Below are 72,089 nucleotides of genomic sequence, written 5' to 3'. Positions count from 1 at the left end.
AGGGTTCACAGGGGAAGCTGCCAACTTGCATTCAAATCACTTTCTATCAAACTAGAGGTGCGGGCAGACCTAAACATCACGTGACACACAATAATTGGCGGCAGCCAGTCTTTAGAGTTCCCTCGTCTTCATAAAAACAATCAACTTATGAAAAGTTGCCTAGATAGCCTGCTATATCCTGTATTAACCTTCATGGGCGAAGCAAATATATATCAATATCTCATAACTGGCGAACGTTATTGTCACAAGCGACGACGAAAAGAAAACCATTATGAGAGATCTTGCAAGAAATAGATGCATCCAATATGAGACCAATTGAAGCCTAATTCTTCATCGAATTAAGACCACTGTGGCATGAGACGCAGCCTTAATTAAATTGAGGAGATAGATGCATCATTTTGAAGCTTATGACGCGCATTAACTCGCTTTTGAAGTACAAAAAGGATTATGAGGGAAATATTAAGCACCATTTTCCCAGACCTGCTGTCTGACTTAACATTGCCCAAACGACAATAATAGGAAATGGAACCAAATATTTAGTCATATTTTGCTCTGTTGTGATTAAGGGCTCCTCCAATTCATTGAGTTGGTGGACAAGGTACCGCAGAGGGATCCTGATTTACAACAAACTCAAACTCCCTGTGCGTTATATAGACAGATATGCTTTCTATGAGGTTAAAGATATGAATTTGGAGTTTTCCACATTTATAATATTCAGTTTTGGATAAATTGAACAATATTTATACAAAGCTGTTTCTGCAAATTTTGGAATAGCCAGCCTGATTTCTTTCAAGAACTTATTCTTAAATTTAAAAAAAAATAACAACTTGCAGTAAGTCTACTGCTACATTTCGCAAATTTCATCAATGCCATTTACTTTTATTACTATAGCAACGTCATACAATCAGAACGGTAGATAAATTTAAGTCCATTCGAAGCTGAAATTAGGGAGGTACATTGTACTGAGCTTTAAAAAGTCCATCGTTTTCGCGAGACAATGGTACCGATTCAAACTACGTGATTCAGTGAGGTGAAGCAATAATGTGTTTATCCCCACAACTATGCTTGTAATACAAATCTTTTGAATATTATGCTTTTTGTGGGGGTCTTTTTGTCGATATTTCAGCAAATAGGTTATGAATAACATCCCTTCAAGGTAATCGACTCAAGTTTCTCCGTGCAGTATTATATACAACAAATTTAATAGAGAGAAAGCGCAATATCAATGTGGCATCTACTATTGTATGATACTCGTTGGAGATAAATATTCCTTTAACTCGACAGGAGAGAGCAGGCTATTATCTCTCTGAACATTAAGATATTGACGAAAAGCAGAATTCACAAATCTGTCGTTTAGATTTAAGTTTTTTTTTTTGTTAGTATCATAGAAGAGTTCACATTTTTCATAGCGGCTGTCTGTAAAAACTAGATATATCGCTACGGCGACTGATATGCCTCCGCCATAATGCATGGTTCTCCTAATAGGTCTATAGTACAATGTCTTGACGATATGTGATGACAGCTTCACACAATTGCCAAAATATTAAAATGACAGGTTTGACACAAATGTGCTGAATGTTCACTTTCCTAGAACTAGGTTCAATTGGATGAATGATTAAAATGTCAGAGTGCAGGTATTTGGGGAACTGATGATTTTTACTTGACTTTTGACCCTTTTATAAGTTTCTGCATTGAGTAATTTTCAAGGTATTAAGAAAAAGTATAATTTCAGTATCAAATGGAAAAATAGCATTATCTAAACCTGGCCTTTGACCTTTGACCTCACAGTTCCAAAGAGAATCACTGTTAGGTTGAACATGCATAAATATGTAAGTTTCATGATGATACCTTGAGTTACTTTTGAGATATGGAGGAAAAAAAGCAATTCAGCACTTTCATTTGACCTTTGACCTTTTGACCTTTGACCTTTTGGGAAGAAACTTCCCACAGAATATTGGGTAATACATGTATACATAAAAAAAAACATTTTAAAAAAAACCTTCAGCCATTGCATAAATATAAGGAAAGTAGTGATATTTTTGAGGAGTTGACCTTGACCTTTGACCCCCCTGACCTTTGAACCATGACCTCCAACTTCCCTAGATAATCACTGCCCATTGGAACAAGCATATATACTAAGTTCCATGAAGATACCTTGAACCATTTGCGAGATATGGAGAAAAACATGAATTTTCAACCTTTTTTCACAAAATAACCTGTGACCTTTGACCTTTGACCCCGTCACCCTAAAATCCAAACAAAGTATTATCCCCTAGGATATACCCTCATACCAAGTTTGATGTGAAACCACCACACGGTTCTTGAGATATTGACAAAAACAAAACGGGACGGAAGTACGTACGGACGGACAGACGGACGGACGGACGGACGACCCGAAAACATAATGCCTCCGGCCACTTCGTTGGCGGAGGCATAAAAAAAAATAACACATACATGAATAAAATTTGTCGGAATCTCTTTGAGGGATATTGCTTACTTCTGTGTGATATTTTTATGAAACTTTAATTTATTTCAAAATCCTGTAATATCTCTCTTTCTTTTGTTCCTGTTCATCTCCTAGTCATTGTCCTCTTCCTGCGCCATCTCCTTCTGCCCCCCCCCCCTTTTTTTTTCCTACTCCAAAGTGATCCCAAAGAGGTCCGTATGCGCTGTTATCGAAAAGCCAATACTTAAGCTTCGGAAGGTAGTGCATTCGTAATAGCTCTATCATTCATCATAGCTCGCGGTGCAGTAGTGAACCCTGGCGGACGAAAACAGAGCGCGAGTATGTTTCACGGAAATTGAACTTTTGACTTTTCATTTCGAGCACATGTACTCGCCGAGACGTATCGAATGGCAGCCGATTTTCGGGGTCGATTGCATCGTGGAGATGATGCGCGGTATCCATGGCTGTGTTTGCTTGGAACAGATGGTATCGGTTATCTTCTGCCATCAATGTTTACATGACGATTGTTTCCCTATGTTTTCCGAAGACAAGTGAAAAGGGAACTAGGAATGAGGAAGGGCAAAGAAGACGGGTTCGTCTTCATCTTCGTCTTCTTCTGTTTCTTCATTTTCTTTTTCTTCAGCTGCTGCTGCTGCTGCTTTTTTCTTCTCCTTGTTACATGATATCATGAGGATCCACCAAAAGAAATATTTTTGTTTGTAGGCTTTGTTTTCACAGCATTCCTGTCCTGTCCTCATGAAGAAACCACACTGACGTCAACTCGATGGTATACTGTTTATGTAACCCTTAGGTCACACAAGACGGTTGTCCCGGTAGATATGACCTACGCATTCTTGTTAAGGCATGCAGCGATTGCATCAAAGGCATCTAATGAAACTCTACGAATCTCCAACTTGACATCCAATCTGAAAATCTGAAAAGTTGTTTCGTATTACTAGCATTCCTTTCGTCCGATATTCCTCCTATAGTCCCAAGCTTTTCTGTTTTTGTTTTGATTTGTTTTTCCCCTTAAGTAATGGTTTGTATAGTGTTACACCTTAGATAAAGGCACCCTATTGAAATCGATATGTACGGCTGTACTGTCGAGAATAAAATCATGACATTTAGTTATCAGTTATGCTTGCGAATCTTGCTCCACCTCCACCACAAAAAGAGTGGTAGAACAGGAAGATTAACTGAAATTCGTTCATTACACTTCTCAATAATGATAACCTGTATTTCTTATTTGTATTCGGACTATGATGTGACACATCCTTTTTTTTCTACCTTGTCGCTCATTCCAAAGTGCAGTGGTCTTGAAGCGGACTACTCAAACAATATTTCAAATTCTTGTCAGATACGGTCATCCGCTTTGATTGATCCTACGTTGCATGCGTCTCTCTGTACCTAAAAACGTTGCTTTGTGCAGTTTTCTATTGTGCCTTACGATTTACTATTGTGTGTTTTTGTTTGTTTTGCTGATAGCTGTGTATTGTGTGTGCTTTGAGTGTTCTTCTCCACTACAGGAATCGGTTATAGTCCATCACAGATGAATCTAAATCAAATCCAAAATCATCAGGGAAGGGAGCTTTCACTACTGGGAAAGACGTGTGACACATATTTTCTTTATTGAGAATCATTTTAGAGGAGGCCACTGTGTTATGAGCACGCGAACTAAACGAAATTTCTTTGCAGTGTGAAACCGCTCATTATAAGACTTGCTTCTGTTATTTCTGTTCTGTTGTTTTCTACTCTGCTCAAGACAACAGTGCCCGAACACCAATAACCAGTCACCTACTCTTATCTTTCGAGCCAGTCTGTGGCGACCTAGTAATGTTGAAAGGAGCGAAGATATCGAGAATGGAGCTGACGAATGTTAAAGGAGCTAGTTCGTGCAGAGAGCGAAATTGAAAACAATTCATTCCCTATAGGAATCATCTTGGGGGAGGGGGGAGGGACATGCGATATGAATATCGAACATACATTTTATGGTTGTTGATAAACTTTACCCATCAATTCATCCTTGGAGATCAAGGGAAATATTATCATGATCATTTCATTATGATTACCATTGTATAGTAATCGGCATTGTAATCTTTACTAATACGATCGTCATTACAAAATAACATCAATACACAATGTGTCTGAGTGACTGTATAGAACTGCCGATCATTCCCCATACAAACATATTTTGCTGTGTGAGTCAGTCAGTGTGCTACGAATAAATAAAGGGGAAAGAGTTAAGTTTTCCTTCGTAACTTTACTTGCTGCATTAATATATTTTGCTCTTATTGGTCGGGATGTAGCCCTTTTTTTTTTTAGTAAACAAGCAGTTAAACACAGAGCTCTCCTAGGGTGCGCAATTACTGCGTCTTTAAAGTGATAATAACTATATGAGATTCGTTCCATTTCATGGGCACTACAATTCGATTCAGCACTGGTCTCGCCTCCCTCCCTCCTCCCCCCCCCCCCCAAAAAAAAAAGAATACAAGCCCACACACACAAACACACAAACACACACACACACACACACACACACACACACACACACACATACACACACACACACAGCAAAGCAAAACAAAACAAAGCGAAACAAAGCAACCCGTCCATCAATCCTAAAAACCGTTCCCACAGCCCGACAAAGTGACAGCGTAAGTGTAAACAAAACCGCACAGACAATAAACATGCGACTCCTTCTCGTCCTCCTCCCTTCGTAAACTTGTCGGTGATACGTTTTAAAAGTCCCCGGTGGTATAAGAAGAGTATTCATCAGTGTGATACTGTATATACCCTAAATTACAGTAAGATGGACAGTTCCTATAATCTCTCTTACTATAAAGACAAACTTGTGTCTTATGTTGAGAGAAGGAAGACAAAAAAAAAAAAAACCTTTCCCTATTCTCTGTTTGCTTGTATTTGATTTCAGACGCGGTGACAGCCGTAATTCAGTGGCCATCCCGAAATTGGACAGTTTTACAAACAACGTCGACAGACCGAGAAGCAAGAAACACTCATCAAAAGTCTCAGCCTTGTTTGACATTTTCTGACAGCCACGTTATTGTGTCGAGGTTTGGGAATATAGATTGGGAACAAAGAACAATTAACGCTGTCACGACTTTAGTTTTATCCAATACAAATGCAAATGTGTAGATCTGATATATTCGTTCTCTTTATATTGGTATTTGAAAAAAAAAATAGAAACAGAAACAAAACAAAACAAACAAACGAAACCAACACAGCGTCTAAAAGTTTTTCTATACTTTTAGAGACATATTATTTCAATAGTCCTTGCTTTTAACTGTAAGCGATATCATCTCTTTTTCATTTATGTCTAATCAACCTTCAAATCAGTTTTACGGCGCAACATCTTTTCAACTGGCAGCAGCAGAGTTATGGAACAAATTGTCCACGTATCTCAAGCAAACCGACACAGTAGATGATTTTAAGCGTTTGTTGAAAACGCATCTTTTTAACATGTCCGTGGACTAGGCTTAACACTGTACAATGTATGTCGCAGCTCTGTGACTTTTCATCTCGTTTTACCTCCTCTCTCTCTCTCTCTCATGTCTATTTTCCCAATTTCTATTTGTTCCTTTCTTCAATGTGCATAGAGACATTAATCTATTTTTGTGACATGCACTATACAAATACGGTTTATAATTATTATTATTATTATTATTATTATTATTATTATTATTATTATTATTAAATCAATGTAACTTCAACAAAGTCGTAATTGTATTTATTCGTTCTTGCACTTCCGCTTAATCATCTGATGAGAACTCAGTGTGAATGAAAATATACGAATGTTATCAATAAGATACCAGACAATCGACTATCTATCAATCAACATTTTGCAATTAGTCAGGCAATTTAGATAGATTTCCCGTTGGTTCACCTTTATGTTTTCGTCCAAGCTAGTTTAAATATCAAGGGTATCATGTATGTGTTATTCAATGTATAGGCTTATAAGCATAAAGTTAATGATATAATTTCTCTGTACATAATCCTATCTTGTGTAAATCGTTCGTGCACGAATATAACAATCACGTTTGTGATAGAGAAAACTCCCACCTCTCATTGAAAAGATCATTTCATTCTCATCCGTGTGTGTGTGTGTGTGTGTGTGCGTGTGTGACGGCTTGTGTGCGTACGCCTCGTGTTGGATGCATCTCTCTCTCTGTGGGCATGCGCGTGTGTGTTATACGTGTGCATAGTGTAATGGTGTGTGGTTCCTTGTGGTTGTGCATGAAGTAATCTTTAGTAGATGTAGACATGTTCATGCACAGAAAAATACTGAGAAGGTCATATAGTACTTCTGATGACAAATCACACTGTGGATATGACAGATTCTTCATTTGTATTTTGAAAAGGTAGAAAAACGGTAACTGTGTTAACGTGTTAGTGATGTTGTGTGCGAGCATGATTGTGTGTGTGTGTGTTTGCGTGTGTGCGTGTGTGTGCGTCTGCGTGCATTATTATGTATGCCACAGTTCTAAAAGATTTTTTTTCAAGAAATGTTCGTACTGTATGAAACAAAAAGTTGCTTGAGATAAAAGTAATTCTGCTGACCTAAACCTGCTATGCGCACGGTCGTCGAATATATACATGAATGCAATGAGATGCGTTATGAGAGTGTTTTTCTACAATAATTATAATTTGCTTCTCCTGTATGAAAGACGGGAGGTAAAACTGACGGAGGGGGGGGGGGAGGGTCTACACAATTTCGTTCGAGCGATTGTCGACTTTCCTGATCAGTAAAACGCACACCATCTGTCATCCTAATGGCTTTCATGGCAGCATTCGTGGCCAATGGTTTCTCGGATTACCACCACTAAAAGGAGATTTTTTTTTTTCAGGGAAAGATCCTGCCGTTCTTCTCTTAATGTCATCCGAAATCAGACCCTAGCTATGATAGTCAGACACTTGATCTCAAAGTTGCATTCTGATGTCCTAATACTGCCTCGTTTGCTCGAAATAGAAAATAGAATACAATCGGCCATGTGGTGGGCCTTGTTTGTCTTATTGTTGCTTCCTTTTTGTTTGTTGTTCTTATCGCGTAGTGTATAAGGGCATATTGTACATGAATGTCAGTTGATACTCTTTGGCTTTAGGGCAAAGAAGTCCCCTGAGCTTGACATTCGGTACAGTCATATCTAATTTCGTTTGAAGACCTAAGGTTGTAATGAAAACCAGTTCAAGAAAATACTCCAACGACTCTCGAAATGAAAACGATGACTGCTACATTCCTGTTGGTTTTAGATTCACAGCAGCAAAGCAGTAAAGAAAAAAGTCTTTCCTATCAAATGCGATACAGAAGAGATAGCATTGCGTAATTTCAAAAGAAATCCATACCCGTTTCAAATCGCTTTTGTTCTTAAACATCAATATTGCTGGCTTCATTAATTTGTCCTCCGAAGAGACACCATACAATTGTGTTTGAGCTCATACCACTTATGAATCGCGTGGAATTGCTTCACCCAAATTGAAAGGAACGTTACCCTCTTTAAAGGACAAGTCCACCTTCATTTACATAAGGATTGAGAGAATGCAGCAATATAATGTTAGTAGAACACATCAGCGAAAGTTTGAGGAAAATCGGAGAATCTATTTAAAAATTATGAATTTTTTTAAGTATCTGCGCAATCACTGCTGGATGAGAAGACTACTACAGTGTATGATGTCACATGCGTACAACGGTATAAGGAAAATGAAAAGAGAATTTCACAAAACTTTATTTTTTGAATAAAGTGCACATTTCTTCGACTTGTTACGGACGTATAAGTGTAATATTATTCCCCCTGCCTTCTGAAAGAGAGAAGTCGAGTATTCTTTTACTATGCAGGAAAAAAGGAAATTATTATGTTGAATTTCCTTTATTCTTTCTTTATATCGTTGTACTCATGTGACATCACAAGCTATAGTAGTCTTTTCGTCCAGCCATAACTGAGCAGAAACTTCAAAAATTCATAACTTTTGAACGGATTGTCCGATTTTCCTCAAACTCTCACTGATGTGTTTGCTGCACTCAGTCAACCCATGTCTATGAAGGTGAACCTGTCCTTTAAAGCGGGGAGACCGAGGATACATTCGGTCAAATGTTCACGAGGAGCTAAAAATAAGCAACACATCTGAAGAGCATACAATCAGACACTGTGGCAGATCTCGTTGTTGCCGTTGTTGTTTTCACGATGGCCATGGTTACACATTGGCTTGGTGGGGACTTCGCTTGATAGTATACTACGTCGTTCGATTACTGTCATCCGATACCAGATTGGACGATAACATTCAGACATTGAGAAAGCCCCGTAGACAAAATGTCTAGATAGTCTGCCCCAACCACTATGTTTGATATTATTCATGCGCATGAAAGAGAGAAGAGAGAGAAAGAGTGAGAGAGAGAGAGAGAGAGAGAGAGAGAGAGAGAGAGAGAGAGGGAGAGAGAGGGAGAGAGGGAGAGAGATCCAGACACTTCTCTCGTCCCTAGTGGCGCTCTTTGCCCTTCTTTTTATGCTCTATCAGTATAGAGCGATACTCATCTTTGAATACTGTGGAGATGAATATCAAAATATCCTCTCTATTACAATCCTCCCTTTTCTCTAAAACCCTTCACCGCCAGATGGCATTACAGTATGCATTCCAGGCATGACTTCGACCTTTCTTCTTCTTCTTCTTCTTCTTCTTCTTCTTCTTCTTCTTCTTCTTCTTCTTGGACGTATTTTAGCATAACATGCACCCATGCAGTGCATGGTGAAGTTCTTCTTTTGAGCGAACTTTTTCATTTTGTTCGTTTTCCCACGAGCAGAGACTTATTAGCTATTTTGCACTTGTCCTGTTTTGTTACAAGACTTTGACAGCAGAGTTTAATTTCACATATATACTTGAGTAGAGAAGTGAGGGGCTTTCCCTTCAAAGAACTCTTTGAAACGGATCGCCTTTATACCAAGGACCCTCTCCCTAGTGTAATTGCATGAGAAGGGAGCAGAGGATCTTCACGCGCGACAGAGTCAAGCCTCTCGAGGTATTCTGTGACTTGACTCTTAACTGGCTTAGCTTAAAGACATGTCCGAGTCTCTCATCTTGCGCCAGGATATCCTTCCCTAATTCCGTTACCAGCAATGGGTAGCAAAGATAATACATGTAGCGAACTTTAGATCTGCGACGCGAACGCTAAGACGACGCAGCCTCCCCCGGGTTGGACAATAATGGAAACTGTATCGCGCATGTACAGAACACCATTTCTGGCTTATTAGCGTCCTCTTAGCGTTCGCGTCGTAGATCTAAAACTCGCTATTATAGCTAATCAACACTGTGCTGCACGAAGAAGCTCGTGCATATTACAAATTGCACTGACGATTAATCACTGCAGCGAATCTATAGGAATTCCGGTGACGCAACATTTGCTCTCGCGATTAATGCACCGGTCTTATTTTCTCCAAGGACTTAGGGTTAGGGTTAGGGTTGTGTTGGGATTTTAGGTTTAGTTTGACGTAAGGAGTATGGTTATGGTTATGTTGGTGGGCAGAATTTATGTTAGGTTATAAGCGCGCAGATATATCATGGGAGCATGTATTGTCGCAGCTACGAGCAAATGTCATGGAAACTTGAATTCCATCGGTCGTAAATGACTAACTGAATCTTTCAGTGCTGAATTATTCATGCAGGAGGAGTAGCGCGGGGTAAAAACTTCCTCCCGGCGATGAATGATAATCGCAATCTTCGGCCCTCATCGCTTACAGCCGTCAGAGCTATAGCTGCGAGGATCTGTGAAAAAAACACACCAAACAACAGAAAGGCTAGATCGAGACGAACACAAAGCAATGTTTTGCTTGCATGGCTAATCATTCATCCTCTTTCCCGTGATGATGTATTATAAATGAAGGAGAAATATTCATGTACTGGTACTAACTAACCAGACGATAAGTATTGCACGATGAAACTTGACGTTTTGCCGATGGAAAAAAGAACAAGAATTGCAACGGTCGAGACGATAGCCATTGATGTGAGCAACGAATGTGATGGATGTAGCATATTAGCGGACACTGGAAAACTTGTCGGGGGAAAAAGAAAACACTTTGAAAAGCTTTCGCCTATTATAGTCAGCTTGCGCAGATAATCGTGTCGGACAACCGCCCTATTGTCGGGGGGGGGGGGGGGGGTGGGGGACGATAAAAAACACAGAAGACGTGAACTGGTGGGTAAACGTCGCCTGACTTCATTGGAACGCGTTCTGCACGAATTGGCGTTACGGCGTTGATATCGCACTCAATATTTCATTCCCAATTATGTGATTCAAAATAATGGCAGGAAACGCTGCCATAATGCATGTGATACGTGTTGCAACAAGCGATGTCTTGAATCAGGAAAACATGATTATGCTGTTATTGTCGTAGTTTTGCTTCTTTTTCTTTTTTGTTGTTATTGCCCGAATATATTTCTTCTTAGATACATTCCCCTCTGTGTGATAGACTGTGAATCCAGTGCTAATTTTCCCTTCATCCCATTGGTATTACTTGTAAAACTTGCTTGACAAAAATACACAGAAGAAAACAATTACTGACACATCTTCTGATTAACTAAAAAAGAAAACTGCACCCTGACTTCCATCAGACCCCTTTACACATATCTTTTTTTTTAAACCAAGATGGCATTTGTTTTGATGGAGATGGCAGTAATGATTCGATAATGTACATGATAAAGTAATAGAAACTAGTGTTATACTTACGTAATAATTGCAGTTGTTATCAATACGTATTGAGAATACGCACATAATGGGACAATGTAGCACAGAAAGAACAATATCACACAGAAATCTTGATCTTTCTTGAGTTGGGGTATATGATATCCAGATGGTTTCAGAGAAGTTAGAATGTTATAAAGCAGTTTGTACAGTTTTCATTCATATTGTTCCAAGCCAATCCAGAGGCGCGCGAAGCTGCTTTTGCATTACCACTAAAAAGCCCAGCAATCGCTAATCTTCTGCTCATCGCGCATACCGCCCCTTTCCGTCCCTGTTTTTCTTTGCTTATTTCATAGGTTTCTCCGAAGGTTCGTTATTCTAAAGTTTCGTCAATCCAAAAACTGAATACGGTTTGTATAATTCCGAATGTATGCGCACCTCCTGTACATTATCGGATTAACGAACCTTTGGAATATCGAACCTTCGAAATAACGCCACGAAATGTTCGGATTCACGACCGCTCTGTTTCATTTTACGATTAACGAACATGGGAATTTGTGTGTTTCGGAATGACGAACCTTCGGAATAATGAACTTCACTCGATTCTTACCGAGTATACGTCACGACCGCGGCGGATCCAAAGGATGATAGGGAGCTTTCGCTACACGACGGGAAGACCGAGAGTACTCTAAAGCAATCAGCTATGACAGTCCCTACACTCGGACTCCCGTCCCCATATCTAAGCAGTTTCGCTTTCCTGAGTGAACTTGGAAGCGTAGCCACAAGATCGCTGATTGGCTATCTGGCTGGCTGGCTGGCTGGCTCAATCCTGCCCAACATCACAGGACCGGAAGCTACTTTGGCCGAGAACCGTTCTCGTTTTCCCCGGGACGGGAGATTGGATCATGCGCAGAAGCAAAACTACCACGCTCAACTACCGGCCGCGTCGTGCTTGCGAAAGCTCACTAGAGACGGTCGAGACCACACATCATCATTCTCAACCTGAATTTCTTTTTAATGTTGACAGATGCAGCTCACAGGTCATCTTTTGTTTTTCAGGGAGAGGAGGAGGGGAAGAGTGGGGGGGGGGGAGGTTATGGTCGCAGAAGGATGTCATCATCCTTGCATTATAATTGCTGTTGTTTTTTATTCGATAATTGATCAAATTAAATGTTCTCTTTTTTTCCCTCTACCTTCTGTTTCTGTTTTCACCTTATAAACACGGATTTCCTGTTTGTGACCAAAGCACCCCTCGGGGACCGCACTTGGGGTGCGCTTAGTTTGTTTTTTTGGTCAAAGTATATTGATCAGGCTGGCGTCTTGGATTGCCTATTGCGAGCTGCCCGTGTCACCGTCGAGGGATATCAGTTCCGTTCGTGCGCCCTGGGACCGAAGATTACCCTGTTACTGAATACATTTGCCATGATATATACTTTCGTCAAGTGATTCCCAATTGCGGAAACTATTCATTCTCGGAATACTTCTTCAGGCAACAGCACTAGGAGCAAACGAAAATAGAGGACAAATCATGGGCTACGGCCAATGTCATTAACCACGAGCGGTTCCAGGGAGCAAATCAAAACAGCACACAAACAAACAACAAGAAACCTAGATTTCTGCGCTTTTATGTGTGAAGTAATTACATTAAGTATCTTCAGGTGGCCGAGAGAAGTAATTAAGATCCATCTTATTTTTCGATTCAATTCAAACTCTATGTTCTTTTTTCGACAAGAACATTTTTCTTCCTTTGGTAACAGAGAATAAGATTTCACATACAAATTAAAAAAATGAGGTTTCATAAGCAAAACAATTTGAAATTGAAAAGAGTATTCATTAATTGTGAAACCTTATATCAATTATACATTGTAATGAAAACTGAAGTGAAAAGAAAGAAAAATAAATTACGTAAAGTGCGGAAAAAAATATTTCGGGCCACCAAAATTTCTCATTTAAAGATTTCAGTGATGCATGGTCCGAATGGGCCACCTGTGAAAACAAAATTAGTAGTCCATGGGCCAGGCCAGATATTGGTACCATCTGAGGTGGCAAAACCTTTTTGGTGTCATTTTGTTTGTCGGGCATAGATATGCTTATCAAGCTATGATAGCATTTCCAAATGAGTAGCTTAGTCATAGTAAATGAATTTTTAACCAATTTGGTCTCGTTGTTATATCCCTATACTTCTGAATCGAAACTAACCGCTATACAAAGAAGAGCACTGTCTTCTGTATGTTCCATAGAGCTGTAAAATTCAGCTCTGTGGTATGTTCACAGGTGTTCTGTTGTAAACGCGGTGCGCTTAGTCTTTATTCAAGGCAGCGAAGGGAATATCCAAAGATTATGATGTCCACAGCGCTTAGTCTTTATTCTAGACGGCGAAGGGAATATCCAAAGCGTTATGATACAGTGTATATCCTTTTATCTAAAAACAACAACAACAACAAAAGCAATTCCTCGTGAATTTTACCGTATCTTTCAATTATTTATCATTTTCCGGGCGAAAACGCTGCGGTGAAAACGCTGATACCACGCCAATGTCGCTTTATTTCCCTCCAACAATATATTCATTTCCCTCCAACTACGATACATTATAATGAATGATATTGTAAATGAACAGAGTGATTTTTGTTTAAAACTGATGTATTTGTTGATAGGGTAGTATAAAAACAGTATAGATAATCCCTTTTAAGAGGAACTTTAGATATGGTAACGGTACATTGGTCTAGATAAAGACTAAGCGCACCGTGTGACAGCTGTGGACATCATAACCCTTTGGATATTCCCTTCGCTGCCTTGAATAAAGACTAAGCGCACCGCGTTTACAACAGAACACCTGTGGACATACAGAAGGCAGTGCTCTTCTTTGTATAGCGGTTTAGTTTCGATTCAGAAGTATAGGGATATAAAAACGAGACCAAATTGGTTAAAAATTCATTTATTATGACTAAGCTACTCATTTGGAAATGCTATCATAGCTCGATAAGCATATATATGCCCGACAAACAAACTGACACCAAAAAGGTTGTGCCACCTCAGATGGTACCAACAACCCATCTTTCGGGTCTTGGCCCACGGACTATTGAGCCCTGATTATATACACACGCTCTCTCACACACACATACTCACAAGATGCCAGTACATGGCCTTAGGCTATAAAGGATATGCATGGCAGATTGTGTGTGCACCAGTAACAGTGTAAGTATCCATATGGGCCTAAGCGGTACGCCATGAATTCCCACCTTAGGGACACAGCAGCATAGTAACATAAAGAGAGCATAGCAAGCAGCGTGTCGCTTGGAGCAACCTGTTGCTATACAGGGTGTAGTCGGTGTCATTTCCGGTGGGATTCTTTTGTTTTGTTTTTCACTCCACTCGCGTCTTTTAGCTCTCACTGTAGTGGTGGGCCTTACAGACACGTAGTCAAGTTGCATAATCTGATTAATGCAACTGGAGATCTACTTTGAACCAAAACTGTCAACTCATGACCCTCTTGTCACGTATGATGTTCGCGCACCGAGAGAGAATGCTTTGTTGGTGTTTTTGTTTTTGTTTTTCGTTTAACGAACCAAGCGGATTTTATACTCTATCGTTTTCCATCACATTAGAAGACATATAATAACAATAGTTCAATTGACCCACATTTTCTCTTTCGCGTTCTCTATCGCTCTTATACTTGTTTACTATTAGGATTTCTATTTGGATGATGCTGCAGGCCCTATACTGAGGAGTAAAAACAAGTCTGTTGACCAAGATAACACGGTTACCTTTTTTAAATTCAGTTCATACACAATTAAAGTTGCTCAAAAAAGCTATCTCAATAAAACCATGAATTATTGTTACCATTACACATTTTCAAGTTTGGGTAATGATTTAGGTGCGGATATATGGTCTCGTGGTTTTAAAAGGCACCTGAAAATCATGATTTTTGTTTAAACGCCACCATTACAAAATACGGGTTTATCCTTTAGTTCCATGTGAATTTCAAAGCTAGACGTTTGTCGTAACCTACGCTTGATAGATTGTGGTCATTTATTATGTGTTGCTATTGAATATTTTCTACAGATCCAGGCTTACCTATAGCACCACTTGTGTTGATTTTTTATCATAGAGAGTAACGAGTATATTTTATGATGCACAAAGTCTCTCAATAAACGTAGTTTGTAGTTGATTGACTTGAATAGAAGCTATCATACGGTGGCCTTAGTTGTGCTGACGTATTCCCGCATGGTTGCAAAGCGATTGGTCATTCGCGCCTTGACAAGAAAATGGCGCGAATTCAGGGGGAAATAATGGATGCCCCAGCACCATTATTGGTGCCGGACAGTCTATGCTTTCGATTAGATTAGAGACGGGCTGTTTAAATTGTGAAGGAGAGTTGAATTCGATACGAAACCAGAGACCTTGTTTTCCGAAATGTGGAGAATTTGTAAAGGGAATACTGAGGGGAGAAGCAACAATTAATTACTTTTTAGGGTTCGTTGAACCTGTGAATCTATATAACCACGGGGAAAAGGGGTGAACTTTCAAGCAACAACCACCCCCCCCCCTCCCCACCTCTTCATCGCATCGCTACTAATTTGTACTTGCAAAATGACAAAGTTGACTGAGGTCCATAATCGCACAGTCTAGAATAATTATGGTTCAGTGGAAACATTGACACTAAGATTTAATTTCAAAGTTCACATTAAGTTATTGACACATTGCAAATTCTAATACCGTTACTTGCTGGGGGTAAGATTTCTGGGTAATGCCATAGAATAACCAAAACAAGGTACATTTACATTAATATGTCCGTGCGTTCTGCTCTGATAAATACTGTCGACATGCGAAGCGTCTTGAAATGATATCACATCCAAATCGCTTCGGTGTCATAAGATTAGTGCGAAACAGAGCGCATAAATATTCAAAGGATTACGTGCTTGCACAAATGCTACGCAGATGAATCTTCAATGCGTGTGAAGTTTAGATAATACATTAGAGTTAATAGACTACACGTATTGAGTCTACGGCACGTGCTAAGGAAAATTGAAGCATTAACGATGGTATGTGTCGACATCCATTCTCTCTACCTAGACCTCATTCATCTTTGGAAGATGGTGCCAAGTTGTTAAATAAGTTTATTTATAGCGAAGCTGTGAAATGGTGTATGCAGAAAGCTGCAATAGTGGGTTTTTTTTTTCATCTCGGAGAAAATAGTATAATTAGTAACATTGAGTGTCCTATTTACTCTAACATATAAGAGACTTTATAATAATTATGTTGTGTTTGAGTTCATTCTGTCTACTCGTTTGAGAGCGTGGAGTTCTTGACTGTGTTGTTGTTGTTATTTTTTCCCTTGGTATGTAGTTTACTGAGAATCCATGTGTAGGCTGATATTAATAACTAGAGGGAATCAACCGAAGCTTTCAATGAGAAAGTTATGGGATTTGCAACTTCCCATGGCATTGGTTGCGATCAATACGAAATGAATATCCCTGTTTCATGAAAACATATTAAACTTATACATGCCATTATAGCCTTTTCTTGAAATATTACAAAGAAAAAGTCATCGTTGGAACTTTAGCATCCGGTCTCCAGATATGAAGAAGAAGAAGAGAAAAAAAGTGGGTTGACGCAAGCATTTGGGCAAGGACACCAGATTTGATCGATACACATCTAGCATTACGTCGTTGCCTTACCGACAGACGAGACTGATGAAAGAGGAGGAAAAAATAAAACTGCTGCTGGGGTGTTCTATTGGCAGGAACATTAATCAAGTTTGTTCTACGTAGGATAAGAGTAACATTGCGCTTAATGATAACGCGCGACTCCGTAATTTCATGAGCGACTGGGAGAGCTCGCCGATTCGCTCCTTTTTTCTTTTTTCTTTTTTCTTTTTCAGCTCGGTTTCTCGTGGCGCCAGCAGAACGGGTGCGCACAGATAGCTCGTGTATCATGCCGTCCTTTTCCCCTCTCTTCGCTTATATACCATGATAATCCAGAAGCGTTAGATGCATCACAACCCTGTTTTCGTAATCATGCCTTTAATTCAATTCTCGCGATACCAGAGTGGCGAGCGATGTATGCGAGCGACGGGAGTCCATCTTTCTCCTCTCTTCCCCTCCGTCCCCGCGCCCTTGCTGTCACACGGATTTACCACGTTTCGCTGGCAGCCACGCTTCGGAGGAAAATGGATTGACGTGACTTGGAGCTCATGGAGACAGAACTCTTACTCAATCAATTGTAAAGTTTGTTTTATCCACACCCCCCCCCCCCCCCCCCTCTCTCTCTCTCTCTCCATAGAAGGGGAAAAAAAGGCTTCCACAGATAAACTGTAGAAAGAAAAAATAAACAACTTCCTTGAAGTATCTTAGGTAAGATATGGCGAAATTGCTCTCGCTCCGTGATACTTAAAAAGTTTTGTGCACATTAATCAATCATAAATTACCAAATCATTGTTCTTTCACCACTGAAAATGTATGACCTCACAAATACTCACACTAGATGTAACTTGATTGTACTCAACCGTACATTTTGCTTCAGGCTTGGTACATGAGATATATCTACATACATACATAATACATAATTAATGGCATCCCTATCAGTTCCTTACTAGGCAGTTATTTACTAGTTTTTATTTTTTTTAATTCTTTTTTTAATTCTTTAAGATATGATGTGATAGATCAACCCCTTCCGCCGCCATAACAACTCGACGAATTCCGCTCTTTGGGCGTTTTTGTTTGTTTGTTTTTTCTTCAAATCATTTTCGGAAATAAGATTTGATCTGATCTTCCTATATAACGCACTTCAACTTTTTTTTTTTGTTTTGTTATATTTTTTATTAAAGAATCCCATTTAATTTCCGCTACTTCATTTTCGGATTAACAAAACCTATTTCATTTTCGGAATAACGAACCTTATTTCATGTTTGGAATTATCTATTTCATGCTTTGGTAAACAAACTGTCTGAATTACGAATCGCCGAAATGAAGGTACATGATGATATATCGGAATAACAAATCTTGATGAGCGTAATAATGAATGTAACCACGTGATACTGCAGAAGTCATTACAACGCGAGCGAATATCAACTTCCTAAACGTATTTCAAATCGCCTTCTGCGTCATGCGCCGAGACGGACCGCGTATACACTTAGAACGTATAATTTTTATTTCTGCTTCGTCGATCCGTGTGTGACGAGACGAGATCCACGGCTAAACCTAACAGGGCGCCCCCTATCAACGGTGTACACTGTAAGCGAAAGAGAGGTACCGGTGCAGTCCAAGACGCTGTACGTCGCAGATACCTTCTTCCCATCACTTGAATTTTGAAGAGGGTCACTCAACAAACAACATGTGCAATTTCAGCAGCAAAACACTCATGCAAACACATACATGACAACCACACAGGGAACGGCTGCATTCTTATCAGAAGCAAGAAGTTATTGTTTTGAGCAAAACAGGCAAAAACAAAACAGTCTTGAGAACTGAAATCTTCCGTTCATCTATTTTATTCAGTGCCGGCCTCGTCTAGGACGACATCCAAAACTTTCAAGTGTTGGAACAAAAACTGCAACATGGCTGTTGCTGATTTCTCTGCTCCCAATGGTGAGCGGGCTATGTACTTGGACATGGACATGGACATGTACATATGTACTTTAAAAGTGCGTCTCGCCATAAAGTGTCCGACTCTGACATTTGTTATCTATCCAACAAAAAAGTTAATAGGTCCTATCACAGATATCAGTAACACTTGTAAATAACTAGAGTTTGAGTTCTAAACATAGACATCATGGAGGGACATGTGTAGTACATGTTAGTATTCAATATGATAAATATTTGTTTCTCTCTACAAATTTTTGCATTTAAATTCAAATTCATCTCTCTTTACCGCTATCATCAATACACCATATCTCCCTTTGTCTACCATGTACCAGTAATTCCCTCCAAATTATCCTATTTATTGTCCGTTTCTTGGAACTCTCTCTACACTCGTCATTGATAATTGGCACTGAAGACATTTTTCCACACCGTATCCTTCGTACTGTACGGTTATCTCTACATCGTGAAGTTTGCAGTTTACTTCACAAGGAGTAAGCAGCGTGTTCTCTCTACACATTTTTATCTCTCTCTCATAATGGTCCATTTTAACTACTGTACTAGTACACACATCCCTTGATTTGCACGTCGAGATGCACCTGCCCGACGCCGCGCCACGTACAGAACATTAATTTGCTTCAATCGTATAGATTAAGTACAAGCAATTTGTTGATTGTCTTCAAGGATTTCCATGTTATCATAAACAAGGAAAACGAACAAACAAAAGAATGTAGGTCATCATTGGTGTGTAACAAATCAACTCTTATCTGTTCCATCTCGCATGTCTGTAGTAAGTAATGGACGCAAAACAAGGGGCAACAGCTGTGCCTGATAATTGGCCACATCAAAGTGATACTAACTCACACCATGATTAATGCAGGAGCGAATTACCATCTCAGATTGGATTCTGGCGACCCAAAATTTATCACAAAAACGCAGCTGTCACTTCTTTGTCCTGTATTGGCATATTACTTTTCCTCTGGCATCTTTGCTAGTAGAGGTCTCTTCTTTCCCACACATTTTCAACGTTCATCCAGTAAACCAAAGGATGCATATTAACCAGTAGGAAAAAAAGCAAAAACAAAAACACACACCTTGCGCAAAGGCAGTAAGATTCATTGGAGTAGCTCAACGATTGATGGCTAAACTCAAATCTCCCCGTCTTGTTGTTATTAACAATGCCAAAGTGACAATATTAACACTGGATGTTCATTTGACGAATAAAGCTTCAAGCACTTGGATCATGCACAATTAATACATTATTTTAAGAACTGTGCAACCTGAAATGTGTTTGAGTGAGATAGCAAGCAAAGATCTTGTACAAAAAAACAAAAAAACAAAATATATCTTAACTGACTTCTGTAATAAAATCATTAATTGTAGAAAGGGAGGGGAGGGATAAATTCACTTTGGAATAGATAATCTTATAATTCATATTGAGGGGTGTGTCTTTGAAGGAGAATATTGTTAGAGATGTCAAATACAGTACTTATCAGATAAACTACAGGTTGTATTTGTATAATTCTTTAGTACATAAAGGAAAGATAATAACTATTATTTTTCACCACATATACATAGTTCAAATATAACATAAACAACCATATATATTTGCCTTTGTCTATTATGTCATCTGACATAACATACACTATTTATGAAATTCAGGTTGAGAATACCAATTCTCTATCTGAATGTGGCTATACAGTAACAGCGGTGAAAAGGTGACAAAACCGTCTCATTTTCAGAAAAACGCAAATTTATCCCTTTGGAAATTCTTCAATCAAGGAATCCGGTGTCTAGGAGAGACTGTTGCACAACAAAAGTTATAATGAAAGCATGTTAACCCTTTGTGTATTTTGAGTGGTATTTGGCACAGGAAACCCCATAGCATTGTACACACTGTCCAAAGTACCTGGTACAGAAAGAGTTAAAGGGGAAATGTGTATGGACTTTACTGATTATTAACAGTATGGATACTTCATATCTCAATGAAATGCCTGTCAACTTGTCACTATTTCATCCTAGCCTGATGCATTTTGGTTGGTTTGTGTTTTTAAATCATATTGACTAAAACCTGCTTGCTTTGGTTACTGAAGGTATTTTACAGTAGCGACAGCCATTCATATAACAGGGCACATCCATCTTTCTGATAACCGTCTTCCGATTAACAAAACAAATCAAAACATTGCTATAACTTTGATGATTTGGCACAGGTGCGTTCTTTTCTCTCAGATAAACACACTCAAAGAAACAAACACATAAAAACATATAATGTGCCAGTGCAATAGCTTGGGACACATGTGAACAACACCCGTGGCTTGTTGCTAGAAACTTTGCGAGTCTGAACACAACTCCACCAATCAAACATCAGTTCCCTCAATCACATACATTGTACACACTTGACATTGTAACAAGTTGGCATTTCAAGTCAAGTTTCTCCCAACAGACCCTAATCATACATACTAATTAAATCAACAGAACTGCACCGAATTCTTTATCAAAATTAATACTGCACATTACCCATAGAATCTTAAAAAAAGAAAAAAAGAAGAAGCAGGAAAGATAAACAAAGACCTTCATGGTCTCGCAATCACGAGCTGAAGAAGGCATTGACTCAGAACAGGAATCAGAGATGAAACTTACTGCTGCCTTTAAATGTAATACTCTACTGGGCTTCAAAACGCTTGAGCCCACTTGCTATAAGAGCATCGGCAATTTACATTACTGAAAAGGGCAGTAGATAATGTCGTGGAGCATCCGCTTCACAGCACACTATCTTATTCCTGGCCAACAAAAACTCCCAAAGCATGACATGTACATGTGTGTTTAAAGTTAAGACTCAGGAAAAAGCATGTGATATTCATTTGAAATTATCAAAACACAATTATTAAACAGGCAAAAAGAAGCTATCTAGGCTGTAACACAGACAAATATGTTGACACTTTTCATCAAGCAAATTAATTACATCACCGAAGTATCATTTAAGTACTTTATATTCAGGTTGTAAACATCAGCCAGAGCCCAGCAAACCTATTTTTTTTTTTTCATAAAAGTAGACAAGAACTCATCTCCACTCACTGTAAAAAGTGTACTGACAAAAATTGACCAATTTCCTCTTTTGCATGTTACTAAATATCATTAATAATGCTGAAATAAAATAACATGATCACTATTCCCACTTCCCTTTGTTGTTTGGGAAATATCTTTGTCCCTGGTGTGTAGACACAATATCTGCAATCAAATCATATCAAAAGAATCTGAAATGCTGACTATTTTCTTTAGGGTGGAATGCCTACTTTGCGATTTTTGTTTTTGTTGACATACTAAATTTCCCCTTATGTCAACTTGTGCGGTCCAAGAAGATATCTTAGCAACTGAAAAAGTTGTTCTGAATTTATGAGGCAGACATGAGCTAATGGATTTTATGAGAATTGAGCAAAATAAGACACAAACTTTTTTTTTGTGCACAAGACTTACTTCTTTTGCCCCCAAAATGTTCCTAAATCAATCTGAGGCTCAGAGAATGTTTCTTCTTGTAATCTAAGGAGGTGACATGCAACTAAATGTCATTTTAATCATGCACAGAATACATCAGTTAATCATCTTGACAACTCATATGGAAAATGAAAAGACGTATATTAAAATGCCCATAAATGGCTGCATTAGTTTACTGATTTTTGCACTCGCTACAATTTCTTCACTTGTCCAATTTCAAGGAAGTTTCTCACTAACCTTCTGTTGCTTAGAGCCACACATCACTTTTGCAACGAGGTATGTTCGATTTTGATGCTTTAACTCATTTGTTTGTTTTTTAAAGAACTGACACTTAAGGTTCAAACGAACATATTTAAGCATGATCTATCAACATTTAACTCGCTATTATCATAAATATACACGAAGAAGTAGACCTCTGCAAGTAAAGATGTACCCTTACAGCTACTTTGACACAACTAGTACTGTTAATTCCATTTTTTCCTTGCTAGTCATGGTGCATTACTACTTGCACATTCAATATATAACAAGCCACAGAGCCATCGAAAAGTCAGAAACGGGGATACTTGGCAATCCAAGCAGAAAAAAAAAACCAAGAAAAAACAGTTTTTGTTTTCGAAAAGTCAAATCATTAGGCATTTTGTCATCCACTTTTATACAATTATAGGTATAATCAAAATTTGTCCACTTCTTGCTACAATCATGGAGGCTGAGGATGAATATGAAATGGGATTCATCTTGCATTGTTTCCCAAGCATTTAATTCTATATCAACCATCATCAAGTTTGATATGCAAAGTAGAAAGTGATCATGGTGCTAAAGACCAGCTAGTTGAAAACAGCAAGCTTTTGAAAATAAGGCTTTGAAAGCGGGAAGGAAAGAGTGAAATATAACAAATCTGGCAAATTTTGCCAGAATCTGTAATGGACTTTTGATTCACTTTTTGTCATAGAGACAGTGTCAAAGTTCATTCACACTTTAGTCTTTAACCTCAGCCCTTGACTCCTCCCCCCATCTCTTCACTGCATGTCATCACCTCTTCAGCTAGTTACTTGCTTTCACTGAAAGATATGGATTAGACGACTCTGAAATTTCAATGATCAATACATCATTATGGGGAAACGAAAAACAACAAAATCTCTTTGCCTCAACATTTGTCAAAAGTATACAAGAATTTCTTAGGCAACTCTGTTGTGGCGGCAGTCTTGTAGCTGGTGGGCCAAGCACAAAATAAAGACAGCATGCTTACACATGACATCAAACTCTGTCAGTCTTTTGCACCATTTTCCCAAGAAAAAAAGAAAAAAAAAAGAAGAAAAGTTCCATCAGTACGGGCAACATAAACACCTTAGTACCACTGATTTCTCCATAGATGTGTTAACACATGCAACATCCCATCACGTAAGCAGCTCACATACAGCAAAATAACTGAGATCCGCACAAATCAATAAATAGATATAATATATACATATATGATCAAACGTAAGTGACATATACAGTTCATTACCTATGGAATGCATTAGTGGTGAAATCATCGGAATCAAATACAGATAGACTTTTTATCATACGCATCCTTTGCCAAAAAAAAAAAAATGTATATATATATATATATAAATATATTATCATATACATGCAGGATAAGAAAGTTGGTGATGATTGTTAAACGAAAACAGAATATCTCCATGGCAAAGAGCATAGAAGTTATTAGTGGCTGATATCAAATGTTTTCAATCTTTATCTAGCTACCAGCAGTCTTCCCCTTACCTTCTTGACACCCAATTTTTTTTTCTTCAAAGTTTATGAGTACAAATTCTTGTTCACAAAGCATCCTGGAGCTCCAATATGGAAATGAAACAAGGATGTGTATCGATTGCAACGTTTATCTTTGTGGCTGTCTGGTAATTATCTCTTTTTAACCCATGAGAAATAAAAAATACTGCTAAAACTAGAAATGTCACTATGGCGACTGGTACACCTCCTCTATATCGCATTACTCTCCTCATAGGTCTACAGCATATGATGCGGTTTTTCATACCCTGGGGTACCATTCAGAAATCTGCCATTTTGTTGACTTAACTTTGTTTAAGCACTGTACCCTGGGTTATCCACAAAAAAATTTTAAAAATGGGGAGGAAGTAATTTTTAGTGCTTTATGCAAGAAGATTTTGTCGCACTAGTGAACAAAACATTCTGTGAAATCCTTTTTTAATTAGGCATCTTGGGTCTCCAAACAAGGTAAATTGGATGTTAAATTCTGTTCATTACTAAAAACAGAATTCTAGGTGTCAATTTTTTTCATTTGATACAGAAATGATATAGTTAAAGAAAGCGTGTGCACTTCCTTCGCATTCCCTCAAAACTCAGACAGACGGATAAACGGACTGAGCCGAAAATTTTATGGGGGAGAAATAAAAATACATGATGGACGCTTGGGGCATGCTAAGAAAATGAAGATAACATTCAAGAACGCCTTTCATTCCTTGCCCTTAAACTGGACACAATATTCACTTGAAGTAGACTGTGCACTATTCTGAAGTTTAAGTGCTGCATGCTCGTGAAGTTACCCAAAAAATCACAGAAAGCCCTGCAAACACAGGCCTCTATACCTTTAATATGTTGGTGAACCTTTGTGGTGTAAATTGAATAGGTTAAGGGAGAATACAGATGAAGCAAACACATTTTGCAAAACACTATCCTTTTTTTACCCCCCAAGGTGGTGTTCAAACCCAGACCTGCTTCTTGCCATAAATGTGAAATGCCACCCATTCCATTCTAAGTGTTCAGGCAAACCTAAGGCAAAGTGATTGATTAAGACTTACAAACTGGTATGCATCTGAGCATAACACAAATTTATCACTCAGTCCCACACATGCAAAAATAATGAAGGGGGAAGGAGATTTGAGCAGCAAACACAGTGGATGTAAAGCAAAGGACTGCTAGAAGGAATCATTCAAACTGCAGTTTTATCTTTGTCATTTTGGGGCAAACATTAACAACAAGCCACGAAGGACTTCTGCCTGTAGTGATGAGGCCAAACAATTCATGATAAGTCCAAGCTACCCCATGCTCACTGTTCACTTAGAGATATTTTCGCTAAATTCACTAATAAACTGGCCTGATGTGTACGATGAGAAGACGTATAATAAGTCGGTTTGGAGGACGAGTGTCTAACAGGTTCCTGACGTTGACGTTGCTACAGCTGGAAAGTGACACGGTAAGTACTTCTCTTGGATGCAATGGTCTGAGGGCGGGCAGGGAGATGCAGTTGGAGCCCGATGTCCACATCTCCGTCACAGCCCCCCGCATTTTGGCCGCGGTCAAGTTCGATCTGACCTTCCACGCCTGGAGGACTTCAGCTGCACTTCCTCAGACAAGCGGGCTATCTCTTGACCAAGGGTATCAATGTTCTCCTGTATTCAAAGATGGTCACACAAAAAAATGTAGATTGAAAACAATGGCACCTCGAGTGGTGAAACAATAATCGGGTTGGACCAATCAAAACAAACACTGGCAAATTTCTCTTTTTATTTTGGCAATGCAAGTGATTTTGCTTCAAACTTCAAAGCTAAATACATCCAACTCTTCTAGGTGGCAAAACTTATTTTTGTGGTAGGACATACCTTCTCAATTGCATCATTAAGTTTATGAGAAACACAGGGCATATGCCATATTTAATCAACATGGAACACACACATGCACACACACAAGGCAAGTGCCAAAATGTGTCTCGCCCATTCGCATAGAAGAAATTAATTTTTTTCTAACTCCCGGAAGTTCATTGACCCTGGCTATGTCCTTTGACCTTCTGGTGACCTTCAACTCCTCAAGGGACATTTACCAGCTAAGTTTGGTCACAACCAGACATATGGATCAAAAGTTATGAGCCATAATCGAAACGTGCCGTAAAAACTTCACATTGGGCCCTAAAAGTTTGTTGACCCCATCTGTGACCTGTGACCTTGTGATGACCTTCAACTCCCAAGAGACATCTACCATCAAAGTTTGGTCACACATAGGGATCAAAAGTTTTGAGCCATAATCGAAACACGCCATAAAAACTTTAACATTGGGCCCTAAAAGTTTGTTGACCCCTGTCTGTGACCTTTGACCTTGTGGTGACCTTCATCTCCCCACGGGACATCTACCATCCAAGTTTGGTCTGAAACGGAGATATACATCAAAAGTTAAGAGCCATGATCAAAACGCTCCGTAAAAACTTAACATTGGGCCCTAAAGTCCATTGACCCCTGCCTGTGACCTTTGACATTGAGATGACCTTCATGTTTGCAAAATGTGTAACTTTGTATAACCACTCTTCCCTCCAAGTTTGATTGAAATTGAGGTCCTCAGTAGAGAGTTATTCAAGTTTTTGTAGCGTTACGGACGGACGATGGACCGACAGACGCCGCAGGCGACCCCTTGGTCTCCCCTCACCTCCGGTGGGCTTGACAAAAAGCCAGTGCACATGGTAATGATTACAAAAATACTGATCTTTTGATTAGTAGAGCAAGGGAAAATCTCAACAGTACTAAAACTGTGACACTTATTGACATAATTCTTGCTATAATCATACATTATCAGGATTACAATCATCATAATCTATATTTCCATGTATAATCATTTTCAATACAATTTTCACGCTCATTTTGTGATTATCATGGCATAGTCACCAACAGCATTTTTTTTTTTTTTTTTTGGTAAAGAATTGTTGGTGAGGTCTTACTTACCTTGAGGGTGATATTCTTCAGGAGCGTGTCTTCCAGCACTGCCTGGAGCTTCCTGTTGATCTCCAGAGAGAGGTCAAGGGTCATGTTGGGGTCAGCCGAATGGGACTTGTACACCGACGCCATGATCCCGCCCTGCTTGGACATCTGCGCCTGCGCAACGGAGAAAGACGAACCATTTCACATTGCAAGTGGCTGCTTCAACGAGACACGGTGGTGCCGGTATAAAGCATGACATAATGCAATCTGCCATCACTCCAGAAAACCTGTAAGAATCTCCCACTTCTCGCCAAACAGTGATCTAACTGCTACTGATGAAGAAAGTGTCATTTTGAATTCCACTAACCGAGGTCAGTGATGTATGACGTTGTGGTTACCCTCATCTGTGCATAGGCAAACTGACCTCTCCCCAAGATAAAACAAGGCAAGTGCCATAATGTGTCTCGCCCATTCGCGTACAAGAAATTGTACGCGAATGGGATATAACAGCTTAAAAAAAAGATATAAAAGGGTAAAAATTTATGGCAAAAAAGAAACGTGCCATAAAAACTTAACAATGGGCCCTTAAAGTTTGTTGACCCCTGCCTGTGACCTTTGACCTTGTGGTGACCATCCACTCCCCAAGGGACATCTACCATCCAAGTTTGGTCACAAACAGACCTATGGATCAAAAGTTATGACCCATAATAGAAACGCGCCATAAAAACTTGACATTGGGCTCTAAAAGTTCGTTGACCCATGCTTGTGACCATTGTCGATGATTGACCATGTGGTGACCATCCACTCCCAAAGGACATCTACCATCCAAGTTTGGTTACAAATGGAGTTATGGATCAAAAGTTATGACCCATAATAGAAACGTACCATAAAAACGTAACATTGGGCCCTAAAGTTCATTGACCCCTGACTGTGAGCTTTGACCTTGACGTGGCCTTCATATATTATAAAATGTGAAACTTTGTATGACCTCTCTTCCCTCGAAGAGTGATTGCAATTGAAGCCCAGAGTAAAGAGTTACTGAAGTTTTTGTAGCGTTACGGACAGACGACGGACGGATGGACGACGGATGGACGACGGACGGACGGACGACGGACGGACAGACACCGCAGGCAATCCCTTAGTCTCCCCTCATCTCCAGTGGGCTCGACAACAACGTGTAGAGGAAGTGGCTTTGGAGAACTATAACAGTTAAGTGCATCCATCAGAGAATTTACAGAAGAGAACTCACATGCCCCCCCCCCCCCAATCCACAAAAGGGGCGGGGGAAGGAGGTTGACAAAATAAAATGGTCTGCAACATTGACATTAAAAAAAGTAATCAACTCCTAAGAGTTTCTATTTCCTGTTTACAGTAAGCTAAGAGAATCAGAGAGTCTATCGGGATACGCGGCCCTGAATAAACATCACCCGACAGCCACTTCCGCATCGCATTACTCTCGTAAAATCTTCACAATTCCAGGCGATAAGTAACCTGACCTGAATACCTGTCTTCAATGACTATAGAGTGCACTCCTGCTCCATCCTCCCCCTTTCTTCTTGTCAGCTTTCTCAATCCTAGCTGGAATAACATCATGCTCATACCTAAATCTTTAAATCCTGGCGCATTGAGTGCTCGTGAATATTCATAACTGAGCCTCCCCAGGCCTACATGGAACCCTACTGCAATCGCGCTGCCTGGCATAGATATCGACGATACTCAACAGGAAAAGCAGGTCGAGATATAACCCTGTCATCGAGACAAAGCATGTGTATGCATTGAACAGCTCAACTACATTGCGAGAGAGTTCCTTGCACATTTTGAACTTCAGGGAGCAAAATATTTAAGTTTTAATGTAATTCTTTGTTTTGAATGAAGGCAAGTGAACTTAAAATTTCTGGGGAGATAACCGGAAGATTCATTTAGCCTTGTTCTTCACTTTCAAGTTGAAACTAAGAAAGAAAGAAGGAATGAAACTCAGTCAAATCTGTATGGAAAGGCCACATGAAAGATTGCTTTCCTGTATGGAGTTATGGAAGCCATTTTTATTATGAGTAGACCCAGTTATACACCATTATGATATAATGAAACTGCTATAAACTACACTGTACGGGGACATGTGTGTATGCACAACATACAGAGTATAACATGATATATCTGCATGGGTCAACCTTATGATATGTCTGTTAAAGCAGACTTAGTGTCAGTTCAATATAAAGATGTTCAATAAAGATGGTCATGACAGCCGATAATCATTAAAATAATGGCCACTGTGTGTGGGGTCAGAAACTGATCCAAGGGTCATGATCTTGTGGTAACTGACCACCTTCACTAGGACAATCACAATGTCCAATGGCTACTGAATTGGCCTTTGCAGCAGGAAGGCCTATTGTGTGGACTCTGGCCACCATTACAGATTTGACCAATAGCTTCCGACAGACCATTGTTTCTCTTGCCCACACCTGAAAGTCAGCTTGCAGAGCTGCACCTGCTCGATAGTGGTTAATTGCCAGTTGGTCTACTTCCCAGTTCGTTAAACACTACTACGGCTAAACTCATGTGATCTACTATCAATTTCATCTAACGCCCATTTGGTCTCTTATCAATTTGGTCTAATCCTCACTTGGTCTAATGTCCAGTTTGACTAATTATCATTTTGTCTAATGACCAGATGGTCTAATTGCAATTTTGACTCCTTGGATTTTTTCCTATTTTGTCTAATAAACTGTGGGTATTAGATGAAATGGGCATAGCCCATCTGGAGTAGACCATCTGGCAATGAGGCTAAGTGGCAATTGGACTAAATGGTCATTAGATGAACTGGTCGTAGAGGAAACGGGATTAGACCATGTGGGTTGAGACTAAATGGGTATTAGCCAAGTGGGAGTAGACCAAGTGATAGATCATCTTCGATAGTCCCGTCTTGATGGAGGCCTCCCCCCCCCCCCCCCATTCTGTACAAACAGAGGTCCAATCCCAAAACAGATAGGAAAACAAGGCCCATATTACCAGTGGAGGGAGGGATAAGTTGTTCATTGCACCTCCACTAAGAATTCATTTTTTTCTCGAACAGGGTTGAAGTGATGCTCACACACATAAATCGGAAAAAGAAGAAATGTAAGCCTGCAACCCTCATGGATCAGTAGTTGCTCACTATTACAGGCCAAAAAAAAGAAAAATAAAATAGCAGGGGGGAGGATTTCGGCATGCTAAAATTTGCTGGAATAGGCTCACTCATATGGCTAGAGCTTTTGATTGGATACAACATCCTTTCATCAGGGTAGCAGCAGTGTATGCGAGCTGAAAACTATACAATGCAAGAGTGAGGAGAAACTTTAAAAACTTTTGTAACACTGCAAATGCTGAAAGTATACAAGGCACTAGAAGGCAGACATGCATCAAAGAGTTAGACAAACATAGGTACACACACTTCATGGTGAATTCATCTATGATTCATGCATTCACAGCAAATGTAAGAAAGATATGCAAAGAAGGAACACAGAGATTTCAACACACACACAAAGTGGAAAATCACAACCAAAGTAACCAACCATCTACATGGACAGACCATCCCTGGAATGACAAGATCTTGCATCTCAAAATTATGAATTTTCAGGAAGAGTGGAAAAACTTTTTTCACTTTAAACAACATTTTTGCAAAATAACATCAACTTTGATGTCCAATAGCATACAAACATTGTTTTGGATTGCATTGATAATTGCTCTGTTTTAAAAGTCAAATCAGTATTTTTGATACACAAAGTAGAGTTGAGGGGGGGGGGGTCTTTATTACATGCCAAGTACAATATTGTCTTGTCACCCAAGGATGACATGTATCAAACATTCAATCAGTACTTAAATACGTGAAGACCTCAACGAACCCAAATATTATATCAATATTTGACAGATTCAGCATGGCTATAACATGGTAGAAGAATGCATCCATCTCCCCTCCAGGAGGGAAGTGGGGAGGGTGAATGGTTGCTACACACATGCATAATTTCAGAGCCCAGTTACGCCACAGACACTCAAAACTTGGGTGACAGGCGACAGCGGTACTACTCCGCTACAGGTAATCTCGCTAATGGTACATAGAGGAGAGACATCTTTCTGACAGCTACTATGGTGTAAATGAAGGTCATGAGATGAGCATGCACTTTGATGGGAGAATGGTGTTCCTGTTGAAAGAGATTTGATGGTAACGGGGCAAGCTAATCAGATGGTATCATTTGTAACATATCTTGACGAATATTACCCTCCCTGTAATGGCAGGACATATCATGAGAATGAGCCATGTAAACCATAAAATGTCAAGGCAGATGCTTATAACTCAACAAAACAAAGGGAGCAACAACTTCCATTTGGTAAATATAAAGAAGAAAAAAAAAACAGTAGCTGACATTATCTCTGCAGTGATAAACTTCATAACCACCTTTGAACCAAGATTTTTCTCTTCATTTTTTTTTTGTATTGTTTTGTTCCACCTTTAGGTAAAAAAAATGTATCCAGAGAAACATGCTACTGTATCATGCCTAACCTCCCGTTACGCCACTGGCAACAAATAAAGCCCCACATCGTAACTTGATTCAGTAAAGTTCCAGAGTATACAACATGAGCATGTACCACCCTGAATGTTCTAATGATAGCATCTGTGTTCTGACTTATAACTCTATTAGACTATCATTACTTAAAATAATGCATAATTAATAAAAATACTAAATGAACCCTGATGCCCTTCTAACCAAACACAGCCCATGACATTCACTTCAAATGCAGTATCTCTTTTGCTAACACTAGAAGATTTTTTGCACCCATGCAGTCCCTGCTAATTCAGTACACATATATTCACTTCAAATGTAGAGTTACACTTAAAATCAAGAATGGGATATCAAAGCCAGACTCTTTCCTTGTGTTGAAAAGGGATGAGAAGTTAATGTAGGGCTTCAATTCTTTTTATCTCGGCAAGTGACCTGGTAAAAAATTGCACATTTTTAAAAAAGATTCTTTTCTCTTTATGATGATGTCCAAACTCTATTCTATAAAACAATCTTTGCGAATTGCCGCTGTCATTCAATGCATAGTGCAGAGAAGAATTTCTGCATGCATTTCAATTTTGCGAATTTTGGCTCCTGAAAAAAATTGTGAAAATTTGATGCACACAAAATTTCTGGTTTTACAGGTTATTACGTTTTATTTTATTAATGCTTTATAGAATTAAAATGCATCCTGTCCCAGTCAAAGAAACCAAAAGCTTTCTTTCAATCATTCAGGATAATATTCATGTTAACTTTTTGAACAATTGAAATAAACTCATTCTTTGAAAAGGTCATGTAAATGACAACCCACGGTAAAAAGATTAGTGTTCTATCCAGTCTAGTTCATCTAACCAAAAACAAAACAAAGCACAACAAATACTGGCCTGTCACGACAATAATGACAGTTTCAATCAAACTAATTGAAGACCCTTAGTAATATGACTATCTATGTTACTACTTTTTAATACAGTGCAGTAGCAGAGTGAAATAATCAAGTTTCCTATGTGTAAGACACATCAATGAACATCTTGTAAACATCTGGCAAAGGGATATATTCAACTACATCATAAAAACAAGAACAAAATCACAGCAGATGCAACAATTATCAAAGCGAGACATAAAACATAAGAAAATACAATTAACCTGTTCAGGACAGAGAGATTTTTCAGACCAGCGTATCAGTTATCATTTTATATCTGACTTTAAAAAGATTCTTGCAATTCAAGTTTGTTTGTGTGTGTGTGTGTGTTTTTTTCACAAATATTTTACAGATTTAATGACAAAAGAGTGCTGATTAAGGCAGAAACAAATATTTGAAACTGGCTGCTAGTTTATAAGGTCATTCTTTTGAGGTCATTGCAGGCAAGGGAAAGCCATTGCATGAACTAGGAAGTTCCCTCATCACGCAATCAAAGCCGGTCCCGAACAGGTTAAGAATGAACAGAGGCCGAGAACAAAAGCTGAAGAAAGTGTGGAACTCGGAACAGAGAGAGAGAAAGCACTCTCAAACTCAAACCTTACCATGGTTTTCCGCACAAGTGTTTTCTGGGGCAAGCATGGAAAGAGGGTGGATCGAGAGAAGTAAAATAACTGAGACGTTCTTGAGGACAGCGATGATGGAGGATGAATACAGGAGAGGGGGGGGGATGGGGGTTACAATAACGTGACATGCATAGGGAAGCACAAACATGGATATTTTTTTGTTTTCCTTATAATCCCTTTTCATTCTGAAGGAGGTTGATGTTGTTCTACTGACATGCTAAAATGAGTGGGATGGATGAGTTGGATGGATTGATTAGTATCACAAGTATGACGTCAGTATGTTGGAATTGGAATGGAAATGAATGGATGCATTAGTAATCTGGCCACCACTACATGCGTTCCCCTTTTTCCCAATGAATAGACGATAATATTTTTTTAAAGTTATTTCAGTGTATCTGCAACCAAAAATATACTAAGCATGATCACAAGAACTGATGAGACGAAAGATTCAATGTGTCAAGATTGAAAGAATCATGTAACACAAGGATGTATGACTGCCTTGCGATGCCCTCTAATGGAAAATGCTGGCTACAATAGAATCTGCAGATCCATGCTGACCAAATAAATTCCCTATCCTCAGTGAGCTTCCACATACAATGCAAATAATAATAATAATAATAATAATGTTCTGAGATTTATTAGACACGCAATGCAATTCATTCTATGAAAAAAAAAAAAATGAAAGAGGAGGGTTTGTAAACAGTGATATAGCTTTCTATATATACTAAACTCAAATTATTAGTGTCCCAATCATGACAGTAGCTAATGGATTCAGGCAGGTTTAGGTAGTATCATGCATGATTTGCCATTATACGTATATTTGACCATGATTGCCAGATGCACATACAGTGCATATCCTGTTATAGACCGGGGGCCCAGAAGATTTATTCAGCTGAAAAGGGTCACACTTTTTAATGGTCTCATCATATAGGGATGTGTCCAAGGGTCAATAAAATGCATTGCTGGCAAGTCACATCCTGTACCGTAAGCCTAGGGACCACAAAAAGGGACCTCGAAAAATGGATTTATTCAGCCGAAGGGGGTCACGGACAAAAGTTGGTGGATATTGTTCCTTTGGGTGTACTTATCATGAAAACAGCAATGCCAGCTATTTTATCCTGTACGGGGCCCCAGACAGTAGCCCCAAAGGGCCCCAGAAATATGGTGTTATTCAGCTGAAAAGGGTCACGGCTAATTTCTTTTGCAATGGAAGTAGTTCCCATCAGAGATATCCAAAACACCAATGCCAGCTATTTTATCCCGTACGGGGCCCTAGACAGTAGCCCCAAAGGGCCCCACCCCCCATAGGCCTACGTACAAACACACACAAACATTGATTTTATTCAGTTGAAAAGAGTCACGGCTACTTTCTTTTGCAATTGAAGTAGTTCCCATCAGAGATATTTAAAACACCAATACCAGCTATTTTATCCTGTACGGGGCCCCAGACAGTAGCCCCAAAGTGCCCCACCCCCATAGGCCATACGTACAAACACACACAAACATTGATTTCATTCGTGCAGCTGAGAAGAGTCACGGCTAATTTCATTTGCAATGGAAGGAGTACCCATCAGAGATATCAAAAACACCAAAGTCAGCTATGTTATCCAGTACGGGGCCCCGGACAGTAGCCCCAAAGGAGCTCCCCCCCCCCCCCCCCCAAACACACACACCCACACTAGTTTCATTCAGCTGAAAAGAGTCACGGCTAATTTCTTTTGCAATGGAAGTAGTACCCATCAGAGATATCCAAAATACCAAAGCCAGCTATTTTATCCTGCACGGGGCCCCAGTCAGTAGCCCCAAATTGCTCCCTCCCCCCCCCCCCCCCCACACACACACACATTGATTTTGTTCAGCTGAAAAGGGTCATGGCTACTTTCTTTATTTTTTGCAATTGGTAGTAGGCATACTCATCAGAGATATCCAAAACACTAAAGCCAGTTATTTTATCCTGCACGGGGTCCCAGACAGTAGCCCCGAAGTGCACCCCCCCCCCAACACACACACACACACACACACACACACACACACACTAGTTTCATTCAGCTGAAAAGGGTCACGGCTAATTTCTTTTGCAATGGAAGTATACCCATCAGAGATATCCAAAGCACCAAAGCCAGTTATTTTATCCTGAACGGGGCCCCAGACAGTAGCCCCAAAGTGCCCCCCCTCTCCACATACACACACACACACGCACGCACACACACACACACACACACACACACACACACACACACACACATTAGTTTCATTCAGCCAAAATGGGTCACGGCTAATTTCTTTTGCAATGGAAGTATACCCATCAGAGATATCCAAAGCACCAAAGCCAGTTATTTTATCCTGAACGGGGCCCCAGACAGTAGCCCCAAAGTGCCCCCCCCCCTCTCCACATACACACACATACACACACACACACACACACACACACTAGTTTCATTCAGCTGAAAAGGGTCACGGCTAATTTCTTTTGCAATGGAAGTAGTACCCATCAGAGATATCCAAAATACCAATGCCAGTTATCTTATCCTGTATGGGGCCCCGCACAGTATAGCCCCAAACACGGGTAATTTCTTTTGCACTGGAAGAAGTACCTATCAGAGATATTCAACACACCAAGGCTAGTTATTTCATCCTGCACAGAGCCCTAGACAGTAGCTCCACAGTGTCCCATCCATTATACATGTACTGTGAATCAGCTGAAAATGGTCTTACAAATTCTTTTGTAACGTTAATATCAGGGCCTACTGAACAGAGATATCACAAACACTAAAGCAAGTCATCTTATCCTGTATACGGGGTCCCATAGGTTACAGTAGCAAAACACTCAAGAAATTTGCAAAGGAAGCATACTTCTGTATAGTGCACAACCAAGATGACCATATTACGAAAACCAGTCATTTCATCTTGTACTGGGCCCAGGTTACAGTACGTTAGCCATAAAGTGCCCCTCCCCCACATAATTATTATGACATCATTTAGCTGAAAAGAGTCATAGTTGTTTTTCTTTTACAATCGAAGTAGGCCTTAGTTTACATCATAGATACCCAAAACATCAAAGCCAGTTAGGTTTTCCCAGCCAATTTCGCACTTTTGTTGGTTCATTGATTTTGATAGAAGGTTCGAATTCGTAAAATGGGTATTCAAATTGGCTGGTACCCTACGTTCATTCAAATTCGTCTTGACTTGCCGAAAAGTGTATTTCAGTCATTAAATTTCGCGAAAGACAGTCAAATTCCAAACGTGTTCATTCAAATTCAAATCATGCTATTTCTTTGTTTCAGATCTTTTTAACATGTCTTTCTATGTGTGTTTTCGTTTCACCTATAAATTACTGTTATAAAGCAGTAAAAGTGTCATATTTCTTATCTAGTATAACTGGATTTGGTTGTTCTGTAACCAGACTGGTAACGCTCCTTCTCTTTCATATACATGTACATGTCATTATAGGCATATACGCGTACCAGTAATGCAGCTTAACTTCATTTTTTATAGTCATGACAGCACAATATATACAGACGTATATCTCTAGAAGACATAGAAAGAATTATTAAAAAAAAAAACATTTGAGGATCATAACCTTGACTTCTTGTAACTAGCCGACCGCTCGGAATAAAGCGCTCGTAACGGCCAGATAATTTGTGGCTTCTTACTTCTTTGGATTAAAAAAGCACGTTAAAAAATGGTGTCAAAGTCTCTTAAACGAATACGAAAACATGAAATGCTATGATGCTTACAAAACAATAACTACGACGAAAGAAAATAAGGAAAGAGGCCAAGCATGAACATATCTGTTTAATTGACTGCAGAACATGTTAAATTAGATGGCCAGAAATCAATTTGAATGAACGAGCGCAGCATGTAATCACGTGACTATATCATTATGAATTTATGAATGAACGGATAGTGGAATGGTACTTGTCTTATATCGTATGGATTTCAGTTGAAAAAGTGTTATTTAGAATAAGGTTAGAGGTAATGTGAATGTTTCAAAATAAATTTGAATGAAGAGATTAATATGACATTGAACTACCATGTCATCTAGGCGAAGTTTTTGCTAAATTTAATTCAACATTAAAGAATTCGATTAAAAGAGGTGCGATATTGGCCCGGATGCAGGGCCCTTGACAGGTATAGCCCCAAGGTATTCCCACCCCATATGAATTAATTGTTTTTAGGTGAAAACAGTCATGTATGCCTATTTTCCTTGGCAGTGGAATTAACAGCTGAGATACGTAAAACACAAACCCATCCAGTTAAGGGGCCCCCAGCCAGTAGCTGAAAAGTGCTCCCGTATTATTCTAAGTGAAAAGAATCATTGCTATAATTTCTTTTGCAATGGAAGTAGTACTCAAGGAGGTGTCAAAAACACCGAAACCAGTTATATAGCTGTACGGGGCCCCACGGAGTGTTCCTAAAGTGTCCCCACATGTAATTACACTATCAAGATCTGCATCCCGATCTATTCAGTCTGTCAGATCGGGAGAGAGCGGCAAAAGTGTACGGGGACCGGGAGCATCGTGGCAGCAGCGTTTGGGTGATGGGGTTGGATCTGGCAATTTTACAGATCGGGAAGAAATTTTGAACTGGTTCAAAATTTCTTCCTCATCTCCCCATCAAGTTTGACCTATTTTGAATCGTAGCTCAAACGGGGAGAGAGCAGTGACAGTGTAAATACCGCGGGATGAGCGTAACAATTCCAGGTTTTTCTGACCGTAGTAACAGCGGCACAAGAACGGGAAATATAGTCTAAACTAGACACCGACGACATGGTCCCGCTGCTACGCCGCTTGATCAAAGCACGACCTTCCCGCTTTAACGACGCTCTCACTAAGTTCTCTACTCTCGTATAAAATCAAGGCCTGTTCCTACGACGCTTCATTCCTGCTTCGATAACGCTGTTGGCCGCTTTAGCTACGCTGTTCCTACGCTTTCCCAGACTCAATTATGCACGTCTTCCGCTCTCGCCGCTCTAAAATCGAACAAGCCGATACGCTGGAAAATGTTTGCCAGAACAGCAAAACTGATGATGATGAGGAGGGCGCGTTGTCGTTGTCGCGAAAATGAAGACGAAGGAGCGCATATTTAAGAAGAAGAGATGCACACAATAAAGAGAATAAAGCAAAACACTTTGGAGCTACTGTACGGGACCCCGTGCAGGATAAGATATCTGACTTTGGTATTTTGATATCCGATGGATACTACTTCCATTGCAAAAGAAATTAGCCGTGACCCTTTTCGGCTGAATGAAACCAATATATGTGTGTGTGTGTGTAGGGGGCACTTTGGGGCTACTGTCTGGGGCCCCGTACAGGATGAAATAACTGGCTTTAGTGCTTTGGATATCTCTGATGAGTACTACTTCCGATTGCAAAAGCAAGTAGCCGTGCGACCCTTTTCAGCTGAATAAAATCAATGTGTGTGGGGGGGGGGGAGGGGGAAGGGGAGGGGGTAAGGGGGCAATTTGGGGCTACTGTCTGGGGCTACTGTCTGGGGCCCCATGCAGGATAAAATAACTGGCTTTGGTATTTTGGATTTCTCTGATGGGTACTAATGCCATTGCAAAAGAAATTAGCCGTGACCCTTTTTCAGCTGAATGATACTATTGTGTGAGTATGTGTGTTGGGGGGGGGCACTTTGGGGCTACTGTCTAGGCCCGTACAGGACAAAATAACTGGCTTTTTTGTATGTCTCTGATGGGTACTACTTCTATTGCAAATGAAATTAGCCGTTACTCTTATCAGCTGAATAAAGTCAATGTGTGTGTGTGTGTGTTTGTACGTAGGGCTTATAGGGGATGGGGCACTTTGGGGCTACTGTCTGGGGCCCCGTACAGGATAAAATAGCTGGCTTTGGTGTTTTGGATATCTCTGATTGGTACTCCTTCCATTGCAAAAGAAATTAGCCCTGAATCTTTTTAATTGAATAAAATCAATGTTTGTGTGTGTTTATACGTAGGCCTATGGGGGTGGGGCCCTTTGGGGCTACTGTCTAGGGCCCCGTACAGGATAAAATAGCTGGCATTGGTGTTTTGGATATCTCTGATGGGAACTACTTCCATTGCAAAAGAAATTAGCCGTGACCCTTTTCAGCTGAATAACACCATATTTCTGGGGCCCTTTGGGGCTACTGTCTGGGGCCCCGTACAGGATAAAATAGCTGGCATTGCTGTTTTCATGATAAGTACACCCAAAGGAACAATATCCACCAACTTTTGTCCGTGACCCCCTTCGGCTGAATAAATCCATTTTTCGGGGTCCCTTTTTGTGGTCCCTAGGCTTACGGTACAGGATGTGACTTGCCAGCAATTCATTTTATTGACCCTTGGCCACATCCTTACATGATGAGACCATCAAAAAGTGTGACCCTTTTCAGCTGAATAAATGCTCTGGGCCCCCGGTCTATTATAGTGCACAATGGGAGAAGGAACAGTTTTCTGATAAACTTTTGTTTCTACAGGGAAATGTGAGCAGTTCAAAGATGATGTGAAGTCTCAATCATTCAAAGAATAATCTACTCTTCTATTTATATTGTTCTTTACGGTACATCTGCATTTCTTTTCATTTTTGTACAATTCCATGCGAAAATGAAAAGAATGGAATATAAAATATGGCAGGATCTGGCATTGCTACTGGCATTTCTGTGAGTGGCGAAGCACAAATTTCACACATGCTGCTTTTCAGTAAACCAAATTTGCTGCATGCAACAGCACTTGAGGAGAACTTTTCGTGACTCTCCCGCCAATCAAAGCCGACAAAAAAAAGGGGGAAAAATGCTTGGGACAAACTTACGACAAAGACATTTTTGTCTATTAATTGCACTTCCTGAAGCCAGATTGAAACAGTTTTCATTTTGTCTGAAAGCCTGAATTCAGGTAAAAATCTGCTCAAAACATAGCGCAGCAAAATAGCATCAATTTTTGGAATATGAAACAATACAAATAGGTGCACATTTAACTGCCACTCTTTGCACAATTTGGGTGAATCCTCCTCATTGCATAAAAAAGGGGAAAGACAAGTCAGCTAGCTTTCACAGGGAAGGGAGGTTAGCCAATTTGTCAGCAATACTCTTGACCGGTCAGACATCTTTGCTCGTACACAAAGCATGCAGTGTCATGATCTGGTACACAAGTAACTCTGTATCTATCTCATCCTTTGGTATAAATAGCACGATGTAACCAGAGCTCGACTACCTCACACCCTTTCACCCGCCCAGTTGGACAAGATGACCATTAATTCCACCACCCACAGGACAAAACCCACTCGCCCTGATTTTTACAGCCAACCAACAAATCTTCCCACAATTTCCCTGTAATCTTGGTTTTTGCTTTCCCACGGCAACCACGCAAATGATTTTGTTAAATTTCCATTTTCATCACATACATGTACGATTGTTGTCACAATATTGCATCACAGCCCCAGGAGTTTGAGGGATCCAAAACTCAGCAGATCCTTGAAGGACAAGCTTTCCAGTCCCCTCCCACTTGTTCGCCCCTCTCCTTGCTTGTCCTTCTGAGGTATGAAAAGCAACTCCACCCTCTCTATTACCCCAATATCTCTCTTCCTATTGATATTCTGCTTCAATCATCCAAACAAAGCTTCCCTGCAGAGGATACTTCACATCATATCTCATGTTTAGCCAAAGAAACGCCCCCATTCCCCCCCCCCCCCCATCCCCCCGTCCCCCCGAGTCAATTGGCATTCCTGCTCATAGTTTGGTAATGGTGGGAGCAAAGGGGGGAGGGGGGGGTTCAAATCCTCACCCCTATTTCTGAGATCTTGCAAGAGACACAGAAACAAATACAGAAACAAGATACACAGAGTGAAAGCAGGGCTTCTGTGGCATTTGTGCACACTTTCCTACCAAACACATATATTTCATCCTTCACTCTGCTCTATCAATTTCCAGGTCAAAAAACATCATGTATAAAGTAATATTTGTATCTTGCCAACAGGGCAGGTAAGGATATAATCATGTTTCAGTATGGTTAACACTTCAAACATAATAGTAAGACTTATCAAATAAATCACTGAATGATCTTTTCATATATTTAAGAAAATGCAGTTGTAACTCTATTACACCTAACACTGACAAATCTAGTGATCCCTCACCTTAATTCACAGTAGACTAAAAAAAAAAAAGCCTATGGGTAATACAAGGGCTGATCTAAACTAAACTTGGGACATTTAACCTTAGACATCATGGACCAATAACCTCTCCCCTCCCCCCCCCCCCTTCCCCACCCCCACCTTGCCCCACTGCCTGAATACTCACTTTGTTTGCATCGCTGGCAGCGGGGGCCAGGGCTCCAGCCTCCTCCCTCATGATGTACTGTTGGATTACTCTGCATGGGGTCAAGGGTCAAAGGTCAAAGGGGGAGAGACTTTAGGGATTAGATGGGGGGTAAACTCTGCAGAAGACTGTCAACATAACTCAGCAGGGGGAGGACAGACATTCACTGATGCGTTTCAAACACTGATTACTACTGACATTTTCACATCTGCATACTATTCTCTGGTGGGAGGAGGAGAAGGATTTTGGATAAGAGAAAAAGGAAAAAGAAAAGAAGGAGAAGAAGAGATGGAGGAGAAGACAGAGGAGATGAAGGAAGAAGAAGAAGAAGGAAGAAGAAGAAGAAGAAGAAGAAAAAGAAGAAGAAGAAGAAGAAAGTATATAGTATGAAGGGTAAATCCAAAAAATCACTGGCAAGGGCATAACAGCATGTTTTCTAAAAGAATTCCATAAACAGATATTTCACAATCATGTCTGTGAAAGAAGATTAAGGTGATTAAAACTATCAAGTATGATATTCAATTTGTCATTGTACAACACAATACTTACTAGTACTAGGTAGCACTACAGCAGAAAAGGAGGAGGAGGAGAAGAAGAAGATGAAGAGGAGAAGGAAGAAGAAGGAAGAGGAGGAGGAGGAGGAGGAAAATGAGGAGGAGAAGGAAGAACTATGGACGAAAAGACCCTTACTTGGATTTCTTCTGTATCTGGCCGACGAGATGGGTATTGTGCTCCTGCATGAATTCCATCTTGTCTGCCTTCTTCTGCAGCTGCTTCTGGAGCCTGACGATGCGTTCTACCAGCATACCCTTGTCGATGCCGGGGAAGTCGTTTCCTCCAGCGATGGCTACCGTGTGATCCTGTATCAGTTTACATACAGGTTTATAGAGTAACACATGATGCATATGGTGTATGTGCAAATCAATTATTTTGATTATTTACTTATATACTAATGGGCTTTATTGTTACTCATAATATTACCACAACAAATTTGTAGCATTATCGATTATAAAAATATCTTCAGTTTATAGCAGAAGAAATTTTTGTCACTACAGGCATCAATGATATCAGAAATGATGAGACATTCCATTGTAATGAATTGTGATGTTCTTCAGTTTGACTTATGACCTCATATCATGTAATGTACCATTTGCTATTATGGCAAATATTAACATTTTGTGAAAAGGCTTTACACTAAAGTGATCAAAAGTTCTCCTTTTTGTTCAATCTACATGACTGTTTGACCATTCTCCTTGCTACATTTTCAAAGTCAACTTACAAATGGAGTTGCCTTCGTTTACAAGGACATATCCAAACACCATAACACATGTGATGCAAAATTATTCATTGGCAATTACTGTACGACCAGAAACATTCAGGGCATGATACTTGTACAAATTGGAGCTGACCGCCCTTTTGGCACTAAGAAACTTTTGCGAATTGCCACTGGCATTCAACGCATTGTGCAAAAAAAAAAAAATTCTTGTGCAATTTACTTTTATGAATCTTGGCTCCTCGCTAAAATTTGTGAACGTTCCATGCATGCAAAATTTTCTGATTTTACAGTAGTGTCCAGACATCTGTGTCAATGAGCAAAGAAAAGCACTCCAGCAGATGTACCATTCAGTGACCAAGGCACTGTAAGGTTTAAACATCCCTACTTAACCATGCACACAAGTGAAGATGCACAGAGTGATCATCTTGCCCGGCCTGCTTGCCTGTGACTATCTACAGTCCAGTTAAGGCATCCTTGACCCTCCGCTTGCCACATTTCATGTTCACTCATCTGCCATGGAGACCTGTGCTCATGTTTTACAGCCACATGCAGGAGCACCATTTTCACACCTTCTTGCAATCAGCACAGAGTCACTGTGTACTCCCAATGCTAACTGTAAAGTGTATTCTCTGAACGATTCTCTTATTTTTTTGTAACTCCCCCTTTATCCCATATTAATATGTAGTTTTAAGAAATTCTTTGCTGATATCAACTACTGTCATTTATCTCAAGACTCAAACATAACCTGCTTCTCAAGGCTGAACACCCAACCACTGGGTAAGAAAAGCTCAACAGATGAGCACGACAAGGAATCACTGGGATACTGCTTACACCTCTGATATAGAGAGCAAACTTATAGGATTAGCAGGTGAATCTCACCTGGCCTGCTTGTGGGGAGTCCTCATGTCTCCCCACACTTCCACTGCCGCTGCTACCGGACGAGATGTTAGCCGTGCCGCCATTGATGGCGCTGTTGCCCAGCGTGTCCAGGGATCCCGTTGAGCTCGTCCTCGACTCCGAGCTGAAGGCGTCCTTGCTGTTTCCAGGGTTGCTGCTGTCTGCCTCCATCGTGTCGATCTTCTTCTTGGCGTGCTGGAGTTGCCTCGTTAGGTCCTGATGTCAAGGAAAAAGTACAAGAAGACATTGCCCAGTGATTCAGCAAATTTAGACTCTCGCTAAGGAGTATATCTGTTATGGTCAAGAAGCTCCCACTGTTTGATATGTAGTATAATGAAAGTAATATACCAGTCAAAATGATTGGTGAAATGTCAAGACTTACATACAGTGGAAAACATGCACATGACACTAACCCAAACTGTGAAACTTTCGCAAATTGCCACTGGCATTCAATGCATTGTGTAGACATAACTTTGTACGTCCAGTTTTCTTTTGCGAATCGTGGCTCCTTATAAAATTTGCAAAAAATATCATACATGCAAAAATGTCTGGTAAGACAGTAGTCAATACCTTCACCCTCAATGCATTTGACATTGCTAGACAGAGCCCAGTTCCACCATGGACAGTGCATGCAACAAATATTCCTTTTCAAGGAGGGCTGTTACCTTCATGTTTGCTGCGTGTTTCCTCTTCAGAGTCTTTGTCTCATCCTTGGCGTCACTCAGCTGAACTTTGGCCTGATCCAGGGCCTTAGACTTCTCGCTCAGTCTGGCGGAGAGGAGGGCCGCCTCCCGCTCCCGATACTGCCTCTCCTGATTTAAGTCCGCGGACTGCAAGTGGGGGAGGGGTGGATACAATGGCAGTTATTATTACGTTAAGGCTACCAAAGCTTCTAATTGTATCTGCGACTACAGCAAAGCAATACAGAATAATGAACTAGCCACACAGACTTCATTTTTTTTTTCATATACAAATCTCATACCTCAAATCAAAATGTCCATTCAAAATAGACACTTCAACACAAACTGTTGCTAGACTTATTCTGAATGTTCCTTGCAGTAAAGAGTCAGTTTCCAAAATCCAGTGATTTTTAATGGTGTATTGTGAACTACCGCATTTCTCACCGCATCAAAATATTTGTGTATTCATTTTTTTCCTTCCTACCATATCGTCTTGCCACTGGACATACCTAACAGAAGTTATGGCAGGCAAATTCTGAGTGCATTCTTAGCATGTATTTAGTGACATTATGCCTTTCACCTTGGGCATATCATCAAATAATTCAATCAGCATTTCCACATCTAATGTAATATTTCTGCACTAGTTCCAAAAACAACATAAGATATCCACAAAAGGTACTTATGTTCTTGTGGTGTATGAACATACAAATACAGTTATTTGGGCGACCTAAGCAAAAAAAGCCAATAACACCAAATGGGCCAGTGGTATAAATATGGAACTGATTTAAAATTCATCCCTTCAGGAAGTAACCTTTCCCAAATAGACAACTAGCTATTTCCTTCACACTATGAGGTACTGTACCAAGAGAGCTGGTATACAGGAATGAACACCCAAATGCTATGATGGCATGGATACTCACCAGTTGTGAAATCTGAGTTTTGGCTTCCTCCAGTTCCACCTTCAGATTTCGACACTCTTCGGTCAAAGTGTCAACCTGAAATACAAAACACAGTGCAATCCCATTTTAATAGACATAATATGATATGATAAAAATCTTGTTACAATTAAGTTAAAATTCAGGTCCCAAAATTATTATCTACTGTAAACGTCAATATCTTTTCATAATTAATTTTCATGCTGAGCGGCTAGCCAAAAGTAGCCCGAAATGCACGAAAATTTTTTGCGTTTACAGTGTGCGATGATAGCCTTACAAAGGCCTGGATGTAACTGTGGTTGGATTTAGTGTGGGAGCACTATACAGTAGCAGCTTGGTTGGAATGTCACCCAGGAAATGGGGTGAGTGCACTGTTGATACCAGTTTAATCTAATTAGCACCTTATGCAGGATATTACAGGAGACAATCATTACCCATCAGAACAGAATTATACCCTGGAATTCAGCAGGGAAGCTGTACATTAATTTTTTTTTTTTTTTTTAATCGGAGTACAGAGCAGGATGCATACTGAAAACGAGGAATTTTCGCGTGCACTTTAATTTCGCGAATTTCGCGAGCGCCAAAATTCACGAAATTAAAATGCACGCGAAAGCTTTTGTCTACACTACATGCATTGAATGCCAGTAGCAATTCGCGAAAATTTCATGCCACGAAAAAGGCTGTCGGCTCCAATTCGCAAAAATTTCATGCCGCGAATATATCATGTTTTACAGTACCTGCCATTTTCTCTATGAACTCTTTACCAACAATTATTATTGATCAGTAGAAATAAATGAAAGGTTTGTACCTTGGAATTCAGGGCGGAGTTCTCCGAATGCAAAGCAGCGTTAGTGCCGGTCATCTTCTCAGTGAACTGTAGAAGCTCTGCCTCCTTCTGTCTGCTGGTCTCCAGCTCAGACTCCAGGTCTGTGCCTTCTTGCTTCTGGGAGTTCAGCTTGAGCTCCAATGCTGCCACTGTCTGCTTGGACCTGGGGTGGGCAAGAGAATGATGCTTGCAAAATAAATGTTGCTAGGAACAATTATAAATGGTGATATGACATTAGTATACTAATGACCGATACAAACAAACGCTCCTCTAACCTCAGCTGCATTGCCTGTGTATCATAATTGTGTCAAACTTGTTTTGTGAGTGTGCAGTTCACTGAGTTTGGAGCTGGTACTGGCCTTAGAATCTTGCAAAAATGGCTGCCGTGGAAGTAAAATCATTTTACCATTTCATAAAACAAATAATGCACATTACTTGGTCAAATATTAATGAAATTCTAAATCCTCCATAACTTATGAACAGCCCAAACACACTCTTTATTGCTCCATGCGTTCCAAAGTCACCATGAGTTGGATAATTTTTAAAAACACCACATGTAATATGCATTATTTAACACTAAATCATACAAACTAAGAGAGACCAATTCCTATGAATGCTGCACAAATGTTTAGGGCGTATCTGAAGCAGCTAGACATCTAAATAATTCAAGGACTGAAAACAAATAGTGATATCAACGAAATCTTTAAAAAAATGTATCTGAAGTCAGGCATAGTTTTTATTGACCAAACTTGAGTCACTGTCTGCATATTTATTGCTTATGTGCAGAAACTTTGTCTAAGTATTTTCAAGAATATAGAAATGTGGAAATTTGGCCATCACCATCTTTAACCTGCTGAAGACTAGTCCCGAGAATACTCGGGCAGGTGTCTATGGGAAACATGTGATCTAGCAAAATGAGCTCTTCTTTGACCGGTTAAACATTGCTTTTCCATACCGGGTAATCTATTTTCAAACCTGGAGCAAAGGTTTCAAAATATGCGCAATATCACACCAGCAAACTAGAAAAGCACTCTGAGAGGGCAGACCTTACTTTCCATGATCTTGCTCTTCCCAAAGATATATTTCTCCTCTCCACTACTGGGGAAAAGCTCTTTGGGCTCTTCCATAGAGATCAATGATTTCCACACACATGCTGAAAAATCGCCCCATTTCCCAATATAGAAGCCTTTGTTACGTCATAAACCCTCAGCTGCACGGCGCGCCTCGCCCTAGCAGAAACCAGAGCACGCACTTTTGTGTGCGCATGCAAACCTCAAGTACGCCCACCCTGAACTCCCAAGTTCATTGACCCTACCTGCCAAAATATCAAAAATCCTTCATAAATTCCCCAAAATTCTCGGATCGCTACCAAAAGTTAATCGTTTGTTACTTGTGTCATTCTCAACCTCTCCTGCAAGTTTCATCCCAATCTGTCAACTACTTTTTGAGTTATTTTGCACACGGACTAACAAACCAACGGTAACAAAAACATAACCTCCTCCCTTGGCGGAGGTAATTAGGACCGGTCCTTACTCTTCAAGCTCCTCTTAAGTGACTTCAGCTCCTCCATCTGCTTGGAGAGTTTCCTGTTCTCCTCCTTCTGCGAGTTCAGCAAACCTTTGAATTGATTCAAGAGACCCTCTGTGTGCAGACGCTCATCTTCCAAACACTTGCTCTGCAGAATCACGAGGGAAGGGGGAAGGGGGAATTGTTTGAGGGATGAATAGGATTAATGAGACAAATGATAATCCTGACACAAACTTCTGTGTGCCGCAGTGATTAATTGGGCTGTGCCGCAGTGATCAGGGCAGTGCCGTATCAGGGCAATTACCCCCCTGGTAAGTACTGGTTAGTGATAAGGGCAGAGTAAAGATTAGGATTAGGGTTAGGTTTAGGGTTAGAGTTTTAGTTACGGTTAGGATTAGATTCAGGACTAAGATTAGGGTTAGGGTCAGGGGAAGGGTCTGGGGTAACTGCCCTAGAACCTGGCAGTGCATGACTGAAAACTGTTGGGACTATAACCTTCCAGAGTTCAAAAATAAAAACCAATACTGTTTAAATTTTCGCGCATTTCGCGCAAAGAAACTAGCGCGAAAATAAATATTTTTGCTATATGTTCTATGTCTTGATTCCGTAAAAACACACAAAACTACAAGCAAAAATTAGTCGCAGCACTCATACAGTAATTTGTGATCAAGTGTCTCCAAACTCTTACCTACATTGTATCATAAGAAGAAATTTCAAGATCAAATGGACTTCTCTTTTATGCATTATCACTCCCATTCCTTACCAGTGGCTTTAATGTGTAAAGATGAAGTTGTATTACAGAAAATTGCAGTTGAAAATGGGCAGCACATTGAATTACACTGAATTGAATTGATCTGTTTAACATGGCTGCAAAGGAAGCTACGTTGTATATGGACACTTGTAAGCAAGCAAACCATGGGACCGACAGCTGAAAGTCCTTATCATCTTATCATCCCTCTCTATCCCTCCAACAATCTCCCCTAACCCACCCACATGCTTCAAAGAAGTAAAAACCTCAGTGACTAAACTTCCCGTTAGTTTTCTACTTTTTTTTCTCTCTCCACAGATGGCAGCATTAGAATAAACCATCTAGTAAATATATTTACTGGCAATCTTTGCTTTACAGATGCCGAGATGATCACAGGATGATTTTCAAACGCTTTGCAGGCTTGAGTGTTTTCTTCATTTGTTTCAAAATTCACCATATATCACTCCGTCGGCAAAGATTCTGTTGACAATCCTTTCAAAATGAGCCACCCGCGTGTTGACAGTGTCTTTACAGATGTTCGACTTCTTGGAACAGGGCACCGTTTCATGAAAGTTGTCAGCCCTGACAAGTTGTCAGTCTTTGACAATCACCATAGTAACAGTCATTGACCAGAGCTTCTCAGCTAAATCAAAACCAAGGATTTTACTGAAATTGTCAGAGAGTGACTAACTTGTCAGGGCCGACAACTTTCATGAAACGGTGCCCTGAGGAATCAAGTCTGACCTTCACTTTGAGAGAGTCGAGCTCAGACAGAGCCTCTTGGTGAGCCTTCTTCAATGCCTCCAGCTCCTTTAGACGTGTATTGTGAATCTGGTGAAAAAGGAACAGCACAGGGCGTATCAAATGCGATAGATACCATATCACAATAGATCCCCTTTAAATAATTCTCACGTACACAAAGGTACTTTGAACACACGGATAAACAAGCAAAAAACAAAAACAAATATATATTTCAATATCCTAATGAACAACAAAAACACCAACAGCAACATACTTAGCCCTCTAACATGTAGCAATTACTTTCAATTTTCATCACTCCATTAGACAGAGAAAAAAGGTTTTAACACTGGCTGTGTAAACAACCATCATGCCTTTTATACTGTATGTATACAGATCATGCTAAACTTAGCCACAAAAGTGCAAGTGGGGAAATGCTAACTGATGCTGAGTGATAATTAGCTACAGTCACATCAGCAAAAGGAAACATGAAATATCCTGATGACTGGAGAAACAAAACAACGAAAGAAAAGACTGGTACTGTCATTTCCATTGTCGCAAAAAGCTTGACTAATGAGAACCACAAGATCAAGGTTATAACAATTACATGTCACATGAAATGCAGGCATTCTAACACACGTTTCTCAGGATGACATCACTCAATAACTATGAGGAGAAAAAAAAATAAATCAAATGATAAAAATGATGACAGGTGGTTTACCTTACACATGCATACCATGGTTCATCTACTTAATGAACATCCCACATACTTAACATGTTTCTGAACTACACTACACACCATGTCCTATGTTTTTTTGTGTGTGTGTGTCAATTTGAACCCAACATCAAATTTCTATTCCAATGCAGTAATCTGCAGCAAAGCAACAACTACAGAATACAGGCCAACATAGACTAAAATGAACAAGTGGCAATGGCCCACTTCAAAGAGGGCACATTGTTGACCCTCAACCGAGAGATGAGGCTTAAACTGGGGTCAGAGTGGGGGGGGGGGTGCACTGCAGAAACCGTCAGTCAGACAGACAGGGGGTGATACCTACCTCCATGTGGTCTTCTTTCTCCTGAAATTGCTGCTTGAGCTCCTCCTCTTTCTCCTTTAGCTTGATGTCCAGCGAGTTGGAGCGGATCTCTTCCGATTCCTGAAGAGGGTTGAGGGAAGGACTGTGATCACATGCTCACAGATAACTGGGAGTAGTCATTTCGCAATGGGCCGTTTTACCTACATGTATGTATACTATGTATGCCTTTTCAGATCTATGGGTACCCCCCCCCCCCCCATCTATACAGTATTTAACCGATCCCTTCCAGTTGAATGCATTTCAATAATATTGGAGAATAATTATGATTTCTTCATGCCATAAGGCTCGATGTGTTTGGGCAAGCCTCAGGCAAGCATTTTAGATGCCAGAAAACACTTTTCTGATAGATAAAGATACACATAAGATTTGAATGCACTCGTACCTGCCCGCTGTCATCCCTACAAAAAGAAAAAAAGAAATCACTGAAACACATGAGGCTGCCCTCACTCAACCACATGTGAAAATGTATGTTTTTTTACCTTGTTCCTAATATATTCCTGTACAATCCCACTCTGCAATTTAATCTCTTGAGCAATAGAGTGCACATGGTTGCTATCCTTCAGAGGTTGAAGGCTGTCACTGAAAGGAATCTCTAGGTACTCAAAGCTTTTATACCAATGTCTTCAGTCTGAAGATTAAGACTGTTGGAAGGGAACCAAACCTCTTGTACAAGGACATGGTAAAATGCTACCCTGAAATAAGCCAGTTCACAATTACTGTAAAACCCAAAAGATTCACTGTATGAAACTTTCACAAAATGGAGCCAATTGCCTTTTTCACAGCATGAAATTTTTGTGAATCGCCATTGGCATTTAATCCATTGTGTAGACACACATTTTTGTGTGCGTTTTACTTTTGCGAATCTTGGCTCTTCGTAAAATTCGCCAATGTTTTATGCACACACAAAAATTCTGATTTCAAAGTAGCTCTTGTGCTCACTTGGAGACATGACCTTTCTTTTTCTCAGGTGGTTAGGCACTCCACATATCGTCAAAGCAACTACCTCTCTGTAATACATAACCTTGCCTGATGTAACAATTCATGGAATTCTTAATCAAACATAGAATGAACCTGTGTGGACCAGGTGACTGGAATGGCCGCTCAATTTACACTAGGGGAAGCATCAATTTCATTGCTTTGAATTGCATATGCATGAACAAACCATTTCTATTAATTTCCCCCCAAGCAAGACTTTAATGAACACTTTGTTGCTGTCAGGTGAACGTGCTGGCAAGCACAATTCATGAGGATTATGCCATGAATAATCATTACATCACAGATGCTTATCTCAGTGAATTTAAAGGACACGTTCACCTTCACAGACATGTGGGTTGAGTGAATGCAGCAATATTAGTAGAACACATCAGTGAGAGTTTGAGGAAAATCGGACAATCCGTTCAAAAGTTATGAATTTTTGAAGTTTCTGCTCACTCAAGGCTGGATGAGAAGACTACTATAGCTTGTGATGTCACATGTGTACAACGATATAAAGAAAGAATTTCAACATATTTTCACCTTGCATAACATTGACTTCTCTCTTTCAGAAGGCAGGGGGAATAATGTTACCCTTAACATATGTCAGTAACAAGTCGAAGAAATGTGCACTTTATTCCGTGAAATTCTCTGTTGTACGCATATGACATCATACACTGTAGTAGTCTTCTCAAGCAGTGACTGCGCAGATACTTCACAAATTCATAACTTTTGAACGCTTATCATCAAGACTATATTGATTCACTCAATCCACATGTACATGATACCATATAAAAAAAAAAACTCTGCTCGTGCAAAGTGGAACAAAACTGTTAATCAAGGATAGATACCATATAGTCTCAAAAGTTAAAGGGATTGTATAGTTTTGAGACCTAATTTCAGGTTTCTAACATTTTTTGGTGAGATAATGAGGAACTTCTTCTGAAATATGAAAGAGCATGTAATTCTATGAGGAATTCAACTTTAATCTGATGAAAATTGGTTTTAAAACGGCTGAGATACCAAAAAAAAGAGCGATTCTAATAAAGTGTGGGACCCACACTTTATTACAATCGCTTTGTTTTACTTTGTTTTTGGATTTTTCAATCATTCCAAACCCGATTTTCATCAACTAAACTTTGAATTCCTCTTAAAATGGTATGCTCTGTACTATCTCATAAGTGTTTTCTTGGTATCTCGCAAAAAGCTAAAAGCCCAATTTTCATCTCCACCAATACTGTACCATCCCTTTAAGCCCACCTGATAAGTACGAATCATCTCCTGACAGTTCTTCCTGATTTGCTCCGTCTCCTCCTTCGCCTCCACCAGCCGCTGCTCCGTCTTAGCCAGCTTAGCCTTGGTGTCCTTCACACACAAAACGACAAGCAGCAATGACAAACAATCAGTTTCTCGATGTGATCAGCCTATTTTCCAGGAGTGAAGTAATTTCAACATATTTTTTCTTTTTTTTTTCAATTTCTTTCTCCAGGCACATGATACATAAGTCATGATGCACAGGCAATCACATGGTCTCACACAAGTTAAAGGTTCTGTTTACCTTTAGGAGCAGTGATTTATAAAATGTTCAAGATATCACATTTGATGCATATACTTAGGTCTGTTGTACCACAAAACATCCTACCATATAAAATTTTTGCAATAAAGCCTAGAATATAAGGAGATATCAGTATTTTTCTCAATAAACCGTAACTGTAGACGGTTTAGTCTGGAATCATTTTTATTATAACTATTGTTCACATTTTGTATATGTAACAATACTTAACATTGACTTTACCGATTCAAATTTTCACAGTAGTTGTTTCTATCCCTAAGTCATATTTTAGAACTATTTTAAAGCACTAAAGCTGAGATTCTGTTTCATCTGCAAATGGTAAATTATGTCTTTAAAAAAAAAGACCTTTGTAATCCTTACTGTACTTTGTCTGCTGATTAGCACACATGCTAGAGTGCTTTCTTTGCCAACTGAAGCAGATTTCTGGAAACAAATTTTCAATGAATAGAGATTACATTAACCTCCTGATCCCTATTGTGTCGCAACGGCCTTCCTGTTGGACTAAGGTATTTTGCTACACCTGAGAAGGTTGTTAACGTTAAAATCAGATCCAGTTTGGATGGGTTAGTGCATGCTGATGAAAAAAGTTGACAAGTTAACCCTTTTTTGGCCATGCTAAATTGGGAGGGGGATCTCCCCACCCCCCCCCCCCCAGTTGCCTGGGATGTAATCTACAAGACTGTATTATTGGATTTCCAAAATCACTCTATTTTTAATCATTTATTAATCAATCATGCAAATTAAATTACAAAATTGGTATTTGGCCTAAAATGCTCATGTAAGTCGAGGGAATGATTTTTTGAAAAACTTACTACAACAAGGTCTAACATTGTACAAGATGGAAAAGGGCTATACTATAATCAATACATTTTTCATTTTATTGTTTTTACAATTTCTTATTATCTCTTTGTTGTGAAAAGAGCAACAAAGAGTGTACAACACACTGTGATCTTGACCTTGACCTTGAGATTTTACACGAATATTCAATAGTGAATATCTGACTATGTACTTGAATAATAAACTTACGAACTTAAAAAAGAGAGATCATAATACAGTTCTCTCATTCCATGCTAATTCATGTCTTATACGCAAGGAAATTTCATATGTGGCATGTGCATGGCTGTGAAATACCCTATGGCATGATAACAATAAGTCTAAATTCCTAAAATTTGGTATCACAAGATGCGCAAGACTCTATGCTCAAAAGTCATAAAGGGCCAAGGAGCATTTTTTTTCTGTTTGGAAATGATGATGTCCAAACACCCTGAGTCTCCCCTCCCCCACCCCCCTCTTAAGGATTAAGCAAAATGCCTGGGCACACAAAGGGCTTACAGGGATAAAAGTAGATGTCTTTAATCTTCCCCACCTTGTGACTTTCTAACTCTGTCTTGAGCTTGTTCTGCGCCCACTTGACCTTGATTCCCACGGAGGCCACGTCATCCTTCATTTCCTCTTTCTCCTTCTCAATGGCCGTGATCTCCAGGTCCTGGGTGGAAGGAAAAGAAACGCATATACGACTTCAAAATGAAGCATCAACCAGAGAAGCACTCTGAGAGTGCAGACCTCCCCCAAGTAGCTCATTTCCACCTCTGATCTTGTTCTGCCAAAGAAATCAGTGATTTTTACCCATATGTACATATGGAGAAAAATCACCACCCAATATAAAAACCTTTTGTTATGTCATCAATGCCAACTGCGCGCCGTGCCTCGCCCTGGACCAGAAACTAGAGCATGCACTTATGAAAACCTAAAAAATACGCAGCTTGAACTCCCAAGTTCATTGACCCTACGCGCCAAAATATCAAAAATCCTTCATAAAATTGATAAAACTTGCTGAATCACTACCAAAATGTGTCACTTGTGTCATTCTCAATCTTCCCTGTAAGTTTCATCCAAATTCATTCACAACTTTTTGAATTATTTTGCTCATGGACAAACAAACAAACCAAAAAACCAATGCCAAAGAAAAATAACCTCCTCTCTTGGCAGAGGTAAAAACTGAAAATCTCTTATGCAAAATGTATCATCAAATTATTTGGAAAATAAGTTTACATTAGGGGGTACAGTTGAATGCAAATATTGACAATAGAATCAGTGACAAATTATCCTATGTATATGAAAAAAATAGAATTTCTGCTTTGACATTCAAAAGCACACACCATGTATCACCAACATCTGGTTTTTGTTTCATGTTTGTAATGTCTATGATATGTATTCTATGCTCTTTACCTGGTCAAATAAATAGATAAATGATCAGACAAACAAACAAACAAATGCATAAATAAATAAGTTAAAATATAATGTCATTATAAATAAATAAATAAATAAATAAATAAATAAATAAATAAATAAATAAATAAATAAATAAATAAATAAATAAATAAATAAATAAATAAATAAATAAATAAATAAATAAACAAACAAATAAATAAACAAATAAATAAATAAATAAATAAACAAAATAATTGTTTCACTGGTTTTTTATTCTTCGTGAAATTTCCAGGACCCATCACTAGTCCTACAGAACACTCGATGGAAAGCTTACCTTGGCATCTATGTCACTAAGGAGTTTGGCACGCTCCGCTTTGAGTTGCTTGTTGTGGGACACGATGACCTCTAACCCTTGACCCGCCTCTCTTAGCCTCCTCTCCAGGTCTTCCTTGGCCTTCTTCACATCGAGATTTTCCTTCTCGCTCTTAGCATACCGGATGACCATGTTCTCCTTCTCCTTCACCGCCTCCTCATACAACTGTTTCACCTGCAAAATGTCAGCAGGACACACAAAAACAAAATAAAACAAAACAAAAAAGTGGTGTCAATTATATAAATGTTTTAAAGAAGAAATTTGAACAATTAAGACACTGTATAATGTGGATCGACAAGCAGTGCTGTTGATATAAAATTTGAAATAGACCTGCATGACTTGTACTGCTCTTCATTTTTTCTTCTTCCTCTGTATGTTTTGTGCTCTGTCTCCAAAGAGGATACTATATCTGTCTGCTGTGTCATATATTTGCACTATTTGATGCCATTACAGTAGCCAAACACATGAATAAAAACATTTAGTGAAAACAATAAAGAAAATTCATGTTTCTATGGACTACATAAAATAATGTGGGGAAAAAAAAGTAATAGGAACAAAAGTAATTTTAATTGAAGGAACTTCAACCATATATAAAAGAAAGAAAGAAAGAAAAAAAGAGACTTACTGCAAGCATATCAGGGCAATTACTTCTCCCTTGCTAAATACTGGTTAGTGATAAGGTTAGAGTAAGGATTAGGGTTAGGGTTAGGTTTAGGGTTAGAGTTTGGGTTAGGGTTAGGATTAGGAACAGGATTAGGATTAGGATTAGGATTAGGGTTAGGGTTAGGGTTAGGGTTAGGGTTAGGGGAAGGGTCTGGGGTAATTGTCCAGGGGGTAATTGCCCTAAAACCAATGCAAGACTCCTCTGACATAAGAGCTGACAAATATAAGCTCACTGTTCATGTATGCTCACTATAGATATATGTTACCTTTTTTGTGTGTGTCTTCATGGATATGGATACTAACTTTGTAGAATTTGAATTTTGGGCATGAGATGCAGTGACTCTTTTGTAATTGCCAGTAGAGTTTGTGACATAATGTCAACTCACGCATAATACACTGCTATGCCTACAAATGCTGCCTTGTTATTACCAGGACAGATCACGTGCAAACTTTCCTTTGCATGAAATCTGCCTGATAGTGGAGCGGCAAAGCCGAAAAATTGTGCATTTTGTGATAAAAGCACCAAATTTCGTACACAGGCTGACAATCACGTTCAGATCAAATTTAGATATTGGGCCATCGTAAATAGCGCCCTCAACGTCCGTGGCAGCCATTTTGAAAAATGGCTGCCATAAATGCCATGTTTTCGTAAAATTTACTAATTTTAGGAGAGAAAAGTCAATAAGATTTTGGTTACAAATGGGAAATTACATTCAAAATAAATCTACATATCGGGCCATCGAAAATAGCGCCCTCAACGGCAGTGGCAGCCATTTTTCAAAATGGCCGCCATAAATGCCATTTCTTCAAAATATTTGCTAACTTCAGAAGGGAAAGCCAGTAAGATTTTGCGAACAAGTGGGAAATTACATTCAAAATGAATCTAAATATTTGGTCATTGTGAATTGCGCCCTCAACGTCCATGACAGCCATTTTTTCAAAATGGCTGTGCCACTTCTTCGATGATTTTGCAAATTTCAGAAGGGAAAAGTTAATAAATTTTTTCCCATAAATTTTAATTTCATTCAAAATGAATCTAGATATTAGGCCATCGGAAATAGCGCCCTCAACGGCCATGGTCGCCTTTTTTTTCAAAATGGCTGCCACAAATGCCATTTTTTGTTAAAAAATGCAAATATCAGAAGGGAAAGCCAATGGTCTTTTTTTTTTGTAAACAAGCTGGAAATTACATCCAAAATAAATCCAGATATTGGGCAATTGAAAATTACGCTGTCAATGGCTATGGCAGCCATCTTTTTTTTCAAATGGGCATCATAAGTGCCATTTTTTCATTAAAAAAATGCTAATTTCAAAAGGAAAAGTCAATGAAACTTTGGTTATAAATGGGAAATGAGATTTAAAATAAATATCGATATTGGGCCATCGGAAATTGTGCCCTCAACGGTCATGACAGCCATTTTTCAAAATGGCCGCCATAATGCTATATTTTCGAAAAGATTTACTAAAATCAGAAGGGAAAGCCAACGAGATTTTGCAAACAGGTGGGAAAGTACATTCAAAAGTAAACTTATTGGGCCATTGCAAATTGCCCCCTCAATGGCCATTCCAGCCCTTTTTCAAAATGGCCACCATGAATGTCTTTTTTTTTTCCACAAAGGTGGAAAATTACATTCAAACTGAATTTGATAATAGGCCATCCAAAAGTGCACCCTCAACAGCCATAGCAGCCAAGTTTTAAAACAGCTGCCATGGATGCCCCCCTTGTTTTGCTTTGTTTTTTGCAAAAATTTGCTGATGTCAGAAGGAAAAGTCAATAAGACTTTGCAAACAAGTTTAAAATTATGCTCAAAAAATAAATTTAAATGTAAAGTCGTCTTAGAAGGCGCCCTCAAGGGCCATGCCGACCGCCATGGATGTCTGCTTCTTTCTTTTTTCTTTTCTTTTCTGGAAAGATTTGCTAATTTCAGAGAGAAAACCAAGAAATTTGTACATACCTTTATGTTTAAAATCATATTCAAAAGAAAATAATATATGAGTTCATTACAAATGGCACCATCAACGTCCATGGCAGCCATTTTCCAAATGGCCACTATAGATGCTATTTATTTCTTGAAAATATGATAATGCCACAAGAAGACAATATAATTTCTTGTGAATATTGATAAAAGACATTCAAATAAATTCAAGTTTCAATTTGAATTTAAATTTGAAATGAAGATATTGAGCCACCATTTAAACATCGTCCCAACGGCTATGGCAGCTCTTTGGCAAAATGGCTTCCACACACTCCTTATTCTTATTTGCTTATCGCCTTATTCCAGAAGGAGAAAGCAATAGAATACTGCTAAACAGCCATTATATCTAATGCAATCTGGTGTTCAAAGAAATTTAAATTTTAAAAAAGATTTCATTGATGGGTTAGTTCGAAATTCATGTTTTCAGTTTAGTCCTAATTGCAGTATTTCGTGTGTGACGGCTAACAGTATGGATATCAAAGGTATGTGTTTTATGGAAACATAGCAAGTAGATTAACTTTTATCGTAAAATGAAAGGCCATTTTTTCATATCTGTTTTAAGAATATTTAGGAAGTTACATTTTAGAATAGATACACGTCATATATCCCATATATTCAATGATATGGTGTTACTGTCAAAGTTAACACATGGCGCCATTATCCCTGGATATTCATATTACTCTTTTTCGGAAATCTTATGTTTGCCACCTAAAACATGCATTCATCATTGGTAAGATATAATTGCTAAGCATTTGCCTTGTTTATTTCAAATGTTCCTCAAATGATTTCCGTAACACCATATTTCAGATTATATAATGTCTCTGTGAGTATTCTACTGTCCTCTCCTTCTGAAGTTAAAGCAAATTTTCAAGACAAAAAAAAAAGAAGAAGAGTGTATTGTAGCCATTTTGACCAATAGCTGAAATAGCCATTGAGAACACAGTTTATGAATATGGCCCAATGTCTAAACTTCTTTATATGTATTGTCAACTTGCGACAAAAAAAAATGTTTACTGTCTTCTTCCGGCATTAGGACATCTTCATTAAAGAAAAATGGCATCTATGACAGCCATTCTGGAAAATGGCTGCAATTACCGTTATAAGCATTTTTTTCTTCTTGAAAATTTGCGAAGGAACAATTTCTAGAGTTAATGCACTCTAGATATATTGTTTGATTTTAAACATGATTTTCAATTTATGTACACATTGACTTTTCTTTCTGAAATTACCATTTTTTAAAACAAAATGATTATGACAATGGCAGCAATTTTGGCATATGGCGGCCATGGCCGTTGAGGGCAGTATTATAATAATCTAATACAAATATTTATTTCAAACATAATTTTCAAATTGTGTGCAAAATCTTATTGACTTTTCCTTTTGTGAAATCAGGAAATAAAAGAAAATGGAATCCATGGTGGCCATTTTGAAAAAGGCTGCAATGGCCATAGAGGGCGCTATTTACAATAATGTAATACATAGGCGCAAGAAATATTTCAAACGAAATTTTTAAATTGAGTGCAAGATCTCACTGTCTTTTCCTTCTGGAATTAGTAAATTCGGAGAAAAAGGTGGCATTTATGGCAGCCAATTTTAAACATGGCTGCCATTGGCGCTGAGGGCGCAATTTGCGATGGCCCAACATCTAAATATATTTTGAATTTTATTTCAACTCGTTTGCAAAATCTTGTTGATTTTCCCTTCTGAAATGTTTAAATTTTTTGCGAAAAATTGTGTTTATGGCGACCATTTATGAAAAAATGGCTGCCATGACCGTTAGGGGGCGCAATTTGCGATGGCCCAATATCTAAATTTATTTCACATGTTATATCCCACTCGTTTGCAAAATCTTATTGATTTTCCCTTCTGAAATGTGTAAAATTTATGAAAACTGGCATTTATGGCGGCCTTTTTGAAAAAATCCCTGCCATGGCCATTGAGGGCGCAATTTGCGATGGCCCAATATCTGAACTTGTTTTTTATGCTATGTCCGACACGTTTGCAAAATCTTATTGATTTTCCCTTCTGAAATTTGTAAATTTTTACTATAAAATGGCATTTAAGGCGGCCATTTTGAAAAATGGCTGCTATGGCCGTTGAGGGCGCTATTTTCGATGGCCCAATATCTAAATTTATTTTAAATGTTATTTTCCACTTTTTTGCAAAATCTTACTGATTTTCCCTTCTGAACTTTGTAATTTTTTGCGAAAAATGGCATTTATGGCGGCCATTTTGAAAAATGGCTGCCATTACCGTTGAGGGCGTAATTTACGGTGGCCCAATGTCTAAATTTATTTTGAATGTTATTTCCCACTCGTTTGCAAAATCTTATTGATTTTCCCTTCTGAAATTTGTAAATTTTAACGAAAAATGGCATTTATGGCGGCCATTTTGAAAAATAGCTGCCATGGCCGTTGAGGGCGCTATTTTCGATGGCCCAATATCTGACTTTATTTCTAATGTAATTGTCAACATGTGTGCGAAATTTGGTGCTTTTATCATAAAATGCACAATTCCTCTAATTTTTCAAGCTATGCCGCTCCACTATGACAGGCTGGCTGGCATGAGTGGGCAAATTCTATGCATCGGGGCCTGCATACATGAGTTCCAAGGCACTGAATGAGTCATAACAGACAGTTACCAACACGCGACCTCAGCCCAGTCATCTAAAACAACCCCATCCCCCCCCCCCACACACACACACAAATACACACATGCACACACATCCTACACACAACACTACACAGCAGCTGCCATGAATGATTACACTTTGTACTGTTGCAAAACATGATCCTATGTAAAGGTACAACAGACTGGTCACAGGAACAGCCACAGTCAGTGACCCAAAAATCGCTGTATTGTTAAGTTTGCACACACAATGCTAGTACCTGCCTAGCTGATTAAGCAAGCATACCATTGTGTAATATCTAAAGCCTGTAGTATGGAACAATAATGAAAATCTAATTAGAACATTTAACAACTATAAGAACCACAGACCTGCATATCTATATATACATTTTAATGTAGCACACAATAATGAATACATACAAAAGATTGTGGGAAATGTAGCCTAATGAAGGGGAAACTATACATTGTTACTACTCTCAAGGTAGTTAGTACATATCTAAACCAAGACATGCATTCATCCATGTTCATGGTGTACATAGATGCAAAGTAACTAGTCAAGGTATATTTGGTAACGCAGACACAGACTCATTTTCAGCCTCCTGATTTGTTTACCTGTTCTGGAAATGAAAGTAACAGGCTCTCAATCTCATAATGTTCAGTTTTGTTCAGCATAATATCCACCTTCATTCTCCTTATAAGAGTTAGCTACATGTAGCATGATATCACTGTAGATCTTTACAGGAACTCTAGTGACCTCACCTAGTGGTTCGGGCATTCAAACAAAGCTTTGAATACGTATTGATTTGGTTGGGGCTTGGTTTCAAAATTGTGATAACTGTGTTTGCTGACTGGAGCAAATTTCAACACGAATCACCACTCACAAAACTAAAGCTATTATGATGCTGATTACCTCAACCAACAATCATTTGAACCGCATAATGATAAGATATCATTGCAACCTATGCTGTAGAGTAACCATATTGATATTCGGGATTCAGGGTTCATGGGCTCCTCCTAAATTATCATATCAACCAAATTACTGGGGGGGGGGGGGGGGGGGCTTTATTCTAAGTCTATCAAAGCTAATCAATGCTGTAAATGTATTAATCCAGAAAATTAACTATTGGCATTGGTCACAGTCTCAAGAAATTCTCACAACACAATGTGAGTGTAAATGTGTGAAGCAAAATCACCACCAACAACAACGACAAAACAAATCAAACAATGATACAATCATCGAATATAAATTTCTTTTGATTTTCTCTCATGTCCATAGAATATTCTCAGCCTTTGTCCATGACCATTACAGATGGGTTCTCAATCTATACATTTTATAGGGTTTTGGAGATATCATGATCAGGAACTGACTACTTGTAAAACTTCTTGCTATTTCACGCAGATAACAGCATAAAACTTGCTCAGACATACTGAGGGGTAAGTGCTACAATTACACACTGCAGTTTGGTTCTCACACATTCATAACACAGGATGATTAACAGCTGGAAACTGCATGGCACCATTTTAAAGAACAGAAATAAGCATAAACACAGTTAAAGTTCTTCTTTCTCACAACACTTTAGATCAAAGAAAAGATGTAAAAAAATACCTTCACAAATTTTAGAAAACAAAAGGAATAAAATGCAATAAAAAAAGCAACAAAAACTATATATTTAATGAAACTTTTCTGCAACAGAATCTAAATATTTATATTCAGTTTTACTGGAACATCTGTTTGGAAAATATTGGCTTATTCCCACCCTTCCTCCCCCCCCCCCCCCAAAAAAAAAAAGGGGGGGAATAATAATAGCTTAAGGTCATAAATGCAAAAAGAAGGGGAGCCAGAAGATCTTTGATGCTGTCAACTACTTTAAATGTCTCCCTAAAAACAAACTAGGAAGTAAGTATTTCACACAACACTGGTGGAGACACTCGGTGACATCCCTGCTGAAAATATAGAACAAATACACAGACAAATAAAAGACAATCTTTCATCACACTGATCATTAATTTTCAGGTTCATTCGACCAAGATGTTTGTCTTCACTCCGCCACAGAGGCAGAATTTTATTGAACATCAATCTCTAGTTGACTTTCAGACAGATTTTACAGGCTAGACAAGTGATCCACACACGGTTATGAATCTGTTCTTGTCTGAAGTATGGATCCTTTTGCACATTCTAGTGTCAACTCCACTGGCCAAGTCAACAAAAATAATCAGTCCCAATTTACATTCATAGCTTTATGTGTGTCATTCGTCTGCACCTGTATGCAGAAGTTGAATATTGCCAAGTTGATGCATTTTCCTTAGTCCTGTCAAGATCAACTTACACATATTGTACATGATGTAGGCAGGGTTGAATGTACGTGTATTTTGATTTCTAAAAATATATGTGTAATTCAGAGAGTGCTTGAAGAGATATATCTTTGAAATGCTGTTACCTTGTCAACCCTTTGGATCATGTCATGCTGGAGTTGGCTGATGGCTTTCTTGGCCGCCGAGTCGTGTGATATCTGGCGTTCCCTGGCGACGGCTATTTCCTTCTTCTTCCCTTCCAGCTCCTTCTCCAGCTGATGTTGGAAGTAAAAGGTGATAAGATGCATTTCAAGAAAGAGAGAGAGAGAGAGAGAGAGAAACAGAAACAGAGAGAGAAGGAAAGAGAAGAAAATTAATTCCCTGAACATGATATATGTGTGTAAACAATCTGAGTAGGTGCCTGCATGTGTTATTTGAATGGCTGTCACAGTTTGTGAATAATGAGAAAAAACACTTGTTTTCTGTGATATCACCAATTTCAAATGATTACCAAGGTACATGGAAACCATTTGAATGATGACACCCACAAAAATGCCGAGATCAACATCCATAATAAAATAATGACAAATATTATAAATGTCTATTGTGATCCAACAGCAAAGTCATGTCTGTGATCTATGGCTTTAAAAAAAAAGAAAAAGAAAAAAGAAAAAAAGGGGTCGGGTTATGCAGTGAGTCTAAGAATCTCTCCTACCTGAAACACAATCAGCAGCATGTCAACATTACATTTGTTTTTTCCTACTTGCTTCTGCAGCTTGTATTGCAAATTTGTCAAAAGGAAACAAAGCTTTGTTTGTTACATACACTCACTCCACTGATAAATTTCACAGGACCCCAGCACTTTGAGATTAGACTGAGATCCACCTTTACCTTTTTTTTTTCTTTTCTTTTTTTGAAATTCTACCAATAATTTTGTGTGAGTGTCATGCAAAGAAATATTCCTAATCTCATAATGTACATGTAACTTGCCACATTATGTCCACACACTAGGGCTTTTCTGATGCACACACCAATAACTCCTATGTGTGAATATGGCTTTATATTGTACATATGGGGGGGGGGGGGGGGGAGTTGATAACACCTAATGTTACACACATTAGTGATAACCGATGAAAATGTGTCACAGAATTCGGACAAATGTTAAAATTCTGCATTTACATATATGACAAATCATATCTATCCCCTAATATATAATATGGTACAATGTATGAACAAAACATCATAAGCATGATACAGAAATTAAAGAATTGTTAACCATTTAAAGAAAAAAAAAGAAAATATATGATGATCAAACTGGCTGGAAATTTGAGCCACACATGATCTCACTTAATCAGCCCATATAAAGCATAAACATATGTGTGATCACATGACATATACTTCAAATTCAAATTAGATTTTACAAAAATAATCATCACAAACGATACACATTCTCTCATTCAGCATGTGCTTGAAAATACATGTACATTTACCTTACAGAACCAAACAATACCAGGAAAAAACTGGCAAATATCATACACACAATGTGGGAGGCATGGTGATAAATCATAAAAAAATTCCCTCTGGACTGATTGTCCATTTGTCATTCTTTCATTTTCAATCTATACCGGTAATAATTTTTCTGTGTAGTTCATTCAACCTACAAAAGCAGCACAATTTTCAATTGTTTGGCTTTAAAGGATGTAACTACAGGTATGGCATGAATTCTTCCCAGCTCTGTGCCTCTTTTTCGATACATGGCATCCACACTTCATAATGGTAAATTGATAATGTTTTACACAGCGACTCGAGGAATTTTGTACTTGACTGACCCCTAATGATAACGCACAAATCCTGTTGGAGTATTATACTTCTGCAAAAATAAGTGAAATTCATTCGCAATGTATATTGATCAAGCACAAAATAACTAATCGCCTGAATATTTTCATCTTTGCGATATAATACCTATTTAGACCTTAACCTTCTCACATCCTGAAACTCATCACTTTAGGCGCCGTCTATATGTTTATGTTCTCATTCATCACTTTAAGGGAGCTCTATCATAACTTAGAGCACAGCATACCATGGAGCTTTTGTTGCTAACAACATGAAACATACCAACACATGAACACCTGTAAAATGTGTCGGGAGTACTTATACAAGCTCAAACATGACGGATGTCAAAACACCAAATGAATAGGTACATATATATATGCATCCTCTGCATTCTGAATGAGGAGCACCATCAAAAAGTGGCTATAAAATATGTCAGAGGCACTACTCATACAAAGCACATTAAAGTGGTCTACAGCACAACAAAATATCATCTTTGCTGCACACATACACACACACACAAATAAATATCGTCATAAATCAGATTTTTCCCACTTGGCCAGTAATGCCAGTGGGTTGTATAAGATGACTGCCCACATACATTACAAGAGAAAGACTACACATAGTTCCCCCTTCTCCCATCCCCACCCCTCAAAAAATGCTCAGAAATTACAAAATCTCTGAATGCCATATTTTTCAAAGGATCTCCACTGAATGCTTTAACAGCAGCTACGTGGCAGCTACATTACATTTCATGCTCAAGATGTATTTCAAAACCTTTACACACATGCACACACACAAACACACACACATACATTGTATGCACATAGGCACACACAATGTACAAACGTAGACAGAATTGAAGGTTCTGGCAATGTTCACAGGATGAACCATGACTACTTAGATTCAATGTACACATAACATGCATTACTATTCATCACCTCTATCTGTGAACAGTCACAGTTTCTTCAAAACTTGCTTAATTCTTCCCCAGTCCTTGCTTTTGTTTCATATTTAAACACGGCGTGGCTAGAGCAGCTTCACAGTGTGCATAGATCCTGTAGTTTGTGCATTTTGTTTATCAATTACATCAAACGTAAGGATCTCACATACTCCATGCAACATGCAAAACTGAATGCCCACTAATGTGTGCATCCTCCAATTTTCAAAAGGGGGGCACTTTACTGGTAGAAATGATCAGTCTTGAACTGAGCCTAGGATGCCTATGATGCATTTCAGACTGTGGGTAATAATTTGCCTGACAGGGCAAACATAATAGGCAATCCAGCATCAGGCCACAGCCATACTCCTATACAAGCTCCCAATGTCTAGTCTCTGCTAGCTCGCCTGTACACAAAACTCCTTGTTTTGCCATGCATGCCACACATGCATCAAACATTAACAGGCTAGGTAAAAGTGGCTGGTTTTACCATCATTTGTGTGCATACGTTCGTGTGTGTGGTGTTAACCTTTTTCCCACTAAAGAGTAAGAAATAGGAGGGGGCAATATGTTCCATTCTGATAGCTGGTTTTGGGACCTTGCATTGACTAATTGTTGATCATGCAACTGCTAATTGACTTTTGCTCTTGTTTCTATTGACTTGATTTCAGCATTTTTTATGTTGTTGTTGTTGTTTGTTTGTTGGTACTTTTTTCTCTTTTTTTTGGGGGGGGGGGGGGGGAGTAAATGGAAGGAGATGGACATGTGACATAAATTCATGGTAGCACTTCTCCTCCAGGAGCCCTGCCTGATACAAATGCTAGAGATCAGTCATCACACTGTGTGTGAAAATGCTTCCTCTGTGGAAACACTTGATGCACTGGATACAACATGTATCCAAAACTGTCTAAGGGTGCGTCAATGCTCAATTTGCAAAGGCAGAATCGGCGTTTGGAAACACTGATTCAAAACACTGATTCAAAATGGTAATCCAAAACATCAGCCACGGGGGGGGGGGGGGGGGGGGGGGGGGGTACAGTTGCATTTGTGTTTGCTACATTGACCTAAGCAGGCATGTCATATTGGGACATGTGTGCTGTCTCACCAAAAGTTCTGAATTGAGCGTGTGCATTGTCCATATTTCAACTTGGTACATATGTGGTTAGCATGCCTATCATTAATACAGTTTAATATCATTCAATTTATTTACCAGTGCTAGTACACCCATGTGGGCTTCAGACAATATATGTGTTTTTGTTTTGTCTTTACCATCGTTAACAATATCATAGCGTACTGTAGCAAGCCGTTAGTGCATCAACGTGTCAGTATACGAAAAGCTGAAACTGTGCCAACAAGGAGCTCGAGCTCGAGCTAGATGTAGGAAGGGTGGCTGGCCAGGCAGGTGAACCAGAGAGGCATTGAGATTACCTCAAACATTATGTGCTTTGCGTTCATGCTTCCCTTGTAAATGTGATTAGGAAAAACGGTGAACATAAAAGCAAATATTTGCGTATTAAGAATCAGTGTTTTCAAATGCTGTTCATATTGAGATGAGTTGGGACCCAACTATGCTTTGCACTCATCAAGTTTCAAAATACTGATCATGGCCCCGTAAAGTTGAGCACAAACACACCCAAATGGACAAGAAGTGTAGCAAAGATCAAAACCAATCAGTGCTTTGGTAGTGTTTCATTTTCTTTCTCCTTGTGTGAAGTAGGGTCAGCTAGAGGGCAAGTCCAAGATAACGCGCACGTAACGTATGGGACATTCAGAGACTTTTATGACCTGAAAAATAGTGTTAATGGCCTTTGATCATATTGAACTTCATCATGGTGATTGATATCTAGGAGAAGTATAATCATGTAAAAAATTGAGAAACATTACCTTGACAATTATATTCTAGAAGAGAAAATATGTGCCGTTACGTATGGGACCAGAAAAATTTTGTTTTTTTGAACATTTTTTTCAACCTCAAAACTCTCTGAAAGTATATCATTCTACAACTTGTAACTCACTGTGATGAAAGTCACAACACTCAAGATTATCACAGGTAAGTTTCATGTCATTAGGCAAAAAGCTCTAATTACAGGTTCTAATTAAAGACAGACATGACGCGTTACGTATGGGACAGTTACGTATGGGACAGTTTGTCCCCCATTCATTTAGTGTGTGAAGAACCATGTTTATGGGTATTTTGCATAATTATTGAAGTAAAATCAGTTGAAACTACTCAAATACTGATCCAGATTGTCAAGGAAACAATATTCCCCAAATATTCACCATCATAATCATATTCAATCATATTTTTATATATTTATGACCAACCTGGGTATGCATGCCCTTTGTCCCCCATTCGTTTAGTGTGTGGAGAACCATGTTTATGGGTATTTTGCAAAATAATTTTGCAAAATACCCATAAACAAATTTTTGCATAATTATTGAGGTGGAATCAGTTGAAATTACTCAAATACTGATCCAGATTGACAAGGGAACAATATTCCCCAGATATTTACCATCATAATCACATTTAATCATATTCTATATTTTTATGACCAACCTTTAGTATGTATGCCCTATTTTTATCAGGATAGTTACAACTGAAAAATTGAATAGTTTAAAGTGTTTACTTCCTATGATGAAGGGCAGTTTGCCATTCAGTTTCAATAAAAATCAACTTGACACAAGAAATATCAAGTTTAATAAATAAGCAATACCTGCTGCATGGAACCCCAGTGATCGAGTAGATTATGATGTCTGTCTAGCAGTCAGGTCATTGATTCGAGTCACACCTCAGTATGTATACCCATGAATTTTGTTGTGGCTACTATTGAAAACTGAATAAGGACAATTTGTGTATCACTTGCAATAAATAAAAAAATCATTTTACTTTATTTTTTTTTACGACCATTTCAAATTCGAACTCCATACATAAACTTTGAATTCCTCTAGTCTTACGATTGTATGCTCTTAAGTAATTCATATAATTGGTTTCCAATCATCTCATTAAATGTTGAAAACTGAATCCTCATTTCTACAAAAAAACTATACCATCCCTTTAATGCTGATTTTTCATTGTGTATTTTGCCATTTTCCCCTCCCCCTTTCTGAAAATTGTTCAGTCAAGTTCATGTATTGTTTCAAGTGTCTATAACTCAAAAAGTAGCTACAATGTTGGGATGCTTTCTTCAGGATGATTGACCATATGTGTACTGAGAGACCTTCCCAGCTAGCTACATGCATTCACATGCAATATGTATGAGGATGTCCCATACGTAACGCATTTGTCCCATACGCAACATTATTTCAATGCCTAATAAAAAATGTTTCTTTTACTTTTTTTTCTTTTTTCTCTGGTATTTAATTTCTCCAAACAATAAATTAGAACTTTCCAAAAGGGCATTAAAATAACCTTAGCAATTTCAGAAAAAACCTAAAAAAATGACCTCATTTTGTTATGTATGGGACATCTCATGATAGGACACGAGCTAATTCGCATAATCATTTGCATAATCCCTAACTTTTCATACCAAGTTAAACTATGTGATGAACTTCTTATGTCCACATATAAATCAAATATCATTTGCTTTCCTTTGAATTAATATGAATTTTTATAAATGTCCCATACGTAACGCTGTGTTTCACATTTATGCAAATGAAGCCCTTGAAATTTGCATAAATTTACATAATATCATTTTTTCCTCCATGGAAATCAAAACTTCAACTCATAAGCTTCAAAATGATACCAAACATGTCAATATTGATCAAAGATGAAATTTTGCCTTCTGAGGGGACCTTATCTTGGACTTGCCCTAGAATAAACATATAATCAGAAACTGGGTGTGACAATACTGACATATGTAATGTAGATAATGGATTCCTCAGTGTTATGCCTGGTCACTGATTGTACATTGCAAATATTTACACATAGGGCCTACACAGTGTACAACCAAGGGCATATTCTATGGCACAGACAGAGAGGATTGCATGAATGTATAGGACAGTGCATATAATGCAGACTGTTCAGTCACTTCAGGGCAATTGATACAATTGTACCACTTGCTTTCTAATACCAAAGAACACTCTTTCTCTCTTTCTCTACTACCTTACCCCACCCCTAAACTAGCAGCAGAGATTTTTCCATAAGGAAAGGAGATACATCACTCAACCTAAAGGTTACCTAATACGACATTGCTCATACACTCCCTAAATAGAAATGGATTTTGACACTTACCCCCTACACTGCCTCCTCTCTCTCTCTCTCATTCACTCCCCCCCCCCCCCCCACTCTGTAGCTCTGTAGCTTTTTCTCTGTCTTCCTTTCTTTCTTTTTCTGTTATTCTTTCCTCTCTCCATCCACCCCACCCCTATCTACATATCTGTTTGGTTGTGCAAACACAATGAAGAGCACTAATATCTATATATACAGGCATTAGTGACCTTCTCCTAATCCAATGGTCACTTTCAGCTGTTATGTCAGCTCAAACTTGACCTCTTCATCACACTTCTTGAGCCCGGTCAATGAAGACATTTCAAGCGGATCAAATGCCAGGATTCAACCAACCACACACAGCATAAGGTTATGCAACAGCACAAAATATGTCATACTGTAAAGCAGACTGGTGCCTGTTGTGCATCTGTTCCTATTAATCATTACTACCATTAGTGTTAATAGTATACAACTATCATCATCATCATCATCATTACCTTGATCACTTCGACTACTACTACAGTGTACTCCCGTTATAACGAACACGGGTATAACAAAATTCCGGTTACAATGAAGCGAAAATCTCAGACTGCAACATTCTCTGCTCTATGTTTTTGATTGTTTACTTGTTTAGTTAAAACAAAATGTCGATATCTATAACAATAGAAGACTGTTGGTCCCAAGGACTTTGTTTTAACGGGAGTCTACTGTACTGCTGCTGCTGCTGCTGCTAGCTACTACTATACACTACTGCTACTACTACTACTACTACTGCTACTGCTACTACTACTACTAGTAGTACTACTGCTACTACTACTACTGCTCTGAGTGGCCTATTACTACAACTATACTCTACTGCATATGTATACAAGTGGCAATACAGGTGAAATACAATACAATGTCCAAGTCAGATTAAGAGTTGACAAAGGCAAAGAGCTACACTAGAATTCCAGCTGGAAAAGTAAGCAAGTGATACACACAACAAGGACACAGGTAGTGTAGTTCTACTCAACAAAATCTGATCAGTGACCCGGGCTTCTTTATATAGCATACTAAATTGATATCCAAGAGTGACCGTACGGAATTGACATCTGCGAAAGTGTACATGTACCTTTGTATGTACCTGTAACAACCATTCATAGATTCATGCATGAATGACCCCTCGTGACTCTTTCTTTCATCTAGGCTCACAGAGTTACCGTACTGGGAATGTTTGGGGGATTCAACACTCATTAAAACTTAGTGCATACAATGTATGGCTGAACCTTAAGAAAAGCACAGAATGGACAAGAGTTGGCCGGATGATCGAGGTTGGACTGTAAATATGACATTTTACTTTTCACACCCAATTTGGCAAAATATAATACAACAATTTGTGAGAGACACCAACAAATGTAACAATTGATGTGAAAAGTTCAATCCGCTGTGATAAATCAAGTGTCTCTATCACTCGTACATCCAGACAAAGCGATAAGTTAAAGTGGATCAAGATAACTCACACACACACACACACACACACACACACACATACAAAAAAAAAGCAGTTGACAGTTTACTCTACAGGCACCATCACAACTTACTTCAGAGTTCAAAACATTCATGAAAAGGAAAATCAAGGAGCATGCTGGCTTTTGCTGTATACAAAGTATCTGACCACAAATCCCATTTTCTGTAAAGGTCTCTATCAAGTATGACACTAATCTTGCTTGCCCTGGGCCCTGTTTTATGGAGAGTTAAAACTGATTATATAGTTGATTTTCATCCTAAGTCTATGGCAGCCTGTGTGGTAAGAGATTTTACAATAGATTACATCTTTTGATAAAATGGGGCCCTGGTCACTCACCTCTTTGATGCGAACAAGGTGGACCTTCTGTACAGCTTCTGCCTCTTTCCTGGCTTCCGTCTCTTGCTTCGTCCTCTCTTCATCTAGATCTCGAGACTGCTTTGAGCTGGCTTGAACGGTCACCCTCAGACTGGGGGCCACGAAAGATCACAAGCAAAGAAATGAGTTGCAGAACAAAGTACAACTTGACTGTATACTCTGTGAATGTATCAGTTCTGATATGAGAAGTGAATGGCATGCAGGGCACACTGTGCTTCATCAATTCTGGATTGAGGTCAACTGAATAAGTTTAACAGAATACTAATATTTTGGGTAAATAATTATTGGTCTGAGGGGGTTGACAAATTCATGATAATGTAATTGAAAGACTACCCTTCACAGCAACAAGGAGGAACGACATCACTCTGTTTTTGTAAGTTAGAACTTAATTTCATCTTTTGTCAATTTCCACATGTTGCACCTCCAGTTGCTGGGTGTACCTACTATGAACATATTTTGATTTCATAGCTAGCATATGCACCTGAAACCCCATGCTTATTTCCCATTACCCCCCCCCCCCCCAACATACAGTACAAACAAAAAAGAGATATTTC

The 72,089-nt window shown here is 39.0% G+C and overlaps 1 protein-coding gene across 1 annotated transcript; it reads right to left on the bottom strand.

Moving 5' to 3' along the window:
• Positions 1-23,812: 23,812 nt before the first annotated feature.
• On the bottom strand, positions 23,813-71,626 carry LOC139708612 (coiled-coil domain-containing protein 186-like; the record flags this gene model as incomplete). Its single annotated transcript, XM_071620555.1, has 16 exons — positions 23,813-25,605; positions 26,923-27,072; positions 41,247-41,316; positions 41,955-42,124; positions 43,420-43,653; positions 44,103-44,267; positions 45,038-45,112; positions 45,861-46,041; positions 47,402-47,553; positions 48,898-48,984; positions 49,950-50,048; positions 52,221-52,325; positions 53,900-54,019; positions 55,079-55,291; positions 62,823-62,951; positions 71,497-71,626. Coding segments are annotated over 16 exons (2,173 nt in total), but the record flags the coding sequence as incomplete, so codon positions are not given.
• Positions 71,627-72,089: the final 463 nt, after the last annotated feature.

Source organism: Diadema antillarum, unplaced genomic scaffold (assembly GCF_040938485.1).
Source record: "Diadema antillarum isolate AM-2024a unplaced genomic scaffold, OU_Dant_1.0 seq00001355_RagTag, whole genome shotgun sequence".
Classification (NCBI taxonomy): Eukaryota; Metazoa; Echinodermata; class Echinoidea; order Diadematoida; family Diadematidae; genus Diadema; species Diadema antillarum.
The sequence above is the reverse complement of the archived record's forward strand: the minus strand, read 5'-3'. Positions and strand labels throughout refer to the sequence as shown.